General features: G+C 41.0%; 1 protein-coding gene across 1 annotated transcript; it reads right to left on the reverse strand.

The window, feature by feature from the left end:
- Window positions 1-28,482: 28,482 nt before the first annotated feature.
- Window positions 28,483-45,750, reverse strand: CALM1 (calmodulin 1). The gene is made up of 6 exons (XM_081314961.1): window positions 45,561-45,750; window positions 41,619-41,649; window positions 38,248-38,391; window positions 32,545-32,651; window positions 29,918-30,053; window positions 28,483-29,736 (listed from the first exon to the last, which is right to left on the reverse strand). Exons 1-6 carry the CDS (start codon window positions 45,561-45,563, stop codon window positions 29,708-29,710), a joined length of 450 nt encoding a protein of 149 aa, XP_081171087.1. The 5' UTR covers window positions 45,564-45,750; the 3' UTR covers window positions 28,483-29,707.
- Window positions 45,751-71,055: the final 25,305 nt, after the last annotated feature.

The raw sequence follows: 71,055 nt of genomic DNA on the forward strand, positions 1-71,055 counted from the left end.
TAATGTTTTTTCTAGTCTATCATCAGCTTGCTCACATGCCCAGAGTATTGGGCTTTTGCATGCTGATCATTATCTCAAGGGAGCAATATTTGGCCAGGGGTAAACTCTTCTTGCAGTTCATTCAACCCCTAATAATATCTCCAAATCCATAATTTTAAGGCATCTATCTCATTCTTAATCTCCAGAGTTCACATTATTGATGGGGGGGGGCAGAAACTTCTCCTTAACTATTCTGATTTTCACTTTCAGTAAAATGTACAGTCTTTCATTTCCTTAGCTGAGTATCTTATGTGTCTTCCTCTAGGATCACTCTGGCACGATCTGTTCAGTCAAAGCCCTTTCAAAAATCAATCAGGAAGCAAAGGTCAACTGCCTTTTTATATTCTCTTGCTCTTTTTATTATTCACCTTACAGTATATTAGCTGCCTCGCTTGTGTTCATCTGTCTTTTTCTTAAGCCTGCCTGCTTATTTGAATTTCTCTCTCAGCGTTTGGGTCTATTCACCTATATAAGATGTTAAACGGGGCTTTACTGAGGTGAAGAATTAATGCAATTGCTTGTACTTGCATTTTCTGTCTTCAGTATGTGCACCAATCTTTTCCAATCTTGATACAGTCTTTCTCTTTGTTTTTTGAGCTAGGGTTTCCCCCCACTGTTGAGTTAAAGTGCTAGCTACCAAAATTGAGTTAGCATTAAATTATATTGACATGAATTTTGTGTACTTCTCCTTGCTAATTCCCATTTGGTCTCTTGTGTCTGTTCTGATTCTGTCTAATGAGTGCAGTGCACATAATAAGCAAAGTGATTGATTGGTTCATAGGATTGAAACGAACCTTGGAGATCTTCTGATCTAACCCTATGCCCCACATAGGAATCCTCATACCATCCTAGACAAATGGCTTTTCAACCTTCGTAGAAAACCTGCAGTGATGAAGCACCTATGACACCAGGAGAGAGAACTGTTGCTACTTAACAGTTACCATGGTCAGGAAGTTACACCTTATTTCAAGTTTGGATTTCCTTTTGCAAAGCTTCTTCTCATTGGTTTTTGTCTTACACTCAGGAGCTATGTTGACTAATCAGTAGGTGGAAGCTTTATAGAGGAAGATTCACACAAAATTGACACAGGAATAGACAAACTTGTAGAACGGGGCGTTTTGCAACCAGTTGATGGTGGGGAGTGGGAAACTCCTATATTAACACTACTTAAGGCCAACAGGAAAATTAGAATATACGCAGACTACAAATGCACAATTAACAAGGCCCTTAAGCAACACGCATACCCTGTTCCAGTGGTGAGCCACATCTTGGCATCATTGCAAGGGGGCACCATTTTCGCAAAGTTAAATTTGGCACAGGCCTATCAACAACTGCTGGTTGACGAGGCCACGGCTGCAGCTCAAACAATCGTGACTCACAGGGGGGCTTTCAAAGTGAAGTGATTACAATTTGGGGTTAGTGTAGCCCCAGGCATTTTTCAGGGAATCATGGAACACACGCTTAAAGGCATTCAGGGTGTTTGCCCTTATTTCAATGTTGTGCTTATTGCCGGAGAATTCACAGAGGTGTTAGCTAGGAGGCTCAGAGCCGTCCTACAGAGGCTGCATGAAGCAGGCCTCAAATTGAAAAAGAGTAAATGTAGTATTGGGGTTCCTTCAGCCGAATTTTGGGGATTTCGCATTGATGCTAATGGCATTCACCCAGCTGAGTCCAAAGTGAAGGCCATTCAATTGGCACCTAGCCCTAAATCAAAAGGAGAGCTACAAGCATTCTTGGGCCTCCTCAACTTCTACCACGCGTTCCTGCCTAACAAGGCCGCAGTGGCGGAGCCCCTTCACAGACTTTTAGATAAAAAAGCTTCATGGAAGTGGACCAGCGTTCACAAGAAAAGTTTTCAAGACCTAAAGGCTCTTTTGTCAGCCAGCTCTACTGTTACACATTTCAGGGAGTCTAAACCAGTCTGTTTAGCGTGTGATGCATCTCCATACGGGGTGGGGGCAGTATTGAGTCATTTAGAGAAGAATGGAACACAAGTCCCTATTGCATTTTATTCAAGGACACTGTCCTCTGCTGAGTGTAATTACACTCAAATAGACAAAGAGGCCTTAGCCATTGTAGCAGGAGTTAAAAAATTCCATGACTACTTATATGGCAGGGACTTCATGGTCTTCACAGATCACAAACCACTACTGGGACTCTTCACCACAGACAAACAAACACCCCATATACTCTCCCCAAGAATGTTGAGGTGGTCTATTTTCCTATCAGCCTACACATTTAAGCTGGTTCACAAACCTGGCAAAGAAATGGGCCATGCAGATGGCCTGAGCAGATTCCCACAGCCACTAATCAAACCAGATCCGACCCCTGTGGCCAGAGTCCTGTCCATTCAGGACTTGCCAGAGTTTCCTCTCCATGCAGGGGACATTCCTGCAGAAACAGCAGCCGATAAAACACTAAGTAGAGTGCTTTCATGGGTGCACACGGGGTGGTTAGATAAAAGCCCAGGCTCTGAATTCCAGAATTACTTTGCAAGAAGACATGAGCTATCAGCTCACAAAGGTTGTATCCTATGGGGAAACAGGGTCATAATTCCCACTTCACTGAGAGATAGAGTTTTACAGTCACTGCACGAAGGCCATCCAGGTATTGTCTGCATGAAGGCCTTAGCTAGAAGCTACTTATGGTGGCCTGGATTAGCCTAGATGTTATACATGCCAGCAATCAAGGTCTGAAATGCCACATGCCCCAGTTCACAGATGGGAACAAATGCACACTCCCTGGTCTAGAATTCACATAGACTTCGCTGGGCCCTTTCAAGGACAGCTCTTCCTTATAGTGGTAGACAGTCACTCCAAATGGCTTGAAGTAATTCCAGTTGCAAACATGACTACTGCTAGGATCATCCAGGTGCTTAGAAAACTCTTTGCCACGCATGGGTTGCCTGATGTCATAGTATCAGACAATGGGGCCCAATTCACTGCAGCTGAATTTCAGGCTTTCCTGAAAGCAAATCTCATCAGACACACAACGCCAGCCCCATTTCATCCGTCCAGTAATGGTCAAGCTGAGTGCATGGTAAGGACAACAAAGGAGTCACTGAAGCAAATAGTGACTGGGGATTGGCATCACAGACTGGCAGATTTTTTACTTTGCCAGCATTCCACGCCCTGCACCACTACTGGGAAAAGCCCAGCAGAACTACATTTGGGGAGACGGCTGATCACGAAACTGGACAGGTTGCATCCAGACAGAGTGGCAGCAGAAGCCTCTCAACCAAAACCCCCAAGGGGGCTGCAAGTGGGAGATGGGGTGTGGGCTAGGAACTATGGGCATGGGAATCTGTGGGTTCCTGGAAAAATTACTAAATCATCTGGCCCCCTCTCTTACAAAGTGGGGCCGGAGGGAGGGCGAGTTGTCAGACGCCACATTGATCAACTCAGAAAGCGGTTTCCAGAACAGCCACTAAGCGAGGACTGCATCATAAGTCCCTCCCAAGGGATCCAAACTGGCTGCCAGACCAGCCCATGCATAGAGTCTAAAGACTCTCACAGAACAAGCAATAAGGAGTTGGCCGTAGAGGGGGGAAGTCCAGAAGTGCAACATGGGTCCCCTGATGGAGCAAGCCAACCTGACTTTCTCAGCTGCTGTGCCAACTCTGGGGTGGGCCAACCTGGAGAGGCCAGCCAGAGAGCACCAAATCTTTCTGACTTAATTGCATTAAAGGACACTGGTCTGCCTGGCCCAGTGGGTAAGCTGGTAGACCAGAAAGTGAATGGATCCCTCACAAGGGCACGTAATCCTCCTGTATATTTAGCAGATTTTGTGACAAAATAAGATCTATAATGTTGTATGTACTTTGTGACTATACTAAAAATAATGGAGCTTTACTGTTAATTGTGTTATTGTACTATGAAGTGGACCCTATCCATACTATTGTTAAATCTTGTGAACTGTATTGTTGTAATCACTTTTATTGCTATGATGTTGTTCATTCTAAGAGGGGAGGGGTGTAATGTATTGGGCTTAATTGAAACACCACATGGTAAGCTGGAGCTAGCTAACGGCTCCCAGCACCTCAGACACCCCGTCTCCAGTGCTGCTATTGGCTGCCCCTAGGCAGCAATGGGTTGCTTTAAACCTATTGGCTGCCGCCTAGGGGTCAGGCTATAAATTTCTGCAAGCTGCAGCCTAGTTCCCCAGTTCAGATCCTGCAAGCAAATAAACATGTTCATTGCTGAACTCACTCGCCTCGTCCTCATTCCTGCGCAACGAACTCACTACACAACAGAAACAAGAGCAGAATGGTGGTAGGATAGGCTAATCAGGGACAAGAGGAGTAGAATCATATCTTTAAAGCCTGTTATTAAAATGAAGGTAGCACCTTAAAACAAAAATGAAAGTTGTTGTCCAGACATATTTGAACTGTGGTTAGATGAAGTTTTACTGCTGCTTCTGCAGTTTTAAAGTGTTCAGTGGGTAATTCATCTGTACCTGGTACTTGCCTATTTGACAGGTGGTCTATCACCTGTCATACCTCACTTTTTAGAGGAATTAGTTCTCGAATATATTCTGTCTTGACAAATGTTTCTGTCACTCTAAAATCCCACTTGTGCTACAGACTTTATGTCTTCTTTTTGCCTCATTTGCTTCTGGGAGATCTGGTCTATTATTTTTCTTAGCTGTAAATTTTCTTGTTATTTCTCTGATCCATCAAAATATCTCTTTTTTCATTAAATTTATTTAATTGTTGACATGTTTGGTTGGGAAACTTTTTCATGTTCTTTTTGGCTTTACACTGGATATCTGTGTTCAATCATTGTTCATCCTTTTATCCAAGGATTTTACTACTCATCTTACTTGGAATTTTTCCTCTTTGAAATGTTGGGAATATTTTTTCCAGTTCAGTTTTCAAGATATCTCTGGTCTCTTCCCATAGTTCTTCAGTTTTCTTTCACATAATTTATGCAAAGAAATTCTAATATTTGTAGCCTTTATTAGGGCCAGGGCTGATTGATGCTTCTTAATAATCAAAGTAAAAAGAAAATGTACTATAGTCTAAAAATTCTGGTACTTCCCTTATCCTTCACACTATCATTCTACCACCTAACTGGGTCAACCGGAAATATTGTATTATTTGTAGACTATAACTTAGTTAACCCTACTATCGTCCAGAGAAAATTAGTTTAGTCCCAAGCATCCCTGATTCAACCTTGTGTTCTCATTACAACAAACGGATATATGACCTCTTCTCCCCATTGCTATCTTCTAAAGCTAATTAGTCAAGAAGCTGATGAAGAAAATACCACATTCACATACATATTTTAAAAACATTATCCAAGGTCTTCTCAATCCAGCAAATGAAATTGAGAAAACTGCACAAAATCAATTTCTGTGCAAATATTTCTTTGCTTTGTAAGAAACCATTCCAGAAACTGGGGATGCAATGCTGCATTGTGCCATGTCTTCAAGGTCAAGGAATTCAGTAGCATGCTGAAGAAGGGCATGACATTTTAGCAGCTTCATAGCTCCAGCCAGCTATCTCAAGTTATGCACATGTGAATGGGTCTACCTATTCATAGATAACAGCTACCAGTAGTAGAAGACAGTGCAGCATTTCTGTAATTGTGCAAGAAGTGGCAATCATAATCATAATCATAATCATAATAAAGTTGGAAGGGACCTTGGAGGTCAATTAGTCCAACTCCCTGCTCAGGCAGGAAACCCTATACCATTTCAGACAAATGTCTCTTCTTAAAAACTTCCAGTGTTGGAGCATTCATAGCTTCTGGAGGCAGGTTATTCCACTGGTTAATTGTTCTAACTGTCAGAAAATTTCTACTTAGTTCTAGGTTACTTCTCTCTTTGGTTAGTTTCTATCTGTTGCTTCTTTTCCTGCCTTCCAGTGCTTTGGAGAATAGCTTGGCTCCCTCTTCTGTGTGGCAACCCCTGAGATATTGGAACACTGCTATCATGTCCCCCCTCGTCCTTCTCTTCATTACCCAAATCTTACTATTGTGTAGTGGGTTTTTGGAGGCATTAACCAGACCAATCTAACGCAACATGATTTTATTACAGCAAAAACAGAACTGACGTTAACCAGCAGAATGACAGCTATTTATACTTGCCGCCTCTAGGCAGCGACCAATCAAATCAAAAGCTGTTTTCCCGCTCAAACTTAAACTTAGCTTTCCCTCCAAACCAGTTGGAGACACATTTAAATCAAACCATATTAACTCTTTATGTCAATACACAACACACTTATTTTTCAGATGCCAAATATTATGTATCATACCTATCTCCTTTTTCTCTACCTACCCATCTGTTTGTTTCTTTCTGGATTATTCTTAATTAATAATTGTTTCATATTAGCATTACTGAAGTGTGCATCAGCACAATTATGGCAGAGGAACACAAATTATAAAAGTAGCAGCCAAACATAATCTGTGAATCCTGAGGGATGTCGAGCAGACTTAGGGAAAAAGAGAGCTTTGGCCAGTTGAGGGTGGAAAACCTTTCAGTAAAAGTCCAATCTTGAGAGAAGGTCTGAGGACTGCATTTATTGTACACAGAGTATGCAATGTGGAGGAACGGAATCACTGAACCTGCAAACCAGATAAAGCCAAGCTTTTGTCATCTATTTGATTAAAAAAAAAATCATAGAATGGCCCACAGTGCATCTGTAGGCTTTGCAGCCCTATTAATGAAAGTCAAGAATTGTTCTGACTTGCATTCCCTGTTGCCAGGCAGCCTCGTTTAATTCTCCTTTCTTTCTATGTCCTTGTCCAGTAAAGTATTTCTATTTTCCTGCAGCTGGCTCTTTTGTCTGAGGATCTGCTCTTTTGCATTTTAAACATTTGCTTGGTTTTTAGTTTAAGCCCCTGAGACTAATTGAGAAACTCTGACTTTCTGCACTGCCAACTGTGGTTATTTGTTTCTGTCACTTCACACAGGGCATCTTTTGCAAATTGGCTCCCTCCCTCATTATGGCACAAAGAATATCTTTAAAATAAATAAATAACAGTTCTTGGAGGGGTTTTTTTTGTTAAGCCTGGTAAGGTGTATTAAGGTGTTGGGTTTGGGTCTTCTGAATAATTGATAGTAGCCATAGCAACTGCAAAAGTTTTCTCTTCAATCTGCCTGCAGAATTGGCACTTTAGACTTCCACTTGGAAAGAGGTGAATTAGTCCAAGCAGAAGCTGAGGCAAGCACTCTGCTGTAACCATTTTCCAATCTGAGCAAGGAACTGTTGACTGAGTGCCCAAATATCCAACAAAAACCAAAATAAACCAAAGAAAACAATTGCAAATAGGCCTCGACTTGCCACCAGTCACTTAACGGAGCCACCAAAAAAGCTAGTTACTATTCATTTTCAAAGTTAGAATGGCCGCTCAAACAGAATGCAGTCACATGATCACACCTTTATGATTGTTTCCAGTGCTCTGTGCAGTGCTTTTTTTGTAAAAGAAAAAGGTGCCGGAATTCACACATGTCATACAACCCGCCTTGCCTACCCTACAAGGTTCCATCCAAAAAAGGTGCCGGAACTCCATTCTGAACGTTCTATGAGAAAAAAAGCCCTGGCTCTGTGGACATGGCCAGTTTCTGGCATATGCTACTGGTTTCTAGCAAAAAAAACACCTCCTATTGGGGAAAATTGATTTGCTTAACAACTGCAATGTTTACTTAATGATCATCACAAAAGTGTAGAAAAATCATGTGCAATCACGTGATGCCTTGACTTAAAGACCACACTGACTGATAACTGCAATTCCAGGCTCAACTATGGTCATAAGTCGACTATCTGCATTCACTGATCATTTGACGTGGTTAAGTAAAACTCCATTTTCTTTTGCAAGGGTCAATGCAGCCTTCTGAAAAGTCTAGTCAATAGGGACACACAAATTCTTCAAGTTACAATATCTTTCCAAACTAAAAGCAGCAGCCAAATCACAACCAGCTTCTTTAAAATTAATTTTCAATACAATATACTCTTATTAGAAAGTATATTTAAACTATACATAAGCAAGTACGACTATTTTACAGCCTTATCAATTGTTAACCATTGATGTTAATAAGCCAATGTATAGTTTCCCTGATGTCTACATTTATTGATTGCCCTATAATTGATGACAAGGATATATAGCAATAGCACTTAGACTTATATACAACCCCATTGTGCTTTACAGCACTCTCTGGGCAGTTTACAATGCCAGCATATTGCTCCCAACAATCTGGGTCCTCATTTTACCAACCTTGGAAGGATGAAAGGCTAAGTCAATCTTGAGCCCTGTCAGGTTTGAACTCCAGGCTGTGGGCAGAGTTTGCTTGCAATACTGCATTCTAACCACTGCGCCCCCAGAGCTCTTATATAGGAGTTGCAATGCAAAGCATAAAGACCACTGTTTCACAGATAACTGCTGAAAAATCTCTTGCTAGGTCTGGTTTACATTATGGTTTACAAATCATAAATGTTAGATTGAATCATAATAAAAACTGTTTTACTCAATCAAAATCTTGGATTATTTTATATTAACCTTTTTATTTTTAAAATCAATGCCAAATAAACAATATTGTGGTTTGCATAATGGATAAGCCAGCATTTATGAATTATAACACATCATAAATTACTGTTACCATATACTTTACTAGGTTCCAGGGGACAAACTTATTAGTTTGGTGCAACAAAAACAACAAATACTCTTTCTATATTATAAATAATAAAATGTGCATCATGGCATTCCATTTATTTTGTATTCTCTATTAATTAACATTAGTTCTCTAAATGTGTCATGACAATTCAATATTTGTAGTAGATGTCAATTAGCTAGACTAATGTAACAATCAATCTAGGTTCAAATATTCAACAATTACATTTACAGACTCCGACTGGGCAGAGTCTGACGATCAGGACATGGGCGGTCTTGTCGATGTTATCTGGGAGGGGTTCGATCCTGTGACTCCGGAGGAAGTAGACAGGATCATGGGGAAGCTGAGCTCCACCACGTGTTTATTGGACCCATGCCCTTCCTGGCTGGTTTATGCAGCTCGGGAGGGGACACGAGGCTGGCTCCAGGCGGTGATATCTGCTTCCTTGAGTGAGGGTAGTTTCTCCGCCACCTTGAAGGAGGCGGTGGTGAGACCTCTCCTCAAGAAGCCTGCCTTGGACCCAGCTGTATTAAACAACTTTCGTCTGGTCTCCAACCTTCGCTTTCTTGCGAAGGTTGTTGAAAGCGTGGTGGCGCATCAGCTCCCTTTGGTCCTGGAGGAAGCTGACTATCTGGACCCGTACCAATCGGGCTTCAGGCCCGGGTACAGCACGGAGACGGCATTGGTCGCTCTGGTGAATGATCTCTGGAGGGCTCGGGACAGGGGTTGTTCCTCTGTCCTAGTCCTATTAGACCTCTCAGCGGCTTTTGATACCATCGACCATGGTATCCTGCTGTGGCGTCTCAGGGGATTGGGAGTGGGAGGCACGGTCCTTCAGTGGTTCTCCTCCTACCTCCTGGGACGCTCGCAGTCGGTGTTGGCAGGGGGACAGAGGTCGACCTCGAGGCCTCTCATTTGCGGAGTTCCTCAGGGGTCGGTCCTCTCGCCTCTCCTGTTCAACATCTATATGAAGCCTCTGGGTGAGATCATTCGTGGTTTTGGAGTTGGGTATCATCAGTATGCTGATGATACCCAGCTTTTCATGTCGACCCCAAACCACCCCAGTGATGCCCTCGACGTGATGTCCCGTTGCCTGGAGGCGGTCCGGGTCTGGATGGGGAGGAACAGGCTTCGGCTCAACCCTGACAAGACTGAGTGGCTGTGTGTGCCGGCATCTCAGGAAACTCAGATCATTCCATCTCTTACTATGGGGGGTGAGTTATTACCCCCGTAGATAGGGCTTGCAACTTGGGAGTCCTCCTAGATTCACAGCTTTCTTTAGAAGATCATATAGTAACTGTGACTAGGAGGGCCTTTGCCCAGGTTCGCCTGGTGTGCCAGTTGCGGCCCTATCTAGACCAGGATGCCTTGTGTACAGTCACTCATGCGCTCGTGACCTCTCGGTTAGACTACTGCAATGCTCTCTACATGGGGCTGCCCTTGAGGACCACTCGGAGGCTCCAACTGGTGCAGAATGCAGCCGCACAAGTTGTGTTGGGGGTCTCCCGATACTCCCATGTTACACCTCTGCTCCGTGAGCTGCATTGGCTTCCAGTTGCCTTCTGGGTGAGATTCAAGGTGCTGGTAATGACCTATAAAGCCCTACATGGCATGGGTCCGGAGTACCTTAGGGAGCACCTGCGGACGGCATCAACTTCCCTCCGCCCAGTGCGCTCCCACAGAGAGGGCCTCCTCAGGGTGCCACCGGTCAGAGAATGCCGACTGATGGCCCCCAGGGGGAGGGCGTTCTCTGTGGGTGCGCCTGACCTTTGGAACCGTTTACCGGTTGAGCTCCGGATGGCTCCCGACCTTCGCTCCTTCCGACGTGATCTAAAAACCTATTTGTTTGAACAAGCCGGCCTGGTCTGATGGGTTTGGGATTTTAATTATTGTTTTTAAGTAATTTATTTATTGTATTTGGGCACTATGGTTTAATCTGTTTTTAATTTTTGTATTTTGGTATTTTTGGTATTTATTGCCCTGTTCACCGCCCTGAGTCCTTCGGGAGAAGGGCGGTATACAAATTAAATTAAATAAAAATAAATAAATAAATAATTGCCATGGCTTAAATTTCACTAAAATGAAAAATAACTGTCTGGACTGCATCACATTAAACTGAAAAAGCCCACTTAAAATGATCTTTCAGTAGTATCATATACTTTCCCACTCCAATTTGGTGCAATTTAAGCTTAGGCTTTCTACTTCAGGGAGAACTAAATATGTGTTTTCAGCTAATATTCAAGATAGTATAAATAAATAAATAATTATAATAAAGTTGGAAGGGATCTTGGAGGTCATCTAGTCCAACCCCCTGCTCAGGCAGGGAACCCTATACCATTTTGGACAAATGGCTGTCCAGTCTCTTCTTAAAAACTTCCAGTGTTGGAGCATTCATAGCTTCTAGAGGCAGGTTGTTCCACTGGTTAATTGTTCTAACTGTCAGGAAGTTTCTCCTTAGTTCTAGGTTGCTTCTCTCCTTGATTATTTTCCATCCATTGCTTCTTGTCCTGCCTTTGGGCGCTTTGGAGAATAGCTTGACTCCCTCCTCTTTGTGGCAGCCCCTGAGATATTGGAACACTGCTATCATGTCCCCCCTCGTCCTTCTCTTCATTAAATTAGACATACCTAATTCCAGCAGCTGTTCCTTATATGTTTTAGTCTTCAGTCCCCTAATCATCTTTGTTGCTCTTCTCTTTCAAGAGTCTCAACATCTTTTTTATATCGTGGTGACCAAAACTGGATGCAGTATTCCAAGTGTGGCCTTACCAAGGCGTTGTAAAGTGGTATTAATACTTCACATGATCTTGATTCTATTCCTCTGTTAATGCAGCCTAGCACTGTGTTGGCTTTTTTGGCAGCTGCTCCACACTACTGGCTCATATTGAAGTGATTGTCCACTAGGACTCCGAGATCCCTCTCACAGTTACTACTATTGAGCAAGGTAGTGCTCAATAGTGATACGAACACTTCCAATTCCTTGGATGAGAAGGTAAGAAAGAGATGATAAAAGAGTTGTCATTTTATATTACTTGTGATTTGAATATTTAATCTGCCACTGCATCAATCGAGGGTAAGGAACATCTTAGCATTTAGCCTAAATACTGAGCAAGAAATAATTGGGGCAATCCATGTTCTCACGTTTTTACACATTTTACACATTTACACATTTCACAGTCATTGTGCCTTGGTTCAATAATTCCCTGATGATTCCAAGACCCAACCTTTTTCTTACATCTATTAAAAATCTCAACAGAAATTGAAGAGTATCAATACAGAATATACTTTAAGACATTCAACCTACCTACATAATCTTGAAATATTTAATTATTCACTGTTTTTAATTATTGTTCCTTGTTTAATTATTAAGTATATTACACAAACTGTGTATGTAATGCAATATTAAATAATTTATTTACATTTTGTTATATTGATGCTGCACTGAGCTTTTCCAGTACAGAAGATATTACATGTTTAATAACATAAAAATTTCACATTGCAATACACTTGGCTGACATATTTTCCTTCTGCACACACTATACTCAGTTGAAAGTGTGTAGCTTTAAGCCTGTATTAAAAATTGTGTTTGATATCCTCAAGAAAATTCCTGTTTTATTGTATGAAAGGATAAAAAGTCAAACTGCTAATTCTAAGTACTACAACCATCATACTTTATAAGATGTGACCTGATATTTATTATACATAGGAGAATATCTACATGTCAGTGTTCATTTTACTATACTGGAAAGGGTTTTCAGAGTCCACAGAAGCCTGAAGTTCTACAGATATTTATTATGAGCAAGAATCCTGCCAGAGTTGATCTACCAAGACAAGTTCTTAGGCACAAAATCCATTCATTAAGACATCTTACCATAATTGTCTGCTTCTTTAGGAAGGATCAAGATCTCCAATATAAATCTACATGTCTCTTAAAATCATTATCAGAGATTTTTATGTATAACAGCATTCTCAGAGATATGGCAAGTTAAAATCAACAGACAATTATCAGCTAATGGAAGCTTTTCTCCATAATGACCTACTGTAAACTCGCCAGATATTTCCTTCTAAAGAAAAGCTTTTGAAACATAAGTAGTTTCAATTATTTAATTAATTTTATGGTTACTGTAGTTATTCTTTATGTTTATGTAATTAAGGTTGTTCTATGTTATTTAACTCAGATGATTGGCAGCATCTGCCCACCCTTGGCAGATCTCAAGAAGTTAAGCAGTGTCACACCACCAGGAATTATCAGAGCTATACCCGGAAATTTTAAAAAATGGAAGAAAGCAATGGCAAACCATGTACTTATTTTTGCCCAAAAAACCATATAGAATGTCCATGAAGTTGACTGAATTTAAAAGGATGTATTCATATATACATATATACATACATATACAGTATTTGTGTGTGTGTGTGTGTGTGTGTGTGTGTGTGTGTGTAATTTAGAAACTGTCCATCTCTCTCAAAGAATGTGTTCTACGTATTGCTTATTGTTTATTATTTAAACTTATATAATTAGTCACCTTGAGCTTGTTGCTGAAAAATTTATTTTAAATTTTATTTTAAACATAAATTTATTACTAAATCACAGATGTTAAAAATGACTAACTCCGAGATTTCCTAAAATGAAGCATGTGTGTTAAAATTTAATTCATGATCTATCCAATGGCCAACCTGAATCATGTGCAAGGAAACCAAGAAGCATAAATCTATTCTTAAACAATTGCATAAATAAACATAAACTTAACTTAAGCCTTTTGTTGTGTAGCCGATTCTTTGCAGGCAATAAGCGAGATGAAAGGTCGCAAACAGGAACATGCTTTAGTGGAGTCAAGTAGAACAGAACTGAAACAGTGGCTGCTGAGCAGCTACTTATATGGTTGGCCACTAGGCGGCGGCCACTAGGAATAGGAATAGGAATCCATTCCCGCCCCAAATCTACCAATGATCTTCTTGGAGACAACAAGTCTGGCTTAGTCAGTAACCATTACACAGACACACCATTGAGCAACCTTTAAACAGCATTTAAACAGACATGTGAATCAGTACAAGTAAAATTCCCAGTACATTACACCCCTCCCCCCTAGAATGTACACACATTATTTAATAACACAGTCTTGGAGATATTTCGGTGGTCTACAAGACCGCTCAGAACACCTGGGGGTTCCAGGCAACTCCCGGTCTACCTGCTTGCCTGCTGGGCTGAGTAGACCGGGACTCTTGGATTCAAGTGAGTCAAATTGACTCGAGTTCCTTTGGCTGGCCATTCCTGGTTGGCCCAAACCAAAGTCCAGTGTGGTAGCTGGGTCAGCAGAGTAGCTGTCCTGTTCACGTTGTCCTTCCCCATCTGGAGACCCAATTTTCACTTCCAGACAGTGTCCATCTATGGCCACCTCCCCATTGTAATGTCTGAAAAAAGTCCTCAGAGCGTGTGAACTGCTCTGTTAGACTGCTGGCTGCTGGCTCTCATTGCAGACCCTCTGGGTAGTCCTCGCTTATTGACTGTTCAGCAAACCGCCGTCGCAGCTGATCAATATGTTGGCGAACAACTCGCCTCCCTTCCAGGACCACCTTGTAGGAGAGGGGTCCTGAAACCTTAACAATTTTAGTGGGCACCCACAAATTCCCATGCCATAATTCTGGGCCCACACCCCTTCGCCCACTTGCAACCCCCTTGGTGCCTTTGGGTGTGCGGTGTCTGCTGCTACTCGGTCAGGGTGCAACCTGTCCAGTTTCGTGATCAGTCTTCTTCCCCAGCGGAGCTCTGCTGGGCTTTTGCCCGTTGCTGTGCATGGCGTAGTGTGCTGGCATAACAAGAAATCAGCCAGCCTATGGTGCCAATCCCCTGAAACAATGCGTTTGAGTGACTCTTTCATCGTACGCACCATGCATTCAGCCTGCCTGTTAGTTGAGGGGTGAAAAGGAGATGACATGTGCCTTATGAGGTTGGCCCTCAAGAAGGCCTGAAATTCGGACGCTGTGAACTGGGCCCCATTGTCCGAGACTAGAACGTCTGGCAGCCCATGTGTAGCAAAAAGCTTCCTAAGCACCTGGATGGTCCTAGCAGTAGTCATAGTGGGTATAGGAATTACTTCCAACCATTTAGAGTGGCTATCGACCACTATCAAAACAACTGTCCCTGAAAGGGCCAAGTGAAGTCAATGTGAAGACCACGGTGTATGAGTCTCCTCCCATCAGTGGACAGGGGCCTGTGGCATCTCTGGTCTGGACTGTTGACACGTGTAACACCCATGTACTTGGGCCTCAATAGCCTTATCTAACCTTGGCCACCAAAGGTAGCTCCATGCCAGTGCCTTCATCCAGATGATACCTGGATGGCCTTCATGAAGAGACTGGAGCACTCTGTGCTTTAATGAACTGGGGACAATAACCCTGCTCCCCCATAGAATGCAACCTTTATGAGCTGAAAGCTCATGTCTACATGTGTAATAGCTCTGGAACTCTGATGCCGGGCTATTTTCTAGCCATCCGTTGTGAACCCAGGACAGCACCCTACTTAAAATTTTGTCTGCGGCTGTTTCCGCAGCTACATCCCCAGAATGGAGGGGAAGTTCAGGCAAATCTTGAATTGACAAGATGTGAGCGGCTGGAACTGGATCTGGCTCCACGTGTGGCAATGGCAACCTGCTAAGGCCATCTGCATGGCCCATGTCTTTGTCATGTTTGTGAAACAGCCTGTAGCTGTAGGCTGACATAAAATGGACCACCTTAACATTCTGGGGGAAAGTATTTGAGGCGTCTGCCTGTCTGTAGTAAATAACCCTAGCAATGGCTTGTGGTCAGTGAAGACTGTGAATTTTCGGCTGTACAAATAGTCGTGGAATTTTTTGAACCCTGGCCACAATGGCCAGAGCCTCTTTGTCCATCTGAGCATAATTACGCTCAGCCAAGGACAATGTTCTTGAATAGTAAGCAATAGAGGACTGAGTCCCATCATCTGACAAATGGCTTACTACAGCCCCAAACCCGTAAAGAGATGCGCCACATGCAATACAAACTGGTAAGTTTTCATTAAAGTGTGTGAGCACAGAATTTGAGGACAGTAGTGCTTTTATTGCCTTAAAACTGTTTTCCTGAACCTTGGTCCACTTCTATGGGGTGTTCTTGTCTAAGAGCTCTGCCACTGCGGCCTGTTTAGGAAGGAACGCATGGTAAAAATTCAGCAGACCCAGGAATGCCTGTAGCTCTCCTTTAGATCTGGGGCTTGGTGCCAGCTGAATTGCCTTGAGCTTGGATTCTGCAGGATGGATGCCTTCAGCATCGATACGGAACCCCAGGAATTCTGTGGAAGGGACCACAATTTTGCATTTATCCTTCTTCAGCTTGTTCCACTGTGCGGAACTGCTGAAGGATAGCTTTGAGCCACCTTGCCAGGACCTCAGTGGACTCTCCGGCGATGAGTACATCATCAAAATAGGGGCAGACCCCTGGAATACCCTTGAGTGTACGCTCCATGACTCCCTGGAAGATCCCTGGGGCTACGCTAACCCCGAATTGGAGGCACTTTACCTTAAAAGCCCCCCTGTGAGTTACAATTGTTTGTGTGGCTGCTGTGGCCTCATCCACTGGTAACTGTTGATAGGCCTGTGCCAAATCTAACTTAAAAAATAAGGTACCCCCTTGCAGCGATGCCAAAATGTGGCTAACGACTGGCACCGGGTACACGCGCTGCTGCAGTGGCCGATTAATGGTGCACTTGTAATCAGCGCAAATCCTGATCTCCCTGTTGGCCTTAAATGGCGTAACAATAGGAGTTTCCCACTCTCCCCCATCTACGGGCTATAGTACCCCCTGACTGACTAGCTTTTCCAGCTCTGCATCGATTTTGTGTTTTAGTGCAAAAGGCACATGACGGGGCTTAACCCTAATTGGCGTTACAGAAGGATCAAGCTTAAAGGCTATCGGAGGGCCCTTGTATTCTCCCAGGCTTGTGTCAAAAACATCTACAAATTCCTCACATACTGACGCCAAGTTTGCCGCTTGTGTCTGGTGGATTCAGGTTACTTGAATGCCCAGTGTTTCAAATCAATCAAGCCCAATGAGGCTTGTTCTCTGGCCCTCCACCACAATGACATCTAGGGCCCCCGAAAACCCCTTGAAATTTACAGCCAAGGTGGCCTTGCTCTTGACGGCTACTCGGGAATTCTGGAAATCTGTTAAAATAATGTCAGAGGGCCGAAGTTTGGCCCATCTATTGCTGTGGCTACACACGAACTGGAAAGTCTCAAGGAAAATAATGGATACAGCTGAATCGGTGTCCAGTTCCATTCTGCAAGGAACGCCTTGCAGCTCGACTTGTAGCCAAGGTTTTTGTTTAAGGTGCAGGTGAGCTCCCATGCGGCAGACACTCCTTCATCAGACACTCCCACATAAGAAGGACCACCAACTGGACGAGTTGTTCAGGAGAGGTACCGGGGCCCCAAGGCAGCATAGAGGAGAACCCTACTCTATGCTGCCCTGGGGCCCCGGTACCTCTCCTGAATGACTCGTCCAGTTGGCGGTCCTTCTGACAACCTCTACAGATCGCTGCAATGTGGCTGGATTTCCCACAGGCCCAACACGTGGCTGTCCTGAATCTGTAGTCTACTCATTGGTGGTGACCGCCACAGCCCAAACATCGAAGGAAGGGAACTGCCTTGTAAGGAGGTCTCTGTTCCTTGTCTTGGTGTCCTTGAACCTTGTCAACTTCGTGGTCAGAGTCGACGTCTTCTCGTTGCTCAGCATCCTTGTGGTGGATGGCTTTCTTGTGCCTTTGGCGGGCTGCAACGCTTTCATGGCCCTGCCGGTGGCTTCATCCGCCATGACCTCTTTCAATGCTTCTTGGAGCAAGAGACTCTCCTTCGCAAAAAGTTTTTGTTGGAGCTTTCTGCTCCTAAGTCCACAGACAAAATGATCTCGAAGTCTTTCTTCCAAGTCCGTGAACTGACAAAGACAAGACGCCTGCCTCAATGCCACAATGAACTCTGTGGCCATCTTGCCGGGTTGTTGCTCTCACTGTTCGAAAGCATGCCTCCACATTGTCACCGACAGCTTCGGTTGAAAATGGTCTCCGAGCCGTTTCTTCAGGTCCGCGTAAGTAATGGACTCCAACTGTGCCAGTGCAACCATGTTCTCAGCGATGTTGAATGTTGCAGGCCCAGAGGAGTGATGCGGCCTTCAGGCCATCTTTAGCGACTTGATTTGCCTGGAGTGTCAGGGAAATAAATTAATACTTCCCTATCAGAGGGCGATGAACTGTGGTTCATTTGACGCAGTGACACGGAGGTAGTTCTCCACTTTCGAAATGTAGGACAACCATCTCTCTTGGTTTCTGACATCGAATTCTTTGAGCTTTCTGATCTTTAACATGTTGAGAAGTCTTCGCGGCTCATGTCTCGTGTTGCCTTGTGCTGCTGGCTTCTTTGTAGGCCCTGGGACTGGTCCTCAGGGTGGGGTGGTCTCTGGCATGGCTTGTTCAGCAGACCGAGGGGGGGGAACACTGTCCCTACCAGGTGCTGTGCTGGTCTCACCCCCTAGTGACTTCAGGCTCTTATGAAGAAGCAGCATCCCACCTTCATTGCCAATGTTGTGTAGCCGGTTCTTTGCAGGCAATAAGCGAGACGGAAGGTTGCAAACAGGAACGTGCTTTAGTGGAGTCAAGTAGAATAGAACTGAAATAGTGGCTGCTGTGCAGCTACTTATACGGTTGGCCACTAGGTGGCAGCCAATAGGTTTAAAGGAATCCATTCCCGCCCCAAATCTACCAATGATCTTCTTGGAGACAACAAGTCTGGCTTAGTCAGTAACCGTTACAGAGACACACCATTGAGCAACCTTTAAGCAGCATTTAAACAGACATGTGAATCAGTACAAGTAAAAATCCCAATACATTACACTTTTCAAGTGATTAATCAATTTTACTTCAAACTTTGACCAGAAAGAAATACAGAACAATAACAATCACAAATCTGTGAAATATTCCTCTAAATAAAAACACTGTACAATAAGATGTATTTACTATAAAAGTCTATAAGAATAAAATAGATAAAATTATAGAAGTATACAAATAAAATCTATTTATTATAAAATACCTGTGGTAATAAAGACTTATGAACTAAAAACTACACGTGAACAAGACTATAAATTTGAAGTCTATAAACTATTATATTTATTATAATATAAATACTTTTGAGGCTAAAATCTGTAGCACTTGGAACAAAAGATAAATAGAGCTATACAGCCAAGATCTGTCACACTATAAAATGGATTTAAATAACCTATCTTAAAATAACCTAACTCTAGAATAAGGTTAGATCCAAAGTTTTGGCTTTTAGAAGAATTCTTCAAATTTTATATCTTAGGATAATACTACCAAGTTTATTTCAAATTTGTTTCTGCTCTGAAAAATTGTGCTAATTTTTTTCTTCTTCTCTTTCCTTCATCTTGAAATATGTTCAGTTTCTTCAGAGAATAAAGCCCCAAGTACAGTTCTGGAAGATAGTGCCTATAGATGGCTCGATGAGAAAGCTGATCAGAGAACAGGGATCTAAAATGTTCAAGAGAACCTTAAAAGCACTTACTCAGAGTAACCACCACAGAGTATAGTAAGATTTTCTCATAGCATCCATAATCAAGAAGGTATAAACAAGGTTGTGTGACTTTTATCACAGCTATAATTTAGGGACTGCTATCAGTACTAAAAACAACAGGGGCAAAGATAATAGAATCAGCTGTTATATTACAATCACATATTGCCAGCTATTCTGGTTGATTTCTTGAAATCTTAATGATATAATAAAAATTTCAGAGGTTTTTGAAAAGGAACACCTATGATAGCAGTTGTGTTCATTAATTTTCTGCATATTATTTGTGGAACAGAAATAAAATGAAAATGACTTGGGGCCATCCAGGCTTTGTACATCCACCCAGATGCACCTGCAGTTTTCCATGATTTAAAGACTTCAAATAATTTTTTATTTTTTATTATTTTAATTCCATTTATATCCCGCCCTTCTCTGAAGACTCAGGGCGGCTTACAAGCTTAGCAGTAGCCTTCATTCTATGTATATGCCTGCTTATTAGGGCTTTCACACACACCCCAAGCGGCATTATTACAAAGTCAGCTTAATTAAATAAAGGCTGTATTTTGGTTCTGATGCAGAAGTAGTTATCAAAAAAAGTTTTTCTTCAAGTTCTGGCTCCATTTGTTTCATATTAAAGCTGCTGTTTATTCGGCCACTCTTGACCTAATTTATCTGATATGAAATTTTTAAAAGCTCTCTCAAGTATCCATTAAGTGAGAAAAGTTGGTGAATGTTGATACTGTAATCTGAGTACATAATAATATTGTACATTTTAGCACTCTTAAAAAACTGTAAAATAACTTGATAATTGCTATTAGGAGAAAACAAAGAGTGGGATGAAGTGTCTTAAGGCCAAATGCTCTACCAGATGGCTGCCTCAAGTGCTTTCCCCTGGTCTTTGAGCTGGCAGAAAAAACATCCTGGCATAAATATTCTGCCCTGACTGCCAAAACTTATTCTGCCATAATGACAAGCCCAGTGAGGGGTATTGCCATTATATTTTTAATCAGGGACAAGTTAAGAAAAGCATTCAGAGGATTTTCCATCTTTCATTTTTCCTACTACTAGGCATTAGCTGCCAGCAGCGAAACCCTCACAATCACACTCTCTAATGTGAACCACTGCTTGGAATGGCATGTATAGTCCCTTGTCAATTGACCAAGTAACAAATTGTAGGTGATAGAACACTATTGTACCATGACAGAAATGATACAATAATGTACTTTTGTGATGACATCTGATACAAGTATATAAGTCAACTTATTCACATGACTTCATATTCCCCCTCATATCTTCTGCAATGCCCAGAGTTAGGCAGGATCAAGGATTCATCTTGTTCTGCTTTGCACTTTCCAAACTGGCAGCTGTGCCCCTGAGTAGACCACAAGGAGAGTACAAAACATCTCATTTTTCCGAGCAACTATTATTCAATGGCATACTATTTCTAAATATGGAGGTCCTATTGAACTATCAGTCAATCACCAGCTGATAAACCTGTTGTCCCTAGCTATATTGTTACATTAATCCACTAATTAAAAATGCTCTGCTGTCCTTTTAGTCAATGTTAATCAAGTTAATGTCACCATAATTCACCAAGGTAAAGAAGTAATAGAGCATGTGATATTATATAAACTCTAGAGAGAAGCTGATGCTGCAAAGTTCCCATCTAGTTCACTGAACACAGCAATTACGTGAAGGGAAGGAGAGTTCTTACCTGGCAGATTTCATGAACAGAAAATTACATGCAGCATATGTCCAAGGCTTTTCCCCCCTCGTTCAGCTCAACATTCTAGCACATATGGCAGTCAGACGTGTTATCTGCATCATTCTGTGAAGTGTCCCTTGTAGATTTTTTTTTCATGGTTGGAAGCTTAACAATCATATGACTATTTGCCTAAGGAAAACTGATCTCCTCAGTTTGTTGCCATGTGAATATTTCATTGAGCTTACCCTGGACTATCACTTGGCTAATGGAAAGCAGTTCTTAAGTATCATGTAATTTCAATTTGATCTTTGTCAGCATTATTTCCAAAAGCATGGAAATGTTGCTTATTCCTTACCATGCAGCCCTCTAGATCAGACATGTCAAACACAAGGCCCGAGGGCCGGATCCAGCCCGCAAAGTGGTTTCATGTGGCCCGCAAAGCCATCTTGGAAACAGTGAGGGAACGGCCTCCACTGCCTTGGCCCTGGCCCAGAGACCCTCCTTCTGCCAGAGACCCTCAGATCTGTCCCACTCCTGCCCAGGCACCATAGGCACCCTTGATGCGAGCGATGTAGAGCTGGCCACGCCCACTCAGTAGGTCATATGCACTCTAGCCACGTCCATCCAGTAGGCCACGCCCACCCAGGCCATACCCACTCGGCCCCCTGAGGGCAACCGCAATGCTGATGCGGCCCTCAGTGAAATTGAGTTTGACACTCCTGCTCTAGATAGTGATAAAATATCATTCCCAGCATCCTTCCTCATTGGTTACGCTAGCTGGGGCTGATGTTCAGCAATATCTAGAAGTCTCCATGTTTCTCATCTTTGTTTTGTTCATCTACCAGAATTCCAACTAGGATTATTATTGTCAATAAATATCAGTAATGTTTACTTACATACTTGCAGTTTGTTGATTAAGAATTTATACCTCACTGTATCTCACAACCTGAAAGTCTCTCATGGTTACTTGTGTAATAATATAACCAACTTGTTCCTTGTTATATTGTTGGGCCTTCAAAGGTTTGAAGTAGTTTAGTATGCACTTCCTTTCCCAGTTTTATCCTCACAACAATAATCCTGTGAGATGGATTGTATTGAGACATAAGGACTTGTCCAAAGTTGTCCAATGGTTGAGGTGACTCCACCTAAAATCCACCTGAGCAAGGGATTGGACTAGATGACCTCGAAGGTCCCTTCCTATTATTATTATTATTATTATTATTATTATTATTATTATTATTATTATTATTATTATTACCATTACCCTCCGCCCAGTGCGCTCCCACAGAGAGGGCCTCTTCAGGGTGCCACCGGTCAGAGAATGCCGTCTGGTGGCCCCCAGGGGGAGGTCCTTCTCTGTGGGTGCGCCGGATTTGTGGAACCGTTTACCAGTTGAGCTCCGGACGGCATCTGACCTTCGCTCCTTCCGACGGGATCTAAAGACCTACTTGTTTGAACAAGCCGGCCTGGCCTGATGGGTTTTGGGTTTTATTATTGCTTTTAACGTATTTTAACTTATTGTTCTAAGGCAGGGGTGTCAAACTCAATTTCATGGAGGGCCGCATCAGCATTGCGGTTGCCCTCAGGGGGCCGGGTGGGTGTGGCCTGGGTGGGCGTGGCCTACTGGGTGGACGTGGCTAGAGTGGGTGTGGCCTACTGGGTGGGCGTGGCCAGCTCTACATCGTTGGCATCAAGGGTGCCTATGAGGGCCTGGGCAGGAGTGGGGCAGGAGGAGGGTCTCTGGGCCAGGGCCAAGGCAGTGGGGGCCGTTCCCTCACTGTTTCCAGGATGGCTTCGCAGGCCGCATGAAACCACTTCGCGGGCCGGATCCGGCCCCCGGGCCTTGTGTTTGACATGTCTGTTCTAAGGCATTGGGCACTTTGTTTAATCTTTTCTTAATTTTTGTATCTTTCTATTAGTATTTATTGCCCTGTTCACCGCCCTGAGTCCTTCGGGAGAAGGGCGGTATACAAATAAAATTATTATTATTATTATTATTATTATTATTATTATTATTATTATTATTATTATTATTATTATTATTATTATTGTTGTTGTTGTTGTTGTTGTTGTTGTTATTGTTATTGTTGTTGTCATTGTTGTTATTGTTATTATTGTTATTATTATCATCATCATCATCATCATCATTGTGTTGGTTATTTTAGTATTTACTGGGGTTTGAGTTGATTTTATTGGGTTTATTTGTAATAATAATAACTTATTAAATTTGTATGGCACTGATTCACAATGACTCTGGGTGGCTCACTACAGTCAAAAAGAGAAATTGCAATAAAATCAATAAACATGAAAAGATAAAAGAGGGTAAGCCTCATGAGGCAACGGGTCTCTCTCTCCCTTTCCAAAGGCATGGGTGAAAACCTGAGTCTTTTCAGCTCTTCTAAACAACAGAGGAGGTCTATCTGGACCTCAGGAGGAACCTTGTTCCCGAGAACAGAAACTGCTCCAGAGAAAGTGGATTTCCTTGGTCCATTTTAAATGAAGAAACCTGCAGTACATCAATCCTGCAAGACTGAGTCAGCCGTATATATACTGTGACAGGGATCTCAGAGTCCTAGTGGAAAATCACTTAAATATGAGCCAACTAAGTGTGCTGCAGCTGCCAAAAAAGCCAACACAGTGCTAGGCTGCATTAACAGAGGGACAGAATCAAGATCACGTGAAGCATTAATACCACTTTACAATGCCTTGGTAAGGCCACACCTGGAATACTGCATCCAGTTTTGGTCACCACGATGTAAAAAAGATGTCGAGACTCTAGAAAGAGTACAGAGAAGAGCAACAAAGATGATTGGGGGACTGGAGGCTAAAACATATAGGGAACGGTTGCTGGAATTGGGTATGTGTAGTTTAATGAAGAGAAGGGCGAGGGGTGACATGATAGCAGTGTTCCAATATCTCAGGGGCTGCCACAAGGAAGAGGGAGTCAAGCTATTCTCCAAAACGCCCAAAGGCAGGACAAGAAGCAACGGATGGAAACTAATCAAGGAGAGAAGCAACCTAGAACTAAGGAGAAACTTCCTGACAGTTAGAACAATTAACCAGTGGAACAACCTGCCTCCAGAAGCCGTGAATTATCCAACACTGGAAATTTTCAAGAAGAGACTGGACAGCCATTTGTCTGAAATGGGATAGGGTTTTCTGCCTGAGCAGGGGTTGGACTAGATGACCTCCAAGATCCCTTCCAATTTTATTATTATTATTATTAAGTGGCAATCACAGGATCCCAGAACACTCCCACCATGGCAAATACATGCTGGTAGCAAAGCAGCTGAATTTTGATTATGTGGGTATTCTGGGAAGATGGGTCATAAGTCAGTTTTTTCAGTGCCATTGTAACTTCCCTCCATGTAGATGCAGTTCCACTGAGAACCACACGCTGAGTACGGCCGGTCAGCTAGCTACGAATCCATCTGGTGGTGATGCTGTCTAACCCAACTTTTTCTATCTTATCAAGTAGCAGGTTGTGATCTACTTTATCAAATGCCTTACTGAAGTCCAAATAAATTATATCCACAGCATTCCTGCGGTCCACTAATTTTGTCACTTGGTCAAAGAATGCAATAAGGTTTGTCTGGCATGATCTGTTTTTGACAAAGCCATGTTGGCTTTTGGTAATGACTTTGTTTGCCTCTAAGTGTTCACTGATTGTTTATCTTTTCTAGAATCTTCCCAGGTATTGAGGTCAGGCTGATAGGTCTGTAATTACCTGGATCCATTTTTTTTCCTTTTTTGAAGATGGGAACTACAGATGAGACCACATCTGCCAGTTCCTTGAGAACCTTGGGGTGTAATCCATATGGTTCTGGTGATTTGAACTAATCTAGGGTGGACAAGTGCTCACTTACCATTTTCAATTACCCTTTAATAATCAATGCCAAGAACCAAGTATCTATATTTCTTATATTAATATTTAGAGTATTTAATTTTAAATAAATTAGAACTGTCAGCTAAATAGGAAAATGATGCAACAACCAGACCCACTCTCTAAATAAAAAGGCTTTTTATTTTGGAATAAAGCCCTTTGAATGCCATCCAATTTTTTACGGAGGGTGGGAATTGATTCCATAACTTGGACTCTGCCACCCTTGCTGGAGGAAGCAAAAGAAGGCCCTGCCTAGAGTACCATAAGAAGGAACAAGACTGTAGGGAGAAATAAAGGTAGACAGATAACTCCTCTGGGTAGTTTGTTAAACTCTGCTAGGTAAAGGTAAAGGTTCCCCCGCACATGCGTGCTAGTCGTTTCCGACTCTAGGGGCTGGTGCTCATCTCTGTTTCAAAGCCGAAGAGCCAGCGCTTGTCCGAGGACGTCTCCGTGGTCATGTGGCCGGCATAACTAGACGCCAAAGGCGCACAGAACGCTGTTACCTTCCCACCGTAGTGGTCCCTATTTTTCTACTTGCATTTTTACGTGCTTTTGAACTGCTAGGTTGGCAGAAGCTGGGACGAATAACAGGCGCTCACTCTGCTACGCGGCACTCGGGATTCGACCTGCCAAACTGCCGACCATCTGGTCGACAAGCTCAGTGTCCTAACCCACTGAGCCACCGCGTCCCTTAAACTCTGCTATCAGGTCCAAAAAGACAGATACTAATGTCAGGTTCTGGGAAATGGCCACCAGAAATGTTGTGTAGAATTTGAATTCCTCACTTCTAGTCCAACTAGACAGGAATACAATCTAAAAAGATATAGTATGGAAAGGTAAGTCAATGAATAAGGAAAAGGGGAAAAAACCCTTTAAATTGTGTAGCACAATGGACAGCTCTAAGTGGGTAGTTTCACATGGTCTGTTGTTTTCTATCAAGTCAGTTGAATCATTCACAAGGGCCATTGTTCTGAAGCTTTTTGAGTATTCCACTCAGCTCTTCCCCCAGGGACACCTGCATTCTTGTTTTAAAATGTCAATAAAGGTAAAGGTAAAGGTTCCCCCGCACATGCGTGCTAGTCATTTCCGACTCTAGGGGCCGGTGCTCATCTCCGTTTCAAAGCCGAAGAGCCAGCGCTTGTCCGAGGACATCTCTGTGGTCATGTGGCCAGCATGACTAGACGCCAGAGGCTCACGGAACGCTGTTACCTTCCCACCGTAGTGGTCCCTATTTTTCTACTTGCATTTTTACATGCTTTCAAACAAAAATGTCAATAGGAATGTTATTAAAAAGAGTCTGTCACTATCTCCTGTAACACCAGCCTTGTTATTTTGCAGTTCCTCCTGGAATGGAATGTTCTGAATGCTTTCCTGCCAAGTGTGACTGGGTAGCAAGAGTAGGAGAGATCAGCAATTATCTCAACTGGAAATATGGAAAAAGCATCTCTTTGAAGAATAAAAGCAAAACCAAAAAATGCAGCAAGCAGAAACTAGCTATAGCGCATGGCCAGTTTGTTTTTCTTCTTTGATTCTGAGATCCTGCTCAGCTAGTTGCTTTGCCATTGTTACTTGTCTGGATACAGTCAGTTTGACATCATGACTGTGCATAAACTAGAAGTGAATTGCTGTAGTAAAATATCTTGCTTTTAAAAATGCATGCCTAATGTAAAACAGGGATGAAAGACATAAACATAGCTGCATTCAGCCCAAGTTGTAGATCCTTTACATTTTTAAAAAGGAAAGGAATAACTAGTTAAGATTATTGTTGCAACCTCAAAAATCTTCCCAGACATTCGCCAAGTGAGTGGGTGTGATGCTTCAGAGCTATTATTATTACTTTTTTTTGAGATTGAGGGAGAGGAAACTGTCATCTTAACCTTGCAAAAAATTGCAACCCTCTTGCAGCCTTCAAAGAAATTATACTGTAATCATTAATCCCTTCCAAAAAAATTTACTACCCCAATGTAATGTGGCATGTAAATCCCACAAAATATTGTTTGAACCAGTGTTAAGTGATTTGGTAAGTGGAAACCCACTTGTATGAATCTGCTGTTCATACAAATAAATCTTGATATAACTGAGTTACATCCTCATAATTATTAGTTCCCATTTTCCTGACCTTTTGAAACATGTATTTCTGCATCATATTGACCTTGCATTACTTTCCATTGTAATGTGGCAGTACTTGACTTACTTTAAACTAGAAGCTGGAGGATTGGGGCTAGGGAAGTCCCATTAGAGAATATCATGCCTCTTGGCTAGACAGAGAAGTTAAAAAATATCTCAAATGGTGCCAGTAGCAAATAACTTTCTTAATGTTGCTAAAGAAACTGCAGAGTTATCTCCAAGGAGTCATCAAGAGTCAGTCTCAATTTTTACCTCCACACTTATAGGGAAAAGGAATTGGGGCTAAATAATTATGGCTACACTGGAGTTGTATTTCTAGTTTTATAAATAAAGAAATTTGCTCCCTTATTTTTTTCTGTTTAGTTTCATCTCCAACCTGACAATAACGAACAAATCCAATAACCTATCTTCCTAAACCCTTTGTCTCTGTAGTGCCTCTTCCTCTAACTAAAGATAGAAGCCAAAAAATTGTATTCCTGTTGGATTTTGTTCCTCAGATGCTTTTGCAATTTTTTAAAAAATGCAAATGCAGCAGGCATTGTAAACACCGCTTGATTAAACCTTGATGCTATCTAGACCTTCTATAAAAATCCATGAATACAGAAAAATGCAATATAGAATACTCATTTGCAAACACACAAGCATCCAGATATTTGTCCACTACAGTAAGCTATTACTTTTCATCATTTGATCTCATTTCTTTGGATTGTCTGATCAAATAATGGCATGGAATTCCCAGCTGAGATGTATATACATCTTTTAAATACTTTTTGAAATGCCAGTTAGTTTTCAATTTCAAAACAAAATGGTAAGATTTCTTACTCTAAAGAGTCTTCTCACTCTTAATCCAAGTGGTTTCATACATATCCCTTATTCACATTACAATCTTTTGCTGCAGATATACAAGTCTACCTTCCATATTTTGGACAACCCTTGTCATTCTTTGCCATTGATCATTCTAGTTGGTGTTATTGAGAATTAAGTCCAAAATCTCTGGAGAGCATCCAATTGCCAATCTACACACTAAAGAAATGTTAGCAAACAAGCTCCAAAACCCTTAGGTTTCTATCCTCTGCTTTGGTGCATAACACGAAGAGCTAAGGCTTTTTTGAACAAAGCTTAATTACAGAATTTGAAATACTCATTGTAGTCTATGCTTCTGCATGAATGAAACCACTATAAGCTGTTAAAAAGATATACGGTATTTAGGATTCTGCTTTATAAAGCACTCCATGACCCAAAGCTGAACTTGAATGCTTAAAACTCTTTCATTTGAATATGTGCTTGATCCTAAGACTCTTACATTGGATTCCCACTTTATTGCCTTGCTAAATTTTTCTCTCCTTTTCAATAGAGTTAGATATCTCAGCAATATGCAACCCCTTACTAGACTAGACTAGTGACTAATAAATGTCAGTTCTAGCATTACAGCTACCATTAACCAGGAATAAAAAATGGTGCTACTTCCCTACAGACTCCAGATGAGTCAGAATCAAACAAGCCACTGAATTAAGATTGTCATAAAGATGAAAGGCAAGCACAAGTTCATTTATTTATAGCAAAGGTCTTGGGTTACAAGAGGTCAGTTCTTGCCATCTTGAAGAAACATTAAACAGGTTAAGTTATTGCATACATGTGCATTATAATTTAGCAGCAAGTCATTCACAGAACACATTTTTCTTTCGTACTGCCACCTTACCTTTTTTTTCTTTTTGGTTTAATCTCTCAAATTGTATAGAGATAAATCTTTTCGGCTTTTACAAAGCATGTAACACCACCTTTAAGTTAATGGTCTTTTATTGGAAAAAAGACTAGCATTTACAACTTGGAATGGACATAACTGTACTATCTTGAACATTGATGTTGATAGTTGTGCTGAAGTCCACAGGCTCCTCTGCCAGCTCCAAGTCTCGGTACAGTAAATTTTAAAACTGCAAGAGAGAGAGAGAGAGAGAGAAAGAGACAAGGAGAGAGAGAGAGAGAGAGAGAGAGAGAGAGAGAGAGAGAGAGAAGGAGCATATATCCAAAGGTGCTCCTGCCCTTTGGTAAAGATTTTGTTAAAACGTTTTAGAACGGTAATGGCCCAACATCCGTTCTACAATAGTGCAATGCAGACAATTTTAAAATCAATGTAGTAACACAGAAATGCCACCTATTTGCTTTTGGAAACAAACTACAGCTACATATTGGTGAGCCTTCTCCACCTTGGGTGGGGAGGGAGAGGGGGGGTGGAATTGCCTCTAAACTTTTTCCAGTCCTTGCTGCATACCACCTGAGGTATAAAACAATTTGGAAGTAACCAGCTTTGACAATTTTATAACTACAGATTCAGCCAGAACCCACCTTTTGACAAAAGAGTGATTAGGCATTTTTCCCTTTAAGATTTTTCTCCTTTTAAAAACTGTTTTAATACAAATGTCTGACTGTGCTCAATTGTCAAGCTGCATGCATGAAAAACTGGCCAGCCCAAACAGAGTAATAGTTATTAGCAAATGGAACTTTTTGAGGAGTTCACTAAGTGCTTTCTTATTTTTAAAAGGCAGTACAATTATTTATATTTGGGGGGGAAAACTGATGGCTAACTTGATTTTTTGGGGAACAGGACCACCAACCATTACATGCAGTTTGTGGACAGAAGGTATTTCAGCATTCAGTTTTGCTATACAGAAACAGAATGAATAAATGAACATTTTTTTGCAAGAGGTAAGTAAAAGATTCAATTTGATTCTTCTAGAGGAAAATAAAAGGTGAAAAGAGATCTCTTCATTTTGCAGTCATCATCTGTACGAATTCTGAAAGAAACAAAGGAACGTATTTTGAGCCATTTCAGAAATGAAACAACATAACCTGTAATGCAAAAATCCTTTACCCTGCTATTCTAAGATTTACAAAATTAACTATCCACAACTTCTAGGGCCCCACTTTAACTTTTGCTCTTGAAAAATTCTATAGTTATAGGAATCAACATTATACCTTCATAGTTAACTTGTCCATCTCCATCAATATCTGCTTCTCTGATCATTTCATCTACTTCTTCATCTGTTAACTTTTCTCCTAAGTTTGTCATAACATGACGTAGTTCTGCTGCACTGATGTAACCATTGCCATCCTGCAGGGAGAGGGAGGGAAAACAAATTGTGCAAAATTGAGAGAAATATAAGGTTCCAGAAATAATTTTTAAAATACAAGAGCCTTGGTGGAGCAGTGGGCTAATGCCTCCTTAAGTAACACCAGCTGCCTGCAATTAGTGCAGGTTCGCATCCCACCAGGCTCAAGGTTGACTCAGCCTTCCATCCTTCCGAGGTAGGTAAAATGAGGACCCAGATTGTTGGGGGCAATTAAGCTGACTTTGTAATAATGCCGCTTGGGGGTGTGTGAAAGCCCTAATAAGCAGGCATATACATAGAATGAAGGCTACTGCTAAGCTTGTAAGCCGCCCTGAGTCTTCTGAGAAGGGTGGGATATAAATGGAATTAAAATAAAAAATAAAAAAATAAATATGGCAAATTCTTTGGAAATGAAAGAACCTGAAGGGATAACAGGCTGGTACCTCCAGCTCAAATATCAGGGAATAACTAATAGGAACAATTCACATTTGAGATCTTAAAAAGGTGCTATAGCAATAGCAAACTCTGGGCTAAACCTGGAATAAGGCTGCTTTCTATGTTCTATGTTTTTATTACGGTATCTTTATCCTACCTATATTATCCAGAATTTAATTCTACTGGGGTAATCTTAGGAACGTGTGCAAAGAACATAACCCAAATCTTTCAGGAATGTAGGATTACCAGAAGAATAATCTCTTATAGTATTATGCAAAATGTCACTGTTAGGCAAAAAAAATAAGTTGCAGAAGAACTAAACTTTAACTCAAATCCAAGTCCTCAAACTATTTATTTTGCCATCTTAAAAGCTTTGTAATTAGCTTTAGAATCAATGTTCCAATCTTGTTACAGTCTACTGCTTTTTTTTATACTGCAAAGAATGTTTCTAACATGAAATCATTTAAAAATGCCAATAAAGTTGTTGAGTGTGCCATCATAAAAAAACAAATCATCAGAATCTAAATATATGAGAACAGTGTCTTTCTTCTTAAGACAGTGAGAAATTTCTCTAACTCTACCAACAGCTTATTTGAATGCTTATAGAAGCTCCAATGACTATGAGGTCTTCTAGAGCAGGGGTCCTCAACCCCCGGTCCATGGACCAGTACCGGGCCACGGCATGCCAGCAACCGGGCTGCACAAACAAGCAAAGACACATCTGCAAGGTGCAGGCAGCACACAAAGCCATGCACCCTCCGGTCTGCGGAAAAACCTCTCTCCACGGAACCAGTCCCTGGTGCCCAAAAGGTTGGGGACCTCTGTTCTACAGAACAGCAAGAAATTCCCTCCCATGGGAAAAACACAAACAACAGAAATTTAAAAAAAACATAAACCTATGTCATACAAATATCCTAACAGTACCAACTGATCCAAAGATCTATGTGCTTAGAAATCAAGGTAAGAGTGAATTTTAAGTTATTGGGCTGGTTCAGAATGCTTCTTTCAAAAATTGTTAACCACTTCTTAGTTTAGATTTTATAGGAAATTTGGGGTTTTTTCCCCTAAAGGTCTAATAAGCCAGAAGTTATTGCAACTATTCTCAACCTGTCAGAATTGCAGCTCCCAGAAAGCTTTACTGCTTAGGAATTTTTGAATTTGCACCCCCGGCCTATCTGGCAGGCTCCTGATTGGAATGACCAGCTATTATTTGGACTGAGGTGATCTGACCCAAGCCACCTATCCTCTTGGAAGAGTACAATTTAGACCTTACAAGCTGAAATAAAAAATGCTTCAGACTCTTTATTAAAGATACAATTCTTCCATTTAGTAGGTGATGTTGAGATAAAAAATAGACCTTTCAAGTTTTGACCTTACTGAACACAAGCAGAGAGAAAAGACTTGTTAGCCAAACCCAAGCAACTCTGATTCTGACAGATACATCAACTCTGTACGGGATTCAGAAACAGAGAGACCTGGACTAAATTTTTCACTTAGTCATAATGTTCCCCGAGAATCCAAACAACTTGCTGCTACAGTGAAAAGATGGAAAGCATTGTTAATTGCTTCCCCAAACATAATTCTTCCTTAATCAGAGCCATTTCAATTATACATCACAGTGCCATATACTAGAATGTTTGTCACAAGCATACTCAATGCAATTTGGGCAATTCTGGTTTTCTGTTAAAGGAATCTTATACACTGTACTTGTTTTCACCGGACATATTTTTAAAGAAATGCATCCAGTAAACAGTAGACTGTGACAGAGTCCTCTTTCAAGATTTCAGGGATGCATTTGCAGAGTATCAATTGTTTCCGTACAAAATACATTACAGTTCTCATGTTATGTTGCCCTTCCAAATAGTTTTGCTAGGAAGATTAATCAAACAAAGCAACCAGTTAGAAATTTGATTGTGAACTGCAAATGTTAAAAAACAAGACACAGTGGACTTTACTAGGAGGACATCTGCTTTTAGCAACAAAGAACAATTCCAAAGAACATGTATATTATAACACTAACATAACATACGCACACCACAGTTAACCTCAAAATCATACCTTATCAAAAACTCTGAATGCCTCACGAATTTCTTCCTCACTGTCTGTGTCCTTCATTTTTCTAGCCATCATGGTCAAGAATTCTGGGAAATCAATGGTGCCATTACCTGTCAAAAAAGGCATAGGAAGGAAAAAATATGTCCAAATGTATTTTCAACTCTATCAAAACAGAATTTATTCTGTCTTCTTCCTCTCAATCCATTCCTCTTTAGTTAAAATTTGTTCTATAACTGGATTCTCATACATTTATTTTAATCAAATACCCCAATGTAGTTCTTTCATATTGTTCAGTTTTCAGTATCTTCATTCACCATTTTTTCTTGTCCTACCTCTTGTTTTTATTAAAGATAGTTAAGTATGCTATTCATATTGCCTTCAACATACTTTTGTTTTTTTCTTGACATGCCTAAGCCTCATTGCTGTTTAACATTCATGCTATTCACTGCCTTTCTAACAGATTTACATATCTTAAAATTGTATAATTCATTCTGCCAAGGGATACGGATTAATCTGTTTGTTCCAGTTCTTCACCCTGTATGTATTAATTCACTACATTTTCCCTATCAAACATTATTACTCTTGGATATATTCACTTTTAGATCCATACTACTTGCTGCATTTGACATTCACTGGAAATCATTTGGGTTCTCAGCCAAGTTATGACATCACATGCTATCACTTTTTAAAGAATAAAAATGTTCTGGACTTCTGCTTTTTTTGCTGTAGCAAAGCCACTTTATACCACCAAAGGTTTTAGATACAGAAGATGCAATTCCTTAGCAAATGTCAATCAGTTTGACTTCCTGCACTCCTGAATTGCTTAGAAAACATCACATAACTGACCCAAATTTGTGCTGTCCAGATCAAAGGCCATAGCAGGTAGAAATTTTAGGAGTTGGGAAAGACAGAAATGAAATGTATTCTCCTCTACTATCTGCTCAACTATGAAATGGAAATTCTTAGGTTTTACATAATCCAGATTATCTATCTAGCTTTAATGCTAATTTATAACTTCAGCCTTTCTATTCTCTTTAAATACCAGACTAATTTTCAAAGGAATTGAAATCTGACTGCTGATCTTGGGAAATAAGTACAGACAGAATTGTAGGTGACTGGAAGGTCAACATTATGACGTCTTGTTCAGCACATATATTTCTTACATTCCACGCAGTTTCTGCAAACAATCTGAGGAACAGATCTACAAAATTCTCAAATCTGTGGTGTTTTTTGGAAGGGATGCTGTACAATTGACCCCAATAAAGGCTTTTCTTAAGCACTGTTTCATATTTGTATGTATAAGACAAATTAACCAATTATAAGCAATTATTTTATTAAAAATTGGTTCTCATGTCTTCGACATGATATACAACTGTGAGCTTTCACAAACTTGATGCCTTCCATTCATACACAGCATATTGGCAGAGAATTATGGCAGTGAATTATATCCCATCTAGAAGACAACAGTGTAGTAGTGCTCTGAATCTCTTCCACTATTGGACTAGAATTTTTTTATTGGACTAGAAATCTTTTTATTGACAAGACAGGATGAGATAGTTTTAAGAAAATATTAGCTGTTCTTTGCAGATTAGAAATGTATTTCAAAAATCTGCATCACTCTGATCAAGCTGTCTTTTTATAACATTCAAGTACTCAAACTCTTATTTTAAACTCATTTGTATCACAAGAGGATATGCAGGAGTATGACTGGGCTTCAATTCCACTTATGCCATGCTCTGCTCTAGAGATCATTTCAACTTTGAAGAAATTTTTGATCCCTGATGTGCACTGATGATGTCACCTAGTTTGGGTAATGAAACATCTGCAAGAAAACAACCAAGTTCAAAGAGCACCAAGGACCCCTCATTTCAACCCTGAGCTACAAATATTCTTTCTTACTATCTATGATTCCCCCACACTCTAAGAAACAGTACCCAGAGAACTCAAATATTAACACATAAAATGTGACTGAGCTAAAAATGATTAAACAAAACAGTGAACAGCTATCATATTAATCACACCCAGTTTTAATTATATAGTTTTTGTTCTAACCCACCTATATTTTTTTAGTGTCTCTCTCAACAAGCCACTCAAAGATTTTAAGCAATGAAAATAACCTTTCTTTGGCAGTCAGAAACATTTTGTATGTTAAGTTTCTTCAACCATGCCTAACTATGCCAGAGTCCCATCCTAATTAGGGCCAATACCATGAAGATGCGTGATAAAAATTTGCAGCTAAGGTAATGTGTAATTTGACCTGAAATACATAGCTCCAATACACAATTATTTCACAGCAGGTAGTGGGATTTAGCCAATTTTGGCTGACCTTGAAAATGCTAAAAAAAGGTCAGAGCTATTAGTAACAACATGAAATCAGGAAATCCCATGGCTACAGCCTAGTCTAGAAGTTGAAAAACACCCAAGAAAGCAATGGCAAGCTATATTATAATCACTAGGGAGATTATAATAAACTCCAGGGAGATTAGATCTCTTTATCTAGAAAGTTGTGTGACAACAAAAAAATACACTGCAAATTTTCTTGCCGTTCAAACATCTTTTACCCAGAATTTAATCCTGGATTTAATTTAGATTTGGAGTATATCACAAGGACATGGTGGAGAAAGCAGGAGTCCATCTCTCGCCAAGCTACTCCATAGCACAAAGGCTAAAACTAGAGGGTAAGAAGATAAGATAAGCTGTTGCCTATAAGGTTTCTATTTCACTGACTCCATTTGACAGTCTGCCAAACCTGAGTGCATTCTACTGCATTTGGAGATAGGGATACTGTTAGCATATTGTCTATCCTGCAACCCAATAGTCTCTCTTCCTGAGCTAGCTGTTCTGACCTCTGGCAAGGCATTGGTTTACTCTAAGCATTTTGTTCACGACACATATTAGGTGTGGTTTTCTGCTTGGGTGGAGCTAGTGATTTGAAGTTGGGGGAGTTATGATAACCCAGCTGACATGGACAGATCACCTTCTAGTGAGACTGGCAGCTGATAGAAATCTTAGCTAAAACAATCCAATTCAGGCATCAAACGCATTTAGATATTTATCCTAATGCATTTAGGAAATTTCCCATTTTACATATCAGCTACTATGTCGGTGCTCGGCCTAACCTATGGAATTTAGAGATGGGTTAAATAATGGCCACTCTTTTCTCTCACACAGCAAGACCAGACCAGTTTCAGCAAAGAATATGACAATAATGAAGCAAATAAGATGACAAATGGAACACAACTGGAGGAACTCTGGAAACATTGAACAGGAATTGAGCTCTATTTGAAGATTATGCAACAGCTGGAGAAGTATTAAAGAATGCTTACTTCTCTGTCATCTCTCCATCCACAAAGAGGCCAGCATTGCTTTATTTGTACAAGTGGCATATTTTTCACCAATATGTTGGAGATAACACAGCCAGAATTATTCTTGGTAGCAAAGTTGATCAGCTGTGCTCCAACACTGCTGTTCTGAAAGCTGCACTGGATGCTGGTCTGCTTCCAAGTGCAATTCAAGATGTTGATTATTACCTGTAAAGACCTGCATTGCGCAGGTCCAGGTTCCTTGAGGAACCATTTCACCCCAATGGGATGGGATGGGATGGGCTCATCCCACCTGCACCAGGAGAGGAGGTATGCTGTGGATCCCACTGGTCAAGGAATTTCGGTTGGCAGGATACAGAAGAGGCTTCTCTGCCATGGCTCCTGCCCTTTGGAACATCTTACTCTCCAAGGTGAGATCTGCTCCTGACTTCCATAAGGGCCTGAAAATCTAGCTCTATCAGTTGGCTTGGAGCCCCAATGGAGAGTGTCACCTGGAGGTGATTCCACCTAACCCCCTGCATGCTTTCTTTTCTCCCACCCAATCTTTTGACCATAATTTATAATTTTATTGCTACAAATGGCAAATAAATTTAATAAATAAATACACTTGGACAAATCGTAAGGAAACAAATTTGGCAACAGCTTGTCCCATTATATGGAATTCTGGGGCTAGCTTTATGGAGAGATGAGGATTACCAGCCAATAATTTAATTCTTGCCTTTCTTGACTAATTAAGATAGGACTGACCTCATTCTAAAGAGACGTAATCTATGTGTCACTATAGGAAGGATGTATCTTATTGCATAAAGAAGGCAAGCAGAGTCCATGCAAAGAAAACCCTCTTTTCCCTTGACAATGGCAATCTGTGCAATATAAATGAACTCAATCATTCCATTTCTGGAAAAGGAACCGAGAAGACTTTACGATTCCAGACACAACTGAATTATACTAATTATATAATTATTGGGAGCCATTTTAATCACGGGATTACATTGGCATGGGTCTCTGCCAGAACCAGATGGGATGGAATACAGCTCTACTCCTTCTCCTGGGCTTCTGGGCAAGTTTTGATACCATTAACCATGATAGCCTTGGGATCATCTGATAGGACTGAATCTTGGAAATACCAAGATTTACAGCAGTTTTGGTTCTTTTAGTTGGACTCTGTCTGGGACCTAAGTGTTCACCATCTGGCTTCTTATCCATCATGTCCCATAGTTATAACTTGTCTCAACATCTATAGAAAACTGCTGGGGACAGTAATCAGATGCCAGCAGTATACGGAGTAAATTTTCTCATGATGCTGCTATTTACCATTCAATCCACAGAAGTAATAAAACTTGAAAGTTGGGTTCCATTTATACCTAGTGTTTGTGCTGTGGCCCTTCTTGAGGTAGTTGTATTTGGTAATGATTTGCCTTGGTTGCATTCGATTTTGTTTATTATAACACTCATCATAAGGAGCTACTGTTGAAAAGAGTGGAAACTGCAATGCAAATGCAACTGACAGATTGTCACATGTGATGTCTGTACCACAAGATCTGCTCTGATTATAAACTGTTTATTGTACAGAGCTTAGAGTTTTGATATTAACCTTTACAGTCCTAAATGGCTTAGGTCCTACTTATCTAAAATACTTTCTTTCCCATTACAAACCTGTTTGTAATGTTAAGATCTGCAACAAAAAGCTATACCTGGCATTAGTCCCAGCCTACACATAATATATAAACTTAATTAATATGTGACAGCAGCTATGTCAAGGACAGAAATAAATAAAATTCTTAGTAGATATGCTGTATCTTCATGTATTGTTTTTATTTAGATTGCCCTGATGCAGACACATTCATAACTGTCATTAATCCATGGCAGATTTTATTAGGAGTATAAAGCACAGTTGTAATTAGCTGCAAGAAACATTCATATTCTGTAATTTAAAACTTTTACCAAAATTGAGTAATGAATTAGAACAGACATGTCAAACACAAGGCCCGGGGGCCGGATCCAGCCCGCAAAGTGGTTTCATGCGGCCCGCGAAGCCATTCTGGAAACAGTGAGGGAACGGCCCCCTCTGCCTTGGCCCTGGCCCAGAGACCCTCCTTCTGCCAGAGACCCTCAGATCTGTCCCACTCCTGCCCAGGCCCCCATAGGCACCCTTGATGCGAACGATGTAGAGCTGGCCATACCCACCCAGTAGGCCATACGCACTCTAGCCACGCCTACCCAGTAGGCCACGCCCACCCAGGCCACACCCACCCGGACCCCTGAGGGCAACCGTAATGCTGATGCGGCCCTCAATGAAATTGAGTTTGACACCCCTGAATTAGAACAAACTGAATTATGCTCATGCATGAATGAGAGCTGGTTCATCCCTTCATATGCTTACCATCAGCATCCACTTCATTAATCATGTCTTGCAATTCTGCTTCGGTAGGGTTTTGACCCAGCGACCTCATGACAGTCCCCAGCTCTTTGGTTGTGATGGTGCCATCACCATCTTTGTCAAATAAAGAGAAGGCTTCCTTGAACTCTGAGGACAGGGAAGAAAAAAATCATCAGCACACAGCAACGTGATAGCACTATGTATGAATAAGTCTCCTGTCCAGTGAACAATACACCACTGTGAACAAATTAAGGACATGTTTCATCTTTTTGCAAACGGCACGTATGCCTAACCAACAATATACAGGCCTACAATTTTCCCAATTTGGACTATATAGGTAGTTCTTGACTTACAACAGTTCATTTAGTGACCCTTCAAAGTTACGACATCATTGGAAAAAGTGACTTATGGCCATTTTTCACACTTACAACTGTTGCAGCATCCCCATGATTATGTGATCAAAATTCAAGCACTTGGCACCTGACTCATATTTATGACGGTTGCAGTCTCCTGGAGTCATATGATCACATTTTGCAACCTTCTGACAAGCAAATTCAATGGGGAAGCCAGATTCACTTAATGTGTTAGTAACTGAACAGCTACAGTGATTCACTTATGAACTGTGGCAACAAAGGTCATAAAGTGGACCAAAATTCACAACAACAGTCTCACTTAGCAACATAATTTTTGGGCTCAACTGTGGTCATAAGTCAAATACTAACTGTATAAAACTATGTCTTAGTAAAATGCTCATGAGTAAAAGTGCAGTATTCTGTGGGTGCAAACTGGGGAAGATCCAAGAAGAAAGTTAGTATAGAATAGCTAGACAAGAGCAGCATCCTGAGACCCAAAAGTTATTTTGGCCTACAATAATCATTGCACTGAGTCAACAAAGAATGACTAGTAATCCAAGTCATGTATAAAGCATCCACTTTACAAAGCTAGACAAGAGCAGCATCCACTTCCATAACATCAGGAGACATTTCTGGATGTGAAACATGGAAAGTAGGGTTCAAAATCCCACATAGTATGTACGGAACCATTCTCCTTTTCTCATCCTAACGTACATCACAATAATCCAAAGTTCCATGTCCTAAAAAAACTAGAAAGTCTGAGAGTGATGGGAGTGAGATATGGTGAAGATAGCTGTGACATTACTGATATTTAAACAGATAGTTATATTTATAATATATTGCATTCATAATGATTATAAACTGATTTGCTGCAAAAGAAACCTGTTTTTCACTTTTAAAGGAAAGAACGAGTATAAATATTAGGGTCAAAGATCAATGGTTTCCTCTTAGACACTGAACACATGGGTTTTTTAAAGCCTTTACATTGTATACAACATTTACAGTTGCATAGCATCTGCTTCTCACTACACTTAAACATGTCATCCAGTGAAGCTAAATAAAATACTTCACAGAGCACCTAATTAGCTCTTCCGTATGATGTAATTGTAAATCTTTTTAAAGAGAATGGAGACCATCATGGCAGCTATTTATTAGTTCCAGGTCTGGATGTAGTAAGTCTCTCAATATTAATTACTATGGAAGGTAAGTGCAAGGACTCACAGAATTCATATCCTGCTTGTTGCTTTTCTGAGACATGGTTTCAGTGTGAAAAACAGGATCCTAATCTAGATTGCACGTATCCCAGAAACAGAATATGAGTAAAGAATTCTGCATGCCATAGACTATGCTTTGATTCAACAAAGTGGTAATGTTCTTAAGGGTTCATTCACACTTAGGATCTCTTAACACTGAAACTGCAGGTTAACTATTAACCCATCCTGAATACACAATGATAATACATCAAGCTTTTTCAGTCTGATGCCCTACAGATATATTTGAACAGTAATTCCCTGGCCTAATCTAGTCGACATGATGGCGGGGATGATGCAAATCACACAATTTATGTGTGTGTGTGTGTGTGTGTGTGTGTGTGTGTGTGTGTGTGTGAGAGAGAGAGAGAGAGAGAGAGATGTCATTATTTACTTGGAAAAAATACTTTCAAGATTGGCAAGAATGTAAAAAAAAAGAAATTACTTATGGAAGAAGTAAGGTTTGAACTAGGGGCTTCCTGATTCGTATCTCAGACTCTTAACCATCATGCTGCACCTGCAGCATTACTATAAGCATTACATGCATAGGAAGAAATGCAACCAGGTACGAAGCTCTGAATACAAGGTGTGCGGTATTCAGATCTCCAATGGTTCAGATCTGTCATAAGCATGCTCATTATACTGGTGGGCAGCTCCTTAAAGAAGTTGTGCCAAGAAAATAAGCACTAAGGATCATAGCTCAGTGCTCCGTTGCCTGCTCCTTAATTCAACCATCACAAGCCAGGGAAATGTGGACACACCCATGCTGTATGTGAAATATCTTTTCCACTTCACAGCTGAATTTTGCACACATCTGCTTTAGAGGATGAGCAGGACAGAAAAATCATAAAAAGAAGCAATGACTGTTCAGGACTTATCAGCCAATATCAGCCCACTCCTGACCTAGACAATGCAATTGTCTAAAGACCCATAATTATTCTATACTATTTTCCCTTTGGTATATTTAGCCACAACCTTGTGCAAACCAAACAGAAATTGTGATTTGATAAACCAAAATGTAACAGAAGAAGGGAAGGAATATTTAAAAAAAGGCAGAACTTGTTCATGAGTCTGTGATCAGGAACTTTATCTACATGCACCCAAAGTCGTGTGTTGTATTTATTACTGTGAGCTTACTTAGGCATAAGCAATCTTATGGACAATTAAATTTGGCAAGAGCCATCATTTTCTCTGAAAAATCCAAACTACTTTAATAATTTTGTACTGTATACTTTTTCAGAACTCCCAGAACTCTTTTTTCTCAGATAAATATGCCTTGATACAAAGCTATAAACACTGTCAATTTCATGAGAAACGATGCTTTGCCCAGTAACTACCATCCATTGCATCAGAAAATGTCAGATGTTTAACGTTGAAATAAATGGTCTTGATTGGTACATAAGTAAATGTACAGAGGAAATCAAATCATAGTTGCATTCTTTATCATTTATACAGCTATAACGGTGTACACAAAAAGGATGTGGATTGCATAACCAGCCAGTAGGTTTCAATTCCTATGGTAACCAGTTATCTAGATAGAAACAAATACGAACATATATATGTTTTCATAAACATATTTAAATTGCTGAATGAAAAACAATTTAATGTGATGTTTTCTTGTCTTTTTAAGATCAATCCATGCCAACAGGAATGTAAAATCTTGAGAAATAGCCAAGCAATGGCAGCCACCAAGAATGTTCTGCAATATTTTTGTATTCACAATAAGTTGCTAGGCCAACAGAAACCATCTCCCTCCAATTAAAATACTCACCAGCAATCTGTTCTTCGGTCAGCTGATCGGCCTATGTAAAGAATAGAAAAGTATTTCAGAACATTGTTTACCTGTAGCTATGTCAAAGCACACAACGCAGCAGCAACTCAGAGGCAAGATGATATAACATTGTGTTAGTGCTTGGCACATCCAAGAGCAATTGGCAATAAACCATTCTTCCCTTCAGTGGATGGTGCACACAGAACTGAGACAGCATGGGAGGGAATATGAAATACCCAGAAAGCTGGAGAGCCTTCTTTATTACTCTGATGGTCAAGAAACAGATCCTCCCCCTCCAAATCATTTTGCATCAAGGTTTTCATTACAGCCATGAGATTACTGATCCTACCACTAAGCAACAGGCGACAAAAACAAGCTTGCAAAACAAGGGCCACCTAACTGTTCAGGTGATTTCTTTACAAGAACTACACACCTTAGAATTATATTCAGCACTAAATGCTTTTATTTTTTTTAAAAAAAAACCCTTCTGATAATCATATTTTTTGTCAAGGCAATCACTGGAACTTGCCAATCTATTAATTTTGCCAAGTAAAGCACTGCTTTGAAGCTTTAGTACTGTCCTAATCAATAATCCCACTCTGTAATATTTGGCAAGGAAAAATGATATTCTGCTCTGTATGACACTGTCAGTGCAAAGAGACTATGTTTTATTTATTTAAAGCATTCATATAGTCATTTATATAGAGTTGGGTTATAAGATGTGCGGCTACATAAATGCTTTAAAAATAATTAACCTAATCAATATTTAATAGCTTAGTGAGAAAGATGCAAATACATTTTTAAACCCAATGAAGTTAGATTTTCTTAAAAAGGATGCTGAATTTGGAAAAAAATATATTCTTATCCAAGTACTGAATATGTCTCCCTTAAAGCTTTGTTCTAAATAGCTATTTGATGCTGCAAGAGTCATACCCAAATACTGATTTCCTGTTAAATATGCAAGATGGATGGATGGGAAGATGCGTCTGGAAGTTTACTATGAAATTTGAAGATCAACAAATGCGTCAAAATTCTCTGCAGTTTGAAAATCCTCTGTTGGCAAGCGTAACTGACTTCACAATGCAGTGGCTTGCCAGCGATTAAAAGACATCCCAAAGTAAGCTTCTCATAAAAAAAAAGTTGCAGGACTTGTACACACCTATTTGAGCAACCCTATTTGAAATCTTCCCAGAATCCCGTTGCTGGATGTTCTTTCATTAAGGCCAGTTGGCATAGTGATTTACATAACATATCAGAGCAATGCAGAGCAGGAAACTGGACCACACCTCAATAAAATGAAGAATGCAAATCAACAGAACTGGAGTGTTTGAAGCCCTCTGTCTGTGATTTGTAGGATAAGAATCTGGATTTTGAACTTATACATTTTTCACATTGCATAAAACATCTAGCTTGACGTTTTGGGCAAAAAGAACAAATATGCCTTACTTTGGCTACCTGATGAAAAAGTAGCTAACATCATGCTAAGCCAGCCACCCCGCCCATACAGGGTTCTGCAACGGGGGAGTCAGATCCAATGATGTAACCCCTCCCAGCAGCAAAAAGGGAAAGGAGACACACCTGGCCTTTTTCCTTTCTACTGTGGGAAATGAAAAGCTGGGATTTCATCCCTTCTTTTCTCAATGTATCATTTTTGGAAAGTTCACATTTCACAATTATGCAGCAATTCTTGTTAAAATAATAATCAAATCCTGAATGAAGATCTCTTGGGAGATAAAAGGAATGCCTGACCAAGGTAAAATGCAACTGCACATGAGGAGAAAATGCAACGTAAGGGTCAATTTCTACAATGCACGTGCACTAAGCAGCCTTCCATAATTGAATGACTTCCAAATGGGTCAGATCACAACATGAGTCCAACACATTTGGAGGGCTCCATTATGGAGGGGGGGGAAACTTGTTGAAATGGCTTCCTCTGACTGCTTTCTGCACAAAATGTGACCTTGTCCCAACAGCCCAACTGTGATCCATACTTTTTGATACCCCAGACAGCTATAAGGTCAATTTTAGTAGATTGTGATACTGCCTTATAAACAAATCCTACCTGCTTCTCCTTTCAATCTCCATTCCAAAAATCACTGAAATAAGCCCCCTTGCACGCACATGCACACACGCGCGCACACACACAGTGTTTGTGTTAGTGATCTTTTCCGATTTTCTTTCTGGGCTTCTAGGAAATAATTTCCAATTGCTACCATAAACAGAACGGATTTTTACCTTCTCCTAGTTTCCCACCTCTAGGGATCAGTAGGGTGGAGGCTCAAGAGGAAGAAAAGGAGGAGGAGACATGATGTAATCCAACCTCCAAAGGTTTTGGGTTGTTTTTTTTTTGCAATTGCTGCATTTGGGGGTTTTGAGAATTATTTTTGGGGGGTGGGAAGCAGCGCAATAGTTGCAGAGGTTCTCCCTCCTCCTCCCCCTCCCCCTACGCAGTGCAGCTGGTGTAGAAACTGATTGTTTCCATCATCCTTCCCCTGAACACCACCTCCTTCACAGCCAGCCTGGTCATCTATTTTCCTTATCATTATCTCCACAAGGAAAGAAAAAGGCACATGCAATTATCAACGCTATTTTTAATAACATCAAAACTGTGGCTCTTTACATTGCATCTTCGCAGGGCAGGGCTCTCTGCTCCATCCGCAGCCATAGCGGTACCATATGTTGAGCTGCCCTATGGTTCCACCCAGGAACTTTCCAGAGGTATGTCTCAGGACGGGTCCCTGTCAACCCCAGTCAGCACATCTGGAAGGCACAGGGAAGGGGGAAGCTGCTTCCAGAAAACCCACCACTTCCTGAATTTCTATCCAACTAAATAATCAAAACGGCACCCGCCAAAATATAGGATACATTCACTTTAATGCAGTCTTGTGGCAAGGCAGGCCTGAATCTGACCCGTTTTCTGACCTCTGCTCATTCCTGCCGTCTTTATTCTTTGAGTGAGGATCTAGGCTTAATCTTAGCCCCTTGTCGTTTTGCGGAAGGGGCGAAGGGCCGTTCCCCAGCTACAACACAGGAAATCTCAGCTCTGGAGAAGCGCACGCAGCACCTCTGACTACGGGCAAGGCGCGGCCACAATTACTACCTCGCCCCTATGACGTGGGATGCGGAGAGGAGAACCAGCGCGCTCCTCCCGCGCAACTGCCATCCCGTCTACTACAACATTTGCCCCAAAGTCCTTGCAAGTAAAAACCAAAGAGGAGCTGCGGACCGCCGCCGTGCCAAACAAACCCATCGCCCGGTACTCCAAGCAATATCGCCCCCTGCCCGAGAACAGGCGGATCCGCCGCTTTCCAGCCAAGCGAGCGCTGTTGAACTCTGAAGCATCCCCACCCAGCCTCGTCCGCTAACTAGGAGGAAAACCGGCTTGCGCTCCTGGCAAGCGAGCGCCGACAAGAGAGCCAGTTCCGGGCAAGCGGTGGCGAGTTTTTCCCCCGCACACAAGAAGAGCCCAGCCGGCGGCTCCGGGGAGGAAGCGAGATCGGGGAAAGCAAATCAAGAGTCGGCGAGTTGCAAGGGCCGCTTGAACTTCGCCTACAATCTTACGCTCTCCTCCACAGCCCAAGTGAAAACTGTTTTAAGCAAAAGGACAACCCGCTGGCCAGGACCAAACGCTTCGCCCCGTTCCGGAACGCCATTCTCACTTTCCAGGCAAAAAAAAAAAAAAGCGGATCCGCTTTTCCAGCGGATCTCCAAGGCACGGGGCCCGCTTGTACTTCCCCCCCCCCGAAGTTGGCAGGGCACAGCAGCAAAAAGGGCGACCGCGTTGCTAGTCGGTTCCCGCCAAGAGTCGACAGATCGAAGAGCAGCTTGCGGGAAGTCCGAGCGACAAATCCAGATGTCTTTCGTCCGTGCTTTAAAACAAAACCCGAGCAGGAGCAGCAACAACAACAAAATCCCTCCCGCGGTTAGATCCAAGCTACCTACCATTGCGGCTGGCGGCGTTGGCTCTGTGTGCCTTGGCGAAGGAGCAGAAGGCGATCGGCAGCGAACAGCGTCGCTTCCTCCTCCCTTTGCCAGAAATGCTGTAGGTGTGAGACTGCGCGGAGCCTTTTTTATAGGGAACGGCGTATCCCTCCGCCGGAGCAGCGCCTTTCCTCTCACTCTCCTCCCCGGACCGGGGCGCACAAGTAGCAGGACTGCAGCAGGCAGTTCTGACCCTCCACGCCGCCTCAAGCCCTCCTCTGCTCACTCCTCTCTGCCAACTCAGTGCCCAGTTGCGACAGCTCGGGCTCTCCGCGGGCTTTCGCTGGACGGGCGCAGTCGCAGCGGCCACGCTAGAGTCTTGCGTACCCTGCCCTCCGGGATTATTGCTACGGATGCTTGAGGGAACTTAAGCATCTTGCAGAGTCCTGTTACTGGCTCGACACGCGCCTCTGCTTTGGGGGCACAGAAAAAAGGCGGCTTTCAGAGCAGCCGTCCAAAAACAATTGGCCTCAGTGTTAAACCTTTCAAAGTTAAACCTTCCTGCCACGTGGGGCGGGCCTTACCGGGAGGTTGCAAGGGAAACCTAGAATAACTTGCGTGCTCTTGTGGGAGGAAAATGGCCAGATGGGGAACTGTTTGCTGCGCCTCAGGCCACAGCTGGCAGTTTTCAGGTTAAGAGAAGAGGATGCCGTGGCTGATAGGGTACTAATATTTTTTCCCTATAATACACCCTAAAATTGCACATTTACTTATAAAGTACTTCTCTGGGTCATAAGTCAAGCTTGCACAATGGGAAACCTTTTGGGTAGGCAAGTGGGTCTCAAAATGGAATAGACGGTAGAGGACTGATGGGTGTGGGATACACATCTACAGCAGCATTTTCCAAGGAGACCCTCTTTAAAGCAGTGGGATTCCAATTCTCATCCTTCCAATCAGTTAGTATGGTCATGCTACAGAAGCTAGGAACTATGGTCCAACCAAACAGCCTGCCAAAATTGAGAAGACAGATAGTTATATACTTCAGTATAATTATTTATCTATATATACTTGTGTAAGTCTTTTCAGCAATGGGATACTGGAAGTAGTGAAGAGCAGATGCTTTGGACTTCATGTATGTATTTGTGTACATTAAGAAATAAAATGTTGATATCAATTCAGTTTTATGAATGTGAATCCAACTATATCCCTGTTCTCTATAGTTTTGGAAGGTGAGGCCAGATAATTTTAATTATAAAAATGGTGCAAGGGAAATCTGAAGATAGGCTACTATTACATACAAAACATGAAAACTAAGAGACCTGTTCATATTCATCATAAATGTATATTTTTTCAAATTGTCTATTTCCTCATTTTGGTAAAATCTTCAATCAAACTGTTGAGATGAGCTGAAATTTCTGTAAAGATTTTCACATACGCCGTCTTGTGTGTTGGTTCTTTGGAAACAAAAGGGACTTCCTCTTTCTACATAAATGAATAATGAAATCCCATTTTACTTTGCAGTGAATCAGGGTTAGGCTTTTAATGATTGTGCTTCCATGTCCTTTGAAACACTTCAGTTGCAATTCTCAAATCTCTCCCTTTGAAACATACCATTAACCGGTAGTGATAAATTGTTTGAGTAGAGCAGACTTTGTTCTCTCTTTATAAAATAGAAACTGCTGATTATCATGTTTTCTGAGATCAAACTAACTGCCACTTCCCTTTGGAAGTGCAGTTCTCCCCTCCTTGAAATAAATTCCAACATACACTTGCACTTCCATCATCTCAAGAGAGTCAAGAAGAGCTTGTTTCATTTATAGATATGTGACTTTACACTATGGTTTTAACTGATATTTATATACAGAATTGTCAAGGATAATTTTCAGCAGCATTTTGTGCTGCTTTGATTACTATATTCTATGAAATATTGCCTATAATTTATATTTTTTTTTTATTTAATTCCATTTATATCCCGCCCTTCTCCAAAGACTCAGGGCGGCTTACAAGCTTAGCAGTAGCCTTCATTCTATGTATATGCCTGCTTATTAGGGCTTTCACACACACACCCCCAAAAGTGGCATTATTACAAAGTCAGCTTAATTGCCCCCAACAATCTGGGTCCTCATTTTACCTACCTCGGAAGGATGGAAGGCCGAGTCAACCTTGAGCCTGGTGGGACTTGAACCTGCACTAATTGCAGGCAGCTGGTGTTACTTAAGGAGGCATTAGCCCACTGCGCCACCAAGGCTCTTTTATACCCCTTGTCTTATACCAAGACTTAGTGTTTAAACTCTGTCTTTACTATTAAAAATATTGCCAAAAGCTTTTGAGCTTTATATTTTCTGAATACCTAGATAGATTTAAAAACCAGCTTTTAATGAGCTATTGTTATGGATTGTCTAGAATATTTTAGCATTAATTATTTCAATGCTGGGACAAAAACAATGCTCTGTTCACAGATTGAGAACTTTAAAAAAAATAGGCCAGATCTTTGAAATGTAAAACTCATATGTTTCATATGCAGTAGTCTTGGGAGGAGGGGAGGTATACTGAAACATTCTCCTTATAAACAACAAAAGTTTATTAGTAATCAAGTCATAATATTTGCTTCCTAGACCTCATGTTGTTAAGAAGCAAAGCCAATCATTATGCCTACTGCTCCTTCCTCCTCTTTTTCTCCCCCTCTGAAACCGTCAGCAAATGGTGGTTCCTGGAAGCTAACAAGACTCATCTTTAATCCTTTTTTTCCTCTGAAAAGTATTAACATGTTGGCTCTAATGACTGTGATACTAAACTCATGCCCAATTTTGTGCCATTTACTGTATTGCACATTTCATAACTCTACTGCTTTTTTATTGTTCAGTGGCTCAGATCCAAGTACACATTCTCCCAGCATGATCTGTTTCTTGAAAGAATCAATTTTTGAAGGACTACTTCCATGTCTTTTCTTTTTCCAAAAACATATTATATCATCTTTTGATATTATTTCTCATTATGCCAAACTTTACATAGCTTCTCTCCTGAAGAACATTTGCATCACTATTCTGTCTTCCAAATATATTGTTTAACCATCTAATTTGCTTAATCACTCAGTCTTTATCCCCTTCAATGAGAAAAAAAAATCCATGTACTTCATTTGTCCATGGCAATGTAGAAAAACTTAAGTTTTTAAAGAATTTTTCAGCATACCTTGAAAGATTTTTTACGATCCATTTCACAATCTTACAACTGATTGTAAAAGCTCAAGGAAGTCACAGGAGGGAAAAACAAATTGACTAAACTTTGGACATTTCACTGAGTGTGAATTCAGTGCCTATGAACTGCTAATGTATGAGTGCAGCAGGAAAGCAGAAACAAATCTATCTTCCATCTAACCAGGTGAAAGGAACTGAACTAATCATTTTGTGGGCAGAGAGGACATCAATTCAGGTAATAAATGAGGAAGTTAAATAGAAAATTATACAGCACTTTATTTCAGTTTTCATGTGGTGTTTTGCCAACTTTTTCAACTTTTATATGACTTGATAAATGCAAACATCACAAAATTGGGTAAATCTCCAGCAACTTTATTATAAATAAATCCAGTCCAGGATAGGCACTGAAACTTCTTATTCACCATTTAGAAAATGGAGTTGTGCCTGTTATTGTTACTATGACTATCAATGATTACAATTTTGCTACTTAATTTCATTATGAATGCTGGACATAGGGAAGTTAAACAATAATGGCTTACTATGTGTGGTTAATGTTTCCTTAGGGAGTGATAGTATCTAGGATATACAGAGGTTTCTCTTTCTACCTCAGAGTCATTTAGAAGTGATTTCTTCTTCCCCAATGCCCTGATCCTCCCATCAAGCTTATATTTGTCAGTAAACTGTCCTTTCTGGAAATTTAATTTGAATCTGTAGATCTACTCTCTGCAACAAATGCTGTGTTACTGCAAACTATATTCAGGTCTTCAAATATTCCAAGCCATATAGAAAAGGAAAGACAACACTCTTAAGTATTGTGAAATGGACTTAGGACTCCTTAGTATAGGTAAAGGTAAAGGTTCCCCCGCACATGCGTGCTAGTCGTTTCCGACTCTCCGTTTCAAAGCTGAAGAGCCAGTGCTTGTCCAAGGACATCTCCGTGGTCATGTGGCCGGCATGACTAGACGCCAAAGGCGCACGGAACGCTGTTACCTTCCCACCGTAGTGGTCCCTATTTTTCTACTTGCATTTTTACATGCTTTCAAACTGCTAGGTTGGCAGAAGCTGGGATGAGTAACAGACGCTTACTCTGTTACGCGGCACTCGGGATTTGACCCGCCAAACTGCCGACCTTCTGATCGACAAGCTCAGCGTCCTAACCCAGTGAGCCACCGCGTCCTTAGTATAAATCAATGTAAATGGTATGCACTGTAGTTGCTGTTAAGCATAGGACAATGCAGAAAATCATAATAGTTTAAAATTATGCTGAGTACTATGAATCTTTAGCCCAATCCAAAAAACTTGGTACAAATGGGAACACAGTCTAAAATGCCCCAAAGTAAGTATAGTAGCTTTTCTAATAAATGAGTTGCCTCTGCTGCTTGATAGTTGTGGTGGTTTCTGCAGTATTTAATCTGTAATATCATTTTACATAGCACATAAAGTAAATTTATGACATTCAAAAGTGAGAAAGGATACTGAATAAATTACCAGAGCAAAGAAATGAGGTTTCAGTGGCCAACTAAAGTACTTGCATATCTCTAATGACTATATACAATACCATACCATAAAATACAATAAGTTATGGAATAAATTATGCACATGAGTGTTAACTGTGCAGTACTGCCTTCTTTTGTTTACCTGATTAGCACAAGTCTCAAATCACTTGTGATTATTTTTAGCACAGTAGTTTCCCAATTCCTCCAAAGCATTCTGAAGCTGACATGAAATTGTCTTCTTCCCCCCCCCCCAATCTTGAAACCCTAAGTAGAGACAGAGAACATTAGTAGCCAGTTAGGACTTCTGTCTGACCAACAGAAATTTTAAAGAGCATCAAAATTGGTGTCCTGCCCCAAACTGCTGCCAGTCTAGAGCAACAGAAGTCACCTCATTCTCATCTGCACAAAAAGAGTAGGAATAAAATAAGTTATTAGCATCCTTCCATCTACTTTTTTATTTGATATTGTTCACCAGAAATAAAAGCATAAGAAAATCTATATGGTTGCTCTGAGGAGATTCAAAGCAATGTTTTCGTCTGCTTTTAAGCACACATTGCAAGTTATAGTGAAAATTTCGGCATGCTGGCTGTTTTGAGACTAGAATTATTCCTAGTAGTTGTAACCATGATTTCATGCTTTAGTAATGGCTGAAGTGGAAGAAAGGGAGAGAGATATATTTAATGATGGTTACAGACACTGTCAGGAATAGGACACCACACTCTGGGAAGGCAGGAAGGGAGTAACGGCTATCTTGAGGCCAAGAGGCAGGGCAAGAAAGAGTCTCTGCCCAAATGCTCAGCAAAGCCAAGTGCTGAAATGAAAATGCCAGCTTTGTTGCAGCTTCACATACCTGTATACCACAGCAAGGCCAAAAATGGGCTGACTCAATTCAAACTTCATGGAAGTTTGAGTATACAGGTTTAAAACTGGTTTAGAACTGGTGTGAAGCCCTAGTGTGGAGTTACTCTGTCAAAGTCAGACATTCCCAAAGGGAAGATAAAGCATCTTTAACATTTTTGGCAAGCATAACAATGGAAGGCTAAATCATTATGTGTTGCCATAAACAGAATTTTTATTCCAAATGAAAACATTTATGCATTTCTTTATATGCTACTTCATATACAGAGGTATCCCAACACAGTTAAAAACAGCAAAAAGTACACAATAAAATGCCCTCTAAAATAATACTAAAATAGTAGAAAAGAACATTTCAAAATAATGCCCAATAAAATTTGTCAAGATGGCAGGAAAGAGGAAAATATTTTTTTCAATTTTCATACTGGGAAAGTCTGGATGAGTATATAGGGTTTCAACCAATGCCTTAAAAAATATCAGAGTAGGTGCATCCTAAAGAATAGGCATTGGCTTAGGACAGTGGTGTGATTCAAATATGTGAACAACCGGTTCTCTGTGTGGATGCTGCTTCCGGAAGCCCATTCTGGTCTTGGGCAACAAAAAATTAGCTACTGGTTCTGCCGAACTGGTGCGAACCAGCTGAATCCCACCACTGGCTTAGGAGTGCCAAGTTTTAAGGGACACCAATATTGAAAATTCTTCCGAAAAAACACGATCAAAAAGCAAAATGCCATAAAAGGGTGCTCTATGAGTCAGCATGCCCGCTCAAGTATTAAATATACGTAATTTTGCAGTGTAAATAGGGGGAAATATCCAGAAAAAGAAAAAAAATGTGTGGAACTGAAAATTGTAAGTGTACAATTAAAAAAACTCAAAGAAAAGAAACAAAAGAGCATATTTTTAACATTCCTAACAATATTGTAAGATGAGCCAAACTATAGGAGACACCAGAATATGTCTTTATCTAAAGTTCCAAAATGTCTAGTGATTCCTAAATTTGAGAGTGAGGAATATTCCAGGATGTGGGTTCTGCTGCCGCATCCAGTAGCTCTTGTAATATACCACGAATAATTTAGAATCTATGATCCAGAGAAGAACAATGTGTTAGTAAAAGGCAATCAAAATAATCAAGAAGTTGGAGCAAAAAAAAGAGCCTTGGTGGAGCAGTGGGCTAATGCCTCCTTAAGTAACACCAGCTGCCTGCAATTAGTGCAGGTTCGCATCCCACCAGGCTCAAGGTTGACTCAGCCTTCCATCGTTCCGAGGTAGGTAAAATGAGGACCCAGATTGTTGGGGACAATAAGCTGACTTTGTAATAATGCCGCTTGGGGTCTGTGTGTGAAAGCCTTAATAAGCAGGCATATACATAGAATGAAGGCTACTGCTAAGTTTGTAAGCCGCCCTGAGTCTTCGGAGAAGGGCGGGATATAAATGGAATTTTAAAAAAAAACTTTTCTAAGAAGGCTATATAATACTAGATTAGCTGTGACCTTGTTTCAGAGGTTTTTCCTTACCAGATTCCTCAATGCTTTCAACAATGGCAGAGCTCCTAATGTATTGATAACATTCCTAGGGAGATATTTAAAAATGTATCTTCCTTGAAAGTAGTCCATGTTGAACTTTATAGCAGAATTAAACATCAGGGGTTGACCCCCTGATATGTTTAATGACATTTTGTATTATATCACAAAATCCTTTCTGATAATTTTTATCTTATAAAATATTTAATTTTAATTTAATTTTATTAGATTTATATACCGCCCTTTCCCGAAGGACTCAGGGCGGTTTACAGGGCATTTTAAAATCACACCAATACAAAATACAAAAGTTAAAAGACAATTAAAAAGATTAAATTATCCCTGAAAATAAAACCCCAGTTAAAATTCTCAGCCTGGGCCAGAGAGCTCAAAGAGCCAGGTCTTCAGGTCCCGGCGGAATGAACGCAGGTCAGGGGCAGTCCTGAGCTCCACGGGCAGCTGGTTCCAGAGGGCAGGCGCACCCACAGAGAAGGCCCTCCCCCTGGGTGTTATCCGCCGGCAATCTTTTACCGGCGGCACCCTGAGAAGACCCTCCCTGTGCGAGCGCACTGGATGAAGGGAACTTGATGCTGGCAGCAGGTGTTCCCTCAAGTATTGTATAACATTTGCTAAATTTCAATTTCACCAGAGTCATGGGTCCCACGTTTTGGATGCATTCTGAAAGTTAACTCATGCGAAGTATCTTGCTTCAAAATATTTTGCCCTACGATGCATTGTTTCACCCAGTTAAAGTTTACAGACATGAGATTTTAGTAGTATATAGATTGGAGTTGGAGAGCTCTTTGACCTAGGAAAAAGGTAAATTAGGGGAGTATGCTGAAGCCATACATGTTTATGGTTAGGGTGGTAGAAATGGATAGCCTCAGTGTAGGCTCTCCAGAGGTATCTGCTTGGTCATTGTGGGAACAGAATACTTTCTGAGACGAGAACTTTCATCTCATAGTGTAGGGCAGACATGTCAAACACAAGGCCCGGGGGCCGAATGCGGCCCGTGAAGTGGTTTCATGCGGCCCGCGAAGCCATCCTGGAAACAGTGAGGGAACGGCCCCCACTGCCTTGGCCCTGGCCCAGAGACCCTCCTCCTGCCAGAGACCCTCAGATCTGTCCCACTCCTGCCCAGGCCCCCATAGGCACCCTTGATGCGAACGATGTAGAGCTGGCCATGCCCACCCAGTAGGCCATACACACTTTAGCCACGCCCACCCAGTAGGCCATGCCCACCCAGTAGGCCACACCCACCCAGTAGGCCACACCCACCCAGCCCCCTGAGGGCAACCGCAATGCTGATGCAGCCCTCAATGAAATTGAGTTTAACACCCCTGCTGTAGGGTTCTTCTTATGGTCTTATCTTACTGATATGTCATTCTATTTTAGCTTGAGTTATATAAGTCTCAGCTTCCTTAATAGCAGGAAACTCATTCGATGATGCAAGTCAGTCATGCAATCATTTATAGGTCCAGTTACTTTGAATACTTGAGGGCAAACACATCCAACTTAACCATGTTTTTAAAAGGAGGAGCCATAACAAATACACTACTATTCTCATATAATTATTTAGTTATTCTGAATAACTGCACCCTGTATTCAGAGATTCATTCGATTTAACGCATTGACTCATAGTACAAGAGTAAGGAGGCAGAATGGTCTCTTTGGAAGCCATTATCCGAACACACAGAAAGAGTTAGAGAGCAAAGAAACAGAAAGTAACATATACAGTGCTTTTTTGTAAAAGAAAAAGGTGCCGGAACTCGCACATGTCATAAAACCCGCCTTGCCTACCCTACAAGGTTCCATCCAAAAAAGGTGCCGGAACTCCGTTCTGAGTGTTCTATGAGAAAAAAAGCCCTGGTTGTAAGAGATGCATAGAGATGCATAACTTCAACAGAAAGGACATTTGAAAAACCTTGCATAATTTCCTAGTATCTCATTTTTAGGATGCAGACTTCCATTTTCCTTGCAAATGAGAACCCAGAAGAAAATCAAATCAAATTAAGATTCCTTAATTGTTGGAACACATGTAACAGGGAATTCATTTTTCAGCTAGCTGGAGAATTTGACTGGGAACACTGAATTCAATCACAATATTTAAAGTTCTAGCTATTGGTACTTGAATCTGTGTCTAAACTATATTTAGGCTGCTTTCATGGGAACTATAACATAGCTTCACTAGACTAAAGGAAAAATGAAATATATAATACAATGAAATATATAATACTCATATAAGCACAGATTTAGGGCTTTTTTTAACCCCACATTATAGAACAGAAATATTTGATATCAAATATTTATACATTTTAACCTATAGATGATGTTTGAAAAATAAAATTTAAAAAAATAATAAAAAGCCACTCTTTCTGCAGTTGTGTTGCAGTTCTAATCCATATGACTGGGCAGGGCAGGGCAGGGCAGGGAAAAGACCATCACTATAATTAGCCTTTTTAAATTTTAGAGAGATTTATTCACACCTCTGCAGTTATACTGTGTTTACACTTAGAACATGGTCCTTTGTTTATATTCTATACCATGTTTCTCAGTCTGAGCACTCTCTTTATTTAATTATTAATAAAATAAATACATTATTTAAGTAAATGTATATGGCCCTTCACCTGGCACAGCATCACTCTGAAAGTCATACAAATACACCAATAATTAAAACAACATAACCAATCTTAAAACACCCAACATAAATCAGAATAAAAACATGAAAAAACCCAAGTTTTATAGACTTCAAAGAATTTCCCCAAACAGTAGAGCTATTACTGAGAAATCCAGGAATTGATTTCTTGATTGATCAAAAGATCTGAAAGGTACCATGAATTAAGGAACACTGTTCTTAGAGGGACACTTTGGGTTCCCAGGGCTACATATGACCCTTCTACCCTTTTGTGGCTCCCAGAATTCACTCTTGACCAAGTAATAATCCAAACTCAGCAGCACATTTGCCTTCCATTGCCAGGTGAAGATTATAGAAGTCTGAAACTCCATGTGAGTCCTAGACATCCCTGGCCTTGTCCATACTTAACATCATTGTCCCTTCCACAGTTGCACTATTCCAGCCCCAAATGTCACATACAGCCCTGAATTGCCAAAGATTACTAGTTGACTCTGAGATTAATAAAAATTGGCGTCTGAGTGCTGCCTTCCTTTTGGCAAAGGGGTATAAGAGGTCATCTTGCATTTTCTCCTCAGTCCCTTAATGTGGATGCTCCAAACTCAGGACACCTTGATGAAGGGAATGTAAAATATTACTATCTTTGACAGATTTCACTCCTGAGAGAGAAGCAGTATCCCTGAAGTGGCTGCGTGGAATGTAGGTGTTGGGAATCGTAGTTGAGTACACTGCAAAACCATTGGGGTGAATCAGATTGCTTCAAAATGTATTACTTTTTAGAAATCATACTGTTTCATTTGATTCTACATTATAGTAGTCCTTGACTTACAACTGTCCATTTGGCAACCATTCAAGGTTACAACGGCACTGAAAAAAAGTGACTTATGACCGTTTTTCACACATCCATTGCAGCATCCCCACGTTCATGTGATCAAAATTCAGATGCTTGGCAACTGGCCAATCATGATATTTATGATGATTGCAGTGTCCCAGAGTCATCTGATCCCCTTTTGCAACCTTCTGACAAGCAAAGTCAACAACAGTATTACTAACTAATCTGTAGTGTAGCCGGTTCTTGCAGGCATTGAGCGAGACAGAAGGTTTGAAACAGCAACATGCTTTATTGAACGTCAGAACAGAATTGAAGCAACAAAGGAGCTGTTGCGCAGCTATTTATACGGTTGGCCAGTAGGCTGCCACCAATAGGTTTGAAGCAAAGGTTTCCCGCCCCAGACCTACTTAGCCGGCTGGAGACAACCAGTTATAAGCATACACATGAACTAGCACTTAGCAGTTGAACTCAAGCAATTAGCAAGCAGTGCAACATAAGCAAACACTTACAACATATAAAAAAACCCAAAACCCAAGAGCCTTGGTTGAGCAGTGGGCTAATGCCTCCTTAAGTAACACCAGCTGCCTGCAATTAGTGCAGGTTCGCATCCCACCAGGCTCAAGGTTGACTCAGCCTTCCATCCTCCCGAGGTAGGTAAAATGAGGACCCAGATTGTTGGGGGCAATTAAGCTGACTTTGTAATAATGCCGCTTGGGGTGTGTGTGAAAGCCCTAATAAGCAGGCATATACATAGAATGAAGGCTACTGCTAAGTTTGTAAGCCGCCCTGAGTCTTCGGAGAAGGGCGGGATATAAATGGAATTAAAATAAAATAAAAAAAATAAATAATACATTACATAACCAACTGCAGTGATTCACTGAACAACAATGGCAAGAAAGGTTGTAAAAGGGGGCAAAACTCACCTAAAAATGTCTCACTTAGCAACAGAAATTCTGGCTCAGTTGTGATTATAAGTCAAGGAATACCTGTATTGTTTGCTCACAGGCATTGGATAGCATGTATAAATTTAATGGGCAAATAATTTCATGCCAAAAACAGGACAACCTAGACCAGGGGTAGGCAACCTTGGCTCTTTTATGACTCGTGGACTTCAACTCCCAGAATTCCTGAGGCAGCACAGCTGGCTCAGGAATTCTGGGAGTTGAAGTCCACGAGTCATGAAAGAGCCAAGGTTGCTTACCCCTGACCTAGACCAACTACATTTAGCTACCTAAAATCTATGATTGAGATGGCACAGAGATTTTATAAAAACAACAACCAAAATACAAAAAATAAATGCAGAAAGCATAGGAGAAAAGTCGGTGAAAAACTGGAAATCCCATCTGCTTGATTTTTTGATTACAAGATACGTTATGTTAGACATGTAATACAACATACTATTGCATTCTAAGTACCATCAGAATAGTTAATTGTGATATATATTGCTATAACTATTAATAAGAATACTGTTAAAACATCATGTCACACATGAAAGGGCACCAGTGATTTATAATGAAGTGGGTATCTCTTTACATTGCAACACTCAATCAGACTATTTTAGTGATTGCAGGACTACATTAAAAACTATAAATAGGATTTCCTTACTGATGCCTCGGCTGCCTTTTCTTAAAGTCTTGGCATGTGTGGCCTAACAAGGAAGAAAAACAGTAAATAAGATACAAAAGCATAATGGCATAAAAGGAACTTGATGTGCTCCTAGCAGTAATTAATTTATTTGTCATAGCTTTTGTGAATTGTGAAACTTGAACTTAAAACGCCACGGTTACTTATTTTAAATACCTTTACAAATCCACTTTGTGCCAGATATCCTACAGTATGCATCTTACTCACAGAGTGTTACAGACAGATTATGCATGTTATGTTTAGAATGATTTTTGCAGGATTATATGCGTCTCTGAAAGAGCCTGAGCAATGTTTCTCAACCTTAATCACTTTAGGATGAGTGGACTTCAACTTCCCAAAATTCCCCAGCCAGCTATACGGGCTGGGGAATTTTGGGGAGTTGAAGTCCACTCATCTTACACTGTCTAAGGTTGAGAAACACTGATCTTGAGCATAACTCACACCCACAGCCCTTCAAACCTTTTCACCAAACTGCATATTTTTATTTTTGGGGGTTGGGATGGCTATTATTAAATATTAAAGCTCAAGTATGGCCTTATCTAAATTCAAAACTTATTGTCTGAGCACTGTGGTTAAGTCTCACTCTATGGATACTACTGGCTTCCCTGTAATATTTATACATTTAAAAGAGGGAAATACAATTTTTCTGTCCTGTGAATATTTGCATTGTGTGTTTAAATGCCTCTGGAGAAGCTGGTGTTATTTCACCAGCATCAGCAGGGAGATATCCAAAGTGTGAGACTTTGGATTCATGATAGCTGAACAGCATCTAACTGGAATATGAAACCAACAATTAACCATAGTTTCCAATTCTATTGAGCACATTGGAAATGATGGTCATTCCAGGTTCAAACAAGAAAAGTGCCAATTATGATTAAAGAACCATGCAAGAAGGGTTCAAGAGGGTAGCAGATATGATTATTAGTGTGACTTAGTGGTGTTATTCAAAGAAGTCTCCACTTGTATCAATGAGAGCATTTGTAGAAATGCAAATAACAGCTCTGGAGAGTAGATCCGCAGCTACTCTACCTGTAACATTGAAAGATTGCTTGTGCTTTCCTGTAAGCTGTCATTTACCTAAAAATGTGCACAATAACTCTATTAATGTAATAGCATTTTAACCATAACTGCATTTCATGCAAGAGCATATTTGCAATTAATGCCAGGTTTAGTATGACCCTAGAATATTTTGTGTCTAGATGACAGATTGAACTCTGTCAGTGGTTTTCAAGCAACCTAACATTTTTTTTAATTTAGATTTATATACCGCCCCTCTCCAAGGACTCGGGGCGGTGTACAGGGCAATTAAAATGCTATAAACAACACACAGTGTATAAAAATTAAAATAAGATTAAATCAAACTAGCCCTAAACAATAAATACATTCTAAAATTTAAAATTTTTAAAATTTAAACTCTAAAACCCCAATCTCTCAGTCCAGGCCGGCCTGTTCAAACAACCAAGTCTTCAGGTCGCGGCGAAACGAGCGAAGGTCGGGAGCCATCCGGAGCTCAACTGGAAGCTGATTCCAGAGGGCAGGTGCGCCCACAGAGAATGCTCTCCCCCTGGGAGCCGCCAGTCGACATTCCCTGACCGACGGCACCCTGAGGAGGCCCTCTCTGTGGGAGCGCACAGGGCGATGGGAAGTTAACGCCGGCAAGAGGTGCTCCCATAAATAACCCGGACCCATGCCATTTAGGGCTTTATAGGTCATCACCAGCACCTTGAATCTCACTCAGAAGACAACTGGAAGCCAATGCAGCTCGCGGAGCAGAGGTGTTACATGGGAGTATCGGGAGACCCCCATCACAACTCGCGCGGCTGCATTCTGCACCAGCTGGAGCCTCCGAGTGGTATTCAAGGGCAGCCCCATGTAGAGAGCGTTGCAGTAGTCTATCCGAGAGGTCACGAGCGCATGAGTGACTGTGCGCAGGGCATCCCGGTCCAAATAGGGCCGCAACTGGTGCACCAGGCAAACCTGGGCAAAAGCCCCCCTGGTCACAGCTCCTATATGATCTTCAAAATTGAGCTGTGAATCAAGGAGGACACCCAAGTTGCGAGCCCTATCTACGGGGGGTAACACCTCACCCCCTATAGTTAAAGATGGAATAGAATGGATAACCCGAGATGCCGGTACGCACAGCCACTCAGTCTTGTCGGGATTTAGACAAAGCCTGTTCCTCCCCATCCAGACCCTCACCGCCTCCAGGCAATGGGACATCATGGAGAGGGCATCACTGAGTTGATCTGGGGTGGAAATAAAAAGCTGGGTATCATCAGCGTACTGATGATACCCCACCCCCAAACCACGAATGATCTCGCCCAGTGGCTTCATATAGATGTTGAACAGGAGAGGCAAAAGAACTGACCCCTGAGGAACTCCACAAACGAGAGGCCTCGAGGCCGACCTCTGTCCCCCTGTCAACACCGACTGCGAACGACCCAGAAGGTAGGAGGAGAACCACTGTAAGACAGTGCCCACCCACTCCCAACCCCCTGAGGCGCCGCAGTAAGATACCATGGTCGATGGTATCAAAAGCCGCTGAGAGGTCTAATAGGACTAGGACAGAGGAGCAACCCCTGTCCCGAGCCCACCAGAGATCATTCACCAGTGCGACCAATGCCGTCTCCGTGCTGTACCCGGGCCTAAAGCCCGATTGGTAGGGGTCCAAATAATCCGCTTCCTCCAGGAACAGAGGAAGCTGATGAGCCACCACACTCTCAACAACCTTCGCTAAAAAGCGAAGGTTGGAGACCAGACGATAGTTATTTAAAATAGCCAGGTCCAGGGCAGACTTCTTGAGGAAGGGCCTCACCACTGCCTCCTTCAAGGCAGCAGGGAAGCTGCCCTCTCTCAAAGAAGCAGTTATTACTGCCTGGAGCCAGCCTCGTGTCCCCTCCCGCGCTGCATAAACCTGCCAGGAGGGGCACGGGTCCAGTAAACAAGTGGTGGAACTCAGCCTCCCCATGATCCTGTCCACATCTTCCAGAGTCACAGGATCGAATTCTTCCCAAATAATATCCCCAAGACCGCTTGATTCCCCATCATCAGACTCTTCCCAGTCGGAGTCCAATCCGGCCCGAATCTGAGCGATTTTATACGCCAGATATTGACTAAATTCCTCACCACGACCCTGCAGGGGCACCTCCCTCACCTCCTGATTCAGGAGGGAGCGAGTCACCCCAAACAGGGCGGCCAGGCGATTATCTGTGGATGCGATGAGGGCAGCGAAGTAATTAGACTTCGCTGCCTCCATCGCTGCGAGATAAGACCTCGTGAAGGTTCTTAGTCGCAATCAATCAGACTCAGACCGGCTGGACCTCCAACAGCTCTCTAGGCTCCGTCTCTGACGCTTCATCTCCCGAAGCTCCATGGAGAACCATGGTGCCCGCCGGGATCTGCGCCAGGTCAGGGCCGCATGGGAACAACACGGTTGAGTGCCTCCGTGGCCGCCCTTTCCCAGGCTTCCACTAAGGCATCAACCGGGCTGTGAGCGAAGATGGCAGGCACAGATCCAAGCGCCTCCTGGAACCGTTCAGGGTCCATTAGGCGCCTGGGACGGAACCACCTGGTCGGTTCCATAACCCTGCGATGGGGGGGCGAAGCGGAAGGCCAGCCGCAGGAGGTGATGATCGGTCCATGACAGGGGGGTAATAACTGGAGATCCCCCTCCCAGATCATCAAGCCACCGTCCAGATAGAAAAATAAGATCGAGTGTGTGACCCCCCGAGTCGGGCCCTGAATTACCTGGGTCAGGTCCATGGCCGTCATGGAGGTCATGAACTCCCGAGCCAACCCCGACGAACCTCCCAGGGATGGCAGGTTAAAGTCCCCCAGAACCATAAGTCTGGGGAACTCAACCGCCAACCCAGAGAGGGTGTCGAGGAGCTTGGGCAGGGCTGCTGCTACACAGGTAGGTGAAAGGTACGCCAGCAACAAGCCCAACTGAACCCCAGGGCCAAGTCTCAGGAGGAGCGACTCACACCTGACTATCTGAGTAACGGAAGCCTCCCGCGGACACAAGGTGTCCCTTACAACCACTGCAACACCCCCACCCCTTCCCTGAACATCTAACGTTCATACCACCAATTCATCAGCTAACGTGAAGTAGCCATATAAAATATTTGAGTCACGTTTTTGGCACAAATGCACAAATTGCTTCAAGCATTTTTTAGTTAAACACTGAGTTTATCTAAGTGGATCCAAGTACACTTTAGCAGCTGAGAGATGGTAAAGGTAGGTACAAAATGGTGTCTGGAGTTAACTTTCAATTAGATTGAATGATGCATATATGTTAGAAGGGTAAGTTATATATTTTATAGAAATAAAATTAAATGACATGCAACTCAGTGCTCTACTCACAAATTGTGCTCCACCTTTTGCCTTCTAGCCAATACAGTTATGAATACACAGGGAAGTCTGAGTTCGGTACAGAAGAGGATAATGTGAAGGAATAGATGATTCTATGCCACGATGGATGGACCTTTTTAAAGAAATTTCCTCCACCTTTTTTCTTAAATTCAGTAAATAAATAATGAATTAATCTTGAAGTTTAACTCTGGCTCTTTAAAAGTTTGTCAGCATACTCAAAGAGGGGGAACAATCAAAATGTAAATTTTGACCTAAAATGAAATATGTGATTAATATGAACATGTCATTCATCTTATTTCATTCATGATTTTGTTATACTACAGACCCGATCTCAGTTTATCAAAGGCACTAGCCAGGCCCACTGTATTTGGAGAGCACTTCCACATGGACCCATTCATACAGTATCTCATTCACTCTGAAGCAGTTTGAAGTAGACCTTTCAGTCATTTTCACTCCTACCAACTTTGGAATAGTGTGGTTTCTAATAAACTCAATAATCAGAATCTCATGGCAGAAGAAATTATAGGTAATTCTCTCTTAGTGACTACTCATTCAGTGACCATTGACTTGCCATGGTACTGAATTAATGGTACTTATAACCACTCTTCAAAGTGCTGATTGTCACAGCATCCCTGCAGTCATTTGATTGCCATTTGCAACTGTCTTTGGTGGCTTCCTATAGGAATATATAACAAGGAAGCTGGCAGGAGGTTGCAAATGTGACCATGTGACATTGTCAGCTAAGCCCAAGAATTACGTAGAATAATCCAGCCAAAGCAATTCTTTATTTACTTACACGCAATAGATAGAATCTTGCCAGACTAAACTCTTAGTACTTTCTCCCTAATGGATATACCTTGGTAAATTCTAGGGATTGGCTATTCTGACTCTCTTATCTAAGCTGTGCTGCCTCTTGTCTTTTCTCCACCTTTTTGGAATGTGATCATGGGGATGCTACAAAGGTCGTAAGTGTAAAAAATAATCATAAGTCACTTTTTTCAATGCCATTGTAACTTTGAAATTTCACTAAATGAACTGTTGTAAGTTGAATATCTGTATCTGTATCTGTGTCTGTCTGTCTGTCTGTCTGTCTGTCTGTCTGTCTGTCTGTCTGTCTCTCTGTCTCTCTGTCTGTCTATCTATCTATCTATCTATCTATCTATCTATCTATCTATCTATCTATCTTTGCATATTGTTTGTAGTTCTAATGAAAAAGTAAATAAATCTTTGTTGTTGTTGTTGTTGTTAGCTGCGAAGTCGTGTCCGACCCATCGCGACCCTATGGACAACATTCCTCCAGGCCTTCCTGTCCTCTACCATCTTCTGGAGTCCATTTAAGCTCACGCCTACTGCTTCAGTGACTCCATCCAGCCACCTCATTCTCTGTCGTCCCCTTCTTCTATTGCCCTCGATCTTTCCCAGCATTAGGCTCTTCTCCAGTGAGTCCTTCCTTCTCATTAGGTGGCCAAAGTACTTGAGTTTTAGCTTCAGGATCTGGCCTTCTAAAGAGCAGTCAGGATTGATCTCCTCTAGGACTGACCGGTTTGATCGCCTTGCGGTCCAAGGGACTCGCAGGAGTCTTCTCCAGCACCACAGTTCAAAGGCCTCAATTCTTTGGCGCTCAGCCTTTCTTATGGTCCAACTTTCACTGCCATACGTTGCAACTGGGAAGACCATAGCCTTGACTATACGCACTTTTGTTGACAGGGTGATGTCTCTGCTTTTTAGTGTGCTGTCTAGATTTGCCATGGCTTTCCTCCCCAGGAGCAAGCGTCTTTTAATTTCTTGGCTGCAGTCCCCATCTGCAGTGATCTTGGAGCCCAGGAAAATAAAATCTGTCACTACCTCCATTTCTTCCCCATCTATTTGCCAGGAATTGAGAGGGCCAGATGCCATGATCTTGGTTTTCTTAATGTTAAGTTTCAACCCACGTTTTGCACTCTCCTTCTTCACCTGCAACAAGAGGCTCTTTAGTTCTTCTTCACTTTCTGCCATTAGAGTGGTATCATCTGCGTATCTTAGGTTGTTGATATTTCTTCCGGCAATCTTAATTCCAACTTTTGATTCATCTAGCCCTGCCTTTCTCATGATGTGCTCTGCATATAAGTTAAATAGGCAGGGCGACAGTATACAGCCTTGCCGGACTCCTTTCCCAATTTTGAACCAATCAGTGGTTCCGTGTCCAGTTCTCACTGTTGCTTCTTGACCCGCATATAGGTTTCTCAAGAGACAAATAAGATGGTCTGGTACTCCCATCTCTTTAAGAACTTGCCACAGTTTGTTATGATCCACACAATCAAAGGCTTTAGCATAGTCAATGAAGCAGAAGTAGATGTTTTTCTGGAACTCCCTAGCTTTCTCCATGATCCAGCGTATGTTGGCAATTTGATCTCTAGTTCCTCTGCCTCTTCGAAATCCTGCCTGCACTTCTGGTAGTTCTCGATCCACATACTGCTGAAGTCTAGCTTGTAGGATTTTAAGCATGACTTTACTAGCATGAGAAATGAGTGCAATGGTGCGATAGTTTGAACATTCTTTGGCACTGCCTTTCTTTGGAATTGGAATGTAAACTGATCTTTTCCAATCCTGTGGCCATTGTTGAGTTTTCCAAATTTGCTGGCAAATTGAGTGTAGCACTTTTACTGCATCGTCTTTTAAGATTTTGAATAGCTCAGCTGGAATACTGTCACTTCCACTAGCTTTGTTGTTGCTCAGCTTTTCTAAGGCCCACTTCACTTCACATTCTAGGATGTCTGGCTCGAGGTCAGTGACCACCTCATTGTGATTATCAGGGACGTTAAGCTCATTCTTGTATAGTTCTTCTGTGTAATTTTGCCACCTCTTCTTAATCTCTTCTGCCTCTGTTAGGTCCCTGCCATTTTGGTCCTTTATCATGCCCATTTTTGCATTAAACGTTCCCTTCATTTCTCCAATTTTCTTGAAAAGATCTCTGGTCCTCCCTATTCTATTATTTTCTTCTATTTCTTTGCACTGTTCATTTAAGAAGGCATTCTTATCTCTTCTAGCTATTCTCTGGAATTCTGCATTCAATTGGGTGTATCTTTCTTTTTCTCCCTTGCCTTTCGCTTCCCTCCTTTCCTCAGCTATTTGCAAAGCTTCCTCAGACAGCCATTTTGCTTTCTTGCATTTCTTTTTCTTTGGGATGGTTTTGGTTGCTACCTGTTGTACAATGTCGCGAACCTCTGTCCATAGTTCTTCAGGCACTCTGTCTATCAGATCTAATTCCTTAAATCTATTTGTCACCTCTACTGTATATTCAACAGGGATATGATTTAATTCATACCTGAGTGGCCTAGTGCTTTTCCCTACTTTCTTCAGTTTAAGCCTAAACTTTGCAAGGAGAAGCTCATGGTCTGAGCCACAGTCAGCTCCTGGTCTTGTTTTTACTGACTGTATAGAGCTTCTCCATCTTTGGCTGCAGAGCATATAGTCAATCTGATTTCTGTGTTGACCATCTGGTGATGTCCATGTGTAGAGCCGTCTCTTGGGTTGTTGGAAAAGAGTGTTTGCTATGACCATTGTATTCTCTTGACAGAATTCTATCAGCCTGTGCCCTGCTTCATTTTGCACTCCAAGGCCAAACTTGCCTGTTATTCCAGTTATCTTTTGGCTTCCTACTTTAGCATTCCAATCCCCCATGATGATAAGAACATCATTTTTTGGTGTTAGTTCTATAAGGTGCTGTAGTGCTTCATAGAACTGGTCAATTTCATCCTCTTCAGCACTGGTGGTTGGGGCATAGACCTGGACTACTGTGATATTGAATGGTTTGCCTTGGATTCGAACTGAGATCATTCTGTCATTTTGAGGATTGTATCCCAGTATTGCTTTTCCTACTCTTTTATTGACTATGAAGGCTACTCCATTTCTTCTGAAGGATTCTTGCCCACAGTAGTATACCTGATGGTCATCTGAATTAAATTCACCCATTCCTGTCCATTTTAGTTCGCTGATACCTAAGATGTCAATGTTCAGTCTTGTCATCTCTTGTTTGACCACGTCCAGTTTTCCTTGATTCATGGATCTTACATTCCAGGTTCCTATGGAGAAAAAATCTTTACAGCATCGGACTTTCCTTTCACCACCAGACATATCCACAGCTGAGCGTCCTTTCGGCTTTGGCCCAGTCGCTTCATTCTTTCTGGCGCTACTAGTACTAGCCCTCTGCTCTTCCCCAGTAGCATATTGGACGCCTTCCGACCTGAGGGGCTCATCTTCCAGCGTCATATCGTTTTGCCTTTTGGTACTGTCCATAGGGTTTTCATGGCAAAGATACTGGAGTGGTTTGCCATTTCCTTCTCCAGTGGATCACGTTTTGTCAGAACTCTCTGCTATGACCTGTCCGTCTTGGGTGGCCCTGCACGGCATAGCTCATAGCTTCATTGAATTACGCAAGCCCCTTCGCCACGACAAGGCAGTAATCCATGAAGGGGAAATAAATCTTTACTTTTGATAAATAAACTTTTATGCTGGCTTCCATGCAGCTCAGTCCCAGATAGGTCTGCATAGATCATGGTCATGCTGATTTTAATAAATTGGCCGAGAGACCAAATACAGCTGCATGCTGATGTAAGCATACTGGCATAATGACCTCTTGCATTTCGCAATATTACACTGCGTCTAGAGCTTCCATAATTCAGTCCAAAGTTGCTTTTTCATTTTGTAAATTTTTTTGTACAAACATCTGTATTCTTGGTTACATTGATATAAGGTTAGATTATTTTTAAATAAAACATCAAAAGTGCCATTTTATGGTTTAGTTTTACCCTTTCCTGTATTTGAAATATTATGATTTTACAAATAGGTTATATTAAAATCCAGCTAATTGTCTTTCCTGAAGATAATTTATACAGAAATGCATAGACCTTATAGTTACATCCTCTGCTCTGCTGCCCTTTTCTTTCTGCAGTTCAAAGGTCCATTAGCTTGAGTCTTCAGCAAATCTTACTCTGTTAATTTAAAAAATTCTGAGCTTAATTCAATCAGAAAAACTGAATAGCACTCCTGGTCCCATACAAAAAACCCACCAAACCCTGTGTATTCTAATCTAATTTACAGAGATGTCATTTTGCTGTTGATATTGTTAAGTCAGAAATCCTAGCCAACAAATTGTAATGACAAGATCTGTCAGATCTGTTTATTTGTTGTTGAACTAATCTAATCTGATATTTTATTAAAACATTTTTTAAAATGCTAGAAAAAGTGAACAGGGAAGGAAAGATAAAGAAAAATAAGAATATGCTGTTAGAATAGGATTGTTTTCTATGACTGAATCATTAAAAATTCAAATCATGGACTTTTGATTTACTAAAAAAGATTTTTTTATTATAAATTCCAAAAGAAGCCACTGACTAATGTTTTGTTGTGATAGTTCAGTAGTCTTCTAAATTTGGAAGACAACATTTTGAGATGTTAAGAGTCCCCTTATTATCATATTGTTACAGAAGCCAATAGAAATAGAACCTTAAGCAGCTTTTCTAAGTGCCCAAAATTCCTAGTAAATTGCAATTTATCATAAGTATGAGTCACAGAAAAGCTTATGTACATACTACCTTCTCTCTTTCCCTGATATACTTTCAAGGAATTTAGCAAAACAAGCCAATTTTTTTCAAATCAACTTCAGTTTACTTTGATGTTTGAAAGAAAATAGCTTCAAAGCCCAATGCTAAAAACTGACTTGTCTCAAAGAAACTATATTTAAGACTAGTTAAGTTCATTAGGTTTCGCTAAAACAATTAGCACAACTTAAATATTTATGCCTACATATCTATCCCCATCTTTTCTCCAGGACTTCATAGCTGTTTATACATCACTCCTTCATCTATTTTTTCTTAGGACACCAACCTTGGGAAATACGTTCAGCTGAGTTAGAATAACTGGCCCATCACACAAGGACCATGACTGATGGTGGACTTGAACCTGGGTTTTAGTCCAATATCTTAACCAGTACTCCACTTTGGTTGGAAAAATATCCCCTCTATAGCTACACTGAGGAAGGTGAGACTGACCCCATAATCATCCAGATGTTTAGACTGAATTTGGCATTTTTATCCACCAATTGAATCCTTCTCAAAAATCTGGGATAGGCAGATGTTGTTTGATGGTGTTAAAGTTATTCTCACAGGATGTAAGCTGTTCCTTTTACAGTTGATTTTTATGGTGAGTTTTCAATGCTGTGTTCAAGTGGTGCTCCAGTTGTTGGGGATTCCACCCAAGGTGCCTATTACTATTTGTGCTACCTTTATTTAACCTTATTTAATTGGTACTACCAATATTTAATGATATTAAAGGCATTGTTGCAGGTTGTAAACTGTTCCAAGAAAAGCTCCCATTTGCAATTGACTGATGGTGGTTTTGTCAATACCGTTCAAGTGGTGTTCCAGTTGCTTGGGATTGCCCATTATTATCGGCACTATCTTTGCTTTCTTTAACCACAATCATTCTATTTCTGTTTACAGGTCTGTGATTTTATTCTTCTTCTGATATTAAAAATTAATCATCATTTTTATAACAATAAGTTTTATTTTAGGGCAATGTCTGAACTATATCAGATTTGCTATATGTACAAGGTAGTCCGTGACTTATGACCACAATTGAGACTAGAATTTTGGTCTTAAGTCATTGCGGTTGTAAGTTGAGTCACCATGTGACCAAACACAATTTTACAACTCTTTTAACAATGGTTGTTAAGTGAATCACCATGGTCATTAAGCAAGTTACTGCAGTCATTAAGCAAATCATGTGGTTCTAAGTCTAAATCCAGCTTATCCAATGGATGTTTTTTGCTGGAAAATGGCAAAAAAAGTTGCAAAACATGTTAAGGTGATTGCGAGAAGCTGCCCTCATTCATAAATGCAAACCAGCTGCCAAATTGCCCAAAGTGGACCTTTAAACAGCATCCTTAGAAAGCAGTTAATTCAGTGGATTGAGCCAGGCTTCTAAAAGAAGTAAATTATTTATACCCAATTCAAAATATCCATGGAGTAATGACTAATGATTAGTAATGATAATAAAAAAAATCAATAGAGTGAATGCAAACTGTCGCACATCTAGAAACACTATTCATTGTCCCAGGGTTGCTGGGACTTGGGCAGCATATAAATTTTAATAAGAATAACCTTGCCTCCCACATATCCATGCACAGAGAAGAAAATAGATGCATGCATAATACCAAGTTGCTCCATCAAGGTCAGTAAGGATACCTTCTAGTTTAGTACTTTCTTCTTGAACTATCAGGTGATCCTCCACTAAATCAAAACAACAATTTGCATAGTTATCAAACAAACATCTCCCACTTTGCTTAAATTAATAAAATTTCTTACATGTATTTATTCATTTTTGTAGTTATGAATGCGTAGAATTAGACACCAATAACAAAACTTTGCATTTATTTCTTTTCCCAACATCTGAGAAGCTGTCTTTCTAAAATCCCACTCCTGGTTTTTATTGGTTGCCACATCATATTCTATAGAATCATTAGCCAGTGTACTGAACAATTCAGTTGTCTGATTGTCCATGTGCTGCAAATAATGAGAGTCTTCTTAAATTTGTCTTTGCAACTTTTATTTTTTTTATTTTTTTAAAAATCAGAATTGATTGAAATGACTTTAGAAGGTTTCTAGATGGGAAATATTGAGCATAGCAAGGTCTATTTGCTTATTAAAAGTTTTTCTACTGCACTTATTCCAAAATGATGTGAGACAGTTTTCCTGTGTCAGCACCCAGAACTGATTTTCCTGAGCTGAACAAAGAGGATTAGATTCAAATTTAATCATAAAACTGAAATGACTACACTTAAGCCCCATTGATTTGAAAAGGTTTCCTAATAAACATTTGGATCCAAACCAGTTTTTTTTAAAAAAAATCTTTTTCCACACCAGGCTCATCACCTAAATTACATGCATCTTTTATAATATGACTATAATGTATTTTTGTGAAGTAGCATTAACAGCAATTGGTTTGGATTTGATATGCTGCAAATAATATTGTCCAGCATCTCAAAAGATGATAATCACATAGAAAGTATATATAGAAATATTAAGTACAAGTAGGTATTGCAACAAAACCTTGGTAACAATGTTTACTATCTTTTTTAAAGAATGATAAAAAGTAACAAAAGTGTAGCCAGTTTGCTTTTTTTCTCATTATCTCTTTGGATTTCATTCATATGTTTATCAGCTGTACAAATAAGAAAACTGGAATGTGCCCACATTTTTTTGGTTTACTGAACAAAATCTTTGTTGAAATGACTAAGATGTTGATTTCCCATTTGTGGTCTGAGAAGTATTGATGGTCCATAATACCACAGACTTAACAAGAGAAGGCTGGTTGACAAGCACTGGAGATTCTTTATTTTATATCTGATGGTTAGAGCCAACACATCTACCTATTTACCTATGGCAAAGGTCCTCAACTTTGGCAACTTTAAAAGTTGTGGACTTCAACTCAAAGAATTCTGGGAGTTGAAGTCCACAACTTTTAAAGTTGCCAAGGTTAAGGACCGCTGACTTATGGGACTGACTGACCTTATTGTTAAACAAATAGACAAAACTGTTACAAATATGACAAATCAATTCTGAAGATTTTAAGTTTGTAGGGATATCGAACACCGATGAGACGCTGTATTTTCTTTTCTGAGCAATTGCACTTTCTTTGTAAACACGCTGAAAAAGTAAAATTCATATCTGTTTAATAAAACTAAAGATAAAGCTTTCCCTTTTCCAATTGTTTCTGACTCTAGGGGGCGATGCTCATCTCTGTTTCTTAAGAAAGGGGAGCCAGTGTAGTCTGAAGAAATTTTCATGGTCATGTGACCAGCAGTCATGTGTCAAGGCGTATGCAACTCTGTTACCTTCCCACCGACATTGTATTATATATGATGTAACATGATGTAAACATTCCCTTGAGTGTATATGTTAACAGTACAAAAGCATCGTCAAAGCATATATAAGGAA

Source organism: Vipera berus (genome assembly GCF_964194415.1).
Source record: "Vipera berus genome assembly, chromosome: 1".
NCBI classification, from domain to species: Eukaryota; Metazoa; Chordata; class Lepidosauria; order Squamata; family Viperidae; genus Vipera; species Vipera berus.

Coding starts and splice junctions, on each gene's coding strand:
- CALM1 (XM_081314961.1), bottom strand. Junction 38,392..41,618: donor GACCGAAGAACAGATTGCTG/GTGAGTATTTTA, acceptor CCCTGTCCTCAG/AGTTCAAGGAAGCCTTCTCT. Junction 32,652..38,247: donor TAATGAAGTGGATGCTGATG/GTAAGCATATGA, acceptor CTTTTTTGACAG/GTAATGGCACCATTGATTTC.